Below are 72,089 nucleotides of genomic sequence, written 5' to 3'. Positions count from 1 at the left end.
TTTTTTTAGATAAATCCGAACTTTCCTGTTTTGGAGTGGGCTGAAATTGTACGAGTCAAAAGGCCCAGCAGGATAGTTCGAAGGCCCAGATGTCCAGATGCAGCCCAATTGAAATCTTTCTTTTCTTGGATTTTTCACCCCCTGATTTCTGGCATTACCCTACTCTAAATCTGAATGTCTGAAATTCGTATCTCATGCAAAGCAACATCTAGTTGGTTTTAATCTGAAATCTGGTAAATATTGGTTTATTCATTTGGCAGCTCAAGTTTTTTGTTATTTGAAACCAGCTGACTTGGTCTTAAATGTGATATCTAAACACAGATTAAGGACAATGGAGCAGGAGGATTAGCATTTCACTTGATGGCTGAACCTAAAATGACAGGCATGTCGACCACGACTAGTGCACGCAAGAGAAGGACTGCAATGAGCCAAGTATGTGCTTAGTACATGCATCTTATCTTATCTTGTGCTTATTTCTGCTACATGCTGTTATCTGATCTCTACATTGCGTAATACATTTTTGAATAGTTAATTGTTGTAACTATGTTTGCAATATTACCAGAATGCAGTTTTAGTGAAGCAGTCATCATTAGAAGATAGTCGCCAAAGCGACCCTGTGCAACATTATGATGTAAGTCTGCTTAGTACAAGTTCCATACATTGTCTTATTTATGCAACTTATTATTATCTTATATCTACATTGCATAATAAATGTTTGAATAGTTCACTGTTGTAACTATGTTTGCAATATTACTAGAATGCGGTTGTAATGAAGAAGTCCTTAGTAGAAGATAGAGCGCAAAAAAGGTTCCGGGGTGAGCCTATGCAACGATATAATATAAGTCTGTGCTTAGTACTTGTGACTATCTCATAACGACAATGCTTAATACATGTTTGCATAGTTCATCGTTTAACTCTTTTTGCATTATTATCAGAATGCACTTGTGATGAAGCAATCTTCATCAGAAGAGATGCCCACAAAAAGTTCTGATCTTTCTTCTGATGCATCCTCTCATAGCCGTCAACCTAGACCATTCCTTTCATCAAACAGTAAATATCTCAAGGCTGTACTTTATAAAAGACATGGTATTGCTGCTTTAAGATCTGTAGCTGATATGTTGACCAAGAGTACACAAGATTCAATCAAGGCGATTGCCAAATATCAACGTGTTATTGATGATGCTAATAGAAGTCTTCAATGATTTTATGTAATTTTTTTATTTGGGCACATTAATTGCCTTGTAATTTTCCTAGTTATTTTATTTGTGTATGTAATTGTGTGTATCATTGATATCAGATTGCGGGCTCATGAAATTTAATGCAATTTGACTAGTCAAACAACCAGGGCCCTACTTTCACTTTGGGCCAGCTCACTTACTTATTGGGCCGCCCCGTTAACACGATAGTGGGCCCACCTGCTTATTGGGCCGGCCACTATCTTGTTGGGCTGGCCCACTTACTATATGGTGGACCCCACATACTAAATGGGCCGGCCCTTTAACAGGCAAGTGGGACCCACCTGTGTTTTTGGCCCGGCCCACTTTCTTGTTGGGCCAGCCCACTGGCTATGTGGTGGACCCCACATACTAAATGGGCCGGCCCTTTAACAGGAAAGTGGGACCCACCTGTGTTTTTGGCCCAGCCTACTATCTTGCTGGGCCGGCCCACTGGCTATGTGGTGGACCCCACATACTAAATGGGCCGGCCCTTTAACAGGAAAGTGGGACCCACCCGTGTTTTTGGCCCGGCCCACTATCTTGCTAGGCCGGCCCATTTGCTATATGGTGGACCCCACATACTAAATGGGCCGGCCCTTTAACAGGAAAGTGGGACCCACCCGTGTTTTTGGCCCGGCCCACTTTTTTGTTGGGCCAGCCCATTTGATCTATTGTGGACCCCACGTACTAAATGGGCCGGCCCGATAGCAGGAAAGTGGGACCCACAGGCTAATTGGGCCAGCCCAATAACTTCTTGGGCCGGCCCACTTGCTTTAAGGTGGACCCCACTTGTAAAATGGGCCGGCCCGATAACATGAAAGTGGGTCCCACATGTCTTGTGGGACGGCCTTTTTGCCTGTTGACCGGTCAAACGAGTGCATTCGGCCCGGCCCACATGCTTAGTGGGCTGGCCCATTAATGTTTTGACCAGTCAACCTTAGAGGTTAGACCCGGCCCACGTAACTAATGGTCCAGCCCAGCTATATAGTTGACCGGTCAAACTAAGTCAGCTGGCCCGGCCCGCAAACTTAATGGGCCGGCCCGCTTAAGATGTGGCAGGGCTCGTGTGGGCCTACCATCTACCACGGGGTTTCAGCCGGTTAACGCCGTTAACTGACAGTTAACGGCGTCTGCCACGTGGCAGTTTGCATGACGTCAGCAGTCAACGGGCTCCCGGAAACACTTCTGCAACGTTCCGATTTTCCGTGGCGGAAGGGCGCCCAAGCGCGACGGACCGAAAAAAACGTGGTAGGACTTTGCCTGACGCAGTTTCGACAACAGAACCCATATCGTCGGGTTAGGCCCATAGGCGACGAAAAATACCCCTTAGCGGACGATTTTGGGACGTTGTCTATCAGAACTTTTCTTGTAGTGATAATTCCTATCAATCTTCTTAGGAAAATAAACCGTGTGCTCCATGTCATCAATATTAAAAGTTACTTTTCCTTGGTTGCAATCAATAACAGCCCCTGTAGTGTTAAGAAAAGGTCTCCCAAGAATAATAGACATATTATCATGTTCATGCATTTCTAGCACAACAAAGTCAGTTAATATCATACAATTTTGAGCAACTTTAACAGGAACATCCTCACATATGCCAACAAGAATAGTAGTAGATTTATCAGCCAGTTGCAAAGATATATCAGTTGGTATTAATATTTTTAGATCAAGTCTCTTATAAAGAGAGAAAGGCATGACGCTGACTCCCGCTCCCAAATCACATAAAGCAGTTCTAACATAATTATTCTTAATGGAGCAAGGAATAGTAGGTATATCTTGATCTCCAAGCTTCTTTGGAATCTTACCATTAAAAGAATAGTTAGCAAGCATAATGGAGATTTCCTCATTTGGAAATCTTCCTTTTATTAGAGACAATATCTTTCATATTTTTGAATAAGGAGGTAATTTAATAGCATCAGTCAAAGGAATTTAAAAAAACAAAGGTTTCATCCATTCACAGAATTTATTATAATGTTCTTCCTCTTTTGATATGTGTTTCTTATCAGGAAAAGGCATTGTTTTTTTGATTCCAAGGTTCTATTTCACTACCATGTTTAGTAGCAATGAAATCTTCCTTAGTTTACTTTGCATTCTTAGTATGTTTTCAGGTTTCTTTTCACTTTCTTCTTTATCGGAAGCATCACTTTTATGATTACCACTTTCAGTTTCAGCATCAGAAATAGATATACTATTAGAATCTTTAGCAGGTTCAGAGGATTCTACAACGGTTTTATGTTTCTTTTTCTTAGATTTAGTCCTAGCATCATTATCTTGTTGAGATCTTGTTCTATTATCTTTGGATGTCCCTCAGGATATAGAAGATCCTGGTTAGAAACACCACTTCTAGTTCTTATTTCATAAGCATGTTTTTGTCTAGAAGCATTAACTAGCAAATCTTTTTGAACTTTAGTGGGATGATCAATTTGTGTTTGCAGCATTTGAAAATGTTTATCAAGTATTTTAACATCATTAGAGGTTTTTTCCACAATATCATGCAAATTACTAATAGCTCTAGAATTTTCCATTAGATGATTTTCAACTCTCCTATTAAGGTTATCTTGCTTAACAACATAATTATTAAATTCATCTAAGCACTGATCAGGAGGTTTAGAGTAGGGAATATCTCTACTATCAAAGCGTTGGAGAGAGTGTAATTTAATAATAGAAGAGCGAGGAATTGGCTTACATAATTCTTCTATAGGTGGTAGATTCTTCACATCTTTAGATTTAATACCCTTCTCCTTAAGAGATTTGTTGGCTTCCCTCACCACTTCATCATTTAATTTAACAATTCCTCTCTTCTTCGGTGGTGGTGTTGGTATTGGCGTAGGGGTCGGCTCAGGTGTAGTCCAATCATCATAATTTTGGCTTATTTTGGCCAATAATTCCTCAGCTTCAGCAGGAGTCCTTTTCCTAAAAACACAACCAGCACAACTATCCAGGTATGTCCTAGATTTAACAGTTAGTCCATTATAGAATATATCAAGGAGTTCATTCTTAGCTAATGGAACTCTAGGTAGTGCTCTAAGTAAAGAACAAAATCTTGCCAAAGATTCAAGCAATTTCTCTCCTTTTATCTGTGCAAAGCCTAAAAAAATCTGCAAAGCAGCATGTTGAGCCCTAGCAAGGAAATATTTCTGAAAGAAAGCATTAACTAAACCAATAGAACTATCAATAGATCTAGGAGACAAATTACCATACCAAATTTTAGCACCTTTAGCTGCTTCTTATTATCATCGGAGAATAAAGTGCTCAAAGCAGAAAGTTCATTCATATGTTTCATAGCACTTTTATTTTCAGTACCACAAAAAGGTTCTTTATCAACAATAGATATGTAAGATAAATTCAGAGAGAAATCATAATCCTTATCCCTAATGTTTATGGGAGATGTGGCAAATTTAGCATCAGGAGACAATTTATATCTAACAGCTCGTCTTGCAAGAAGACTTTTAATAGCACTTGCATTACTAGTAGCATGAAATTCATCAATGAAATCATCATCAAGTTCAATAAAAGTTTCATCGAGATCATCGCTAGGATCCCCCCTAGCTTGAGGTGAACTAACAGGTGTAATAATATTTTCAGTATTTTCAATTTGTTTATCTCTAGCAATCGTAGTATCTAGGAAAGGACCAAACGAACCACTCTCATCAAGCACAGTAGGACTAAACTAGAGGGGAAACAATAGGGTTGCATACCGTCGGGCTTCGTCGACGAGGAGCTCGCCATGGCGGTGACGGAGGAGTGGCGGCGATGTCGGGGGTGCTTCCCGCCGCTACAGCGCCTCACCAGATCGGATGGTCTAGGGTTTGGTGTGTCGGTGGGGAGGATGGTTGCGGACGAACCTTGGCATCCGTGCCCCGGCCCCCACCTCTTTTATATGTGGCGCTGGCGAGAGGGACCCACCAACCATATGTGGTTGGGCGCCCTCGATCAGGGCGCAAGATAGGGTCGTGCTCGACCGTTGGTTCGAGAACGAGGAGATCAAACTAACACAGAACACATGCCTGAGGTCGACATGTCGTGATGCTTGATACGCCCTCCGTCCCACGAACATTGTCTGAAATTTATTAAATTTTAGATGTATCTAGATGCTATTTAGTGTCTAGATACATTCAAATTTGATAAGTTTTAGATAATCTTCGTGAGATGGGATGGAGGGAGTATATTCGACGGTTGGTCTCTGGATTGTGCCAGTTATAGCAGATCTACATGACAACATAGATAATGTTGTGATACATCCCCAAACACCCGAATGCACAGAAAACTTTGTTAAGACTGATTTAGCTTTGCACTACCATGTCGACTCTCTTTTTTTTTCATGCAACATTCCATTCAACTAGGTCTAGGAAGCGCTTTGGTCACGAGCTGCTACTAACTTACAGTGGAGATCGCACCCACACTGGTAGAAAAATGGCCTTTAGTCGCGGTTCGCAACTGCCATTAGTCGCGGTTGCGCAACCGCGACCAATTAAGCGCGACTAAAGGCCCCCCCTTTAGTCGCGGTTGCTTACGAACCGCGACTAAAGGCCCGTCCACGTGGGCGAAGGCTATTTCATTAATTTTTTTAATTCATTTGGGTTTCTAATTTTTTTTTCACTCCGTTTTTTTCTATTTTTTTTCAGAATTTCTATTATTTCAGTTATTTGCATAGCTTAGTCTCTATCTTTAACTACACTTATCTCTAGTCAAATTACTTACTCGTGGTCAAACTTCCCGCTCGGTCACCCATCCTCCCACTACTCCACCTCTAGCACGCTTAACTTCCGAGTTCCATTCCGTCCCGCATCCAAGTGCTACGCGCACATGTATGTGATACTAGTATCATATCAATCCTATTAACATGTTGGTCGATGTCACATTTTTTTATTGTTTCAATTTCAAATAATTTTTTTCATAAACAAAAATAATGATGTAATAATAATCATGAATAAATAAATAAACATTAACTTTTAACTTTTATTTATTTTAATTTTTTTAATTTTTTTTCCAAAACCTAAAAATTTGAAAATCTAAAATTTGGGTAAAAGTAATAGTAATCTTTATGCTGGATGCAATTATTAATTTTATTTTTTAAAAAAATTTAAAAAATATAAAATCTATAATTTATAGCAAAAACTAAAATCTTCCTGCTTTCGTATTTTCATTTGGAATTTTGAGAATCTAAAAATTGGCTAACCGGGTAAACCCAGGTGAATTGGGATGTAACTTTTTCCCAGGATTTTTTTGATATATTATACGTTTTTTTCCGACGTCGTATGCAAAAGTTATTGCGGTTTTACCATTTTTTTAACTTTTTTTGCAAAAAAGTGAAAATTCGAATTTCTTAATTTCTCCGAATAGTAGGTTGCATAACATACAAGAATTTGAAAACAATTTTTTTTTTGAATTTTCTATCATTTTCTTTTGTATTTTACAAACCAAAAAAAGGCGATCCACGGGGGGGGGGGGGTGCAGGGTAAAAAAACTCGGAAAAACCTTTAGTCCCGGTTGGGGACACCAACCACGACTAAAGGGCCCCTTTAGTCGCGGTTGGTGTCCCCAACCGGGACTAAAGGTTTTTCCGCCGGTCGCATCCCTCCATAGCCCTTTAGTCCCGGTTGGTGTTACCAACCGCGACTAAAGGGGTACCCTTTCGTCGCGGATGGAGCATTAGTCGCGGATCGCTTCCCGAACCGCGACTAAAGCCCCCTTTAGTCGCGGTTCGAATATTTCCGGGACTAATGGGGGTGGACGGAAGCCTCTTTTTCTACTAGTGCCAGGTTTCGTGCAATCTGTTCAGTCGTCACCAAAGCCACACGGTAGTCAAACTGTATGATCGGCATATGCTGATACTAAGAGCATGTCTAATAGGCCCCTTAAATTGCGCTCATCCCGTATAATTCCAGCGGGATAGGGGGTAAGCACAGTTTGGGCCGTCTAGCAGACTCCGTATACGGGCCGGCCCGTATCGGTGGAATACGGGCCCCAGAAAAGCCACACCGACGCCCCCTATAAATACAGGCGAAGTTGCGAGTGGGGGTCGAACCTCTCATTCGCAACCCTAGCTCCGTCGTGCGCTGCCGCCTCCCCGCTAAGCTCCGGCGAGAAATTCCGCGCCGCTCGCCATGTCCGCACGACGCAGCACCAGCGCGTCGCCCGCCTCCGGATCGAAGCTGCTCGGGCGGAGGAAGACGAGGAGGCGGCGGCCATCGCCGCCGTGAAGGAGATGGAGGCGCGGGAGGCCGCCGCCAATGCGCCATTCGTCATCCTCGACGAGTGGATAGGTTCGTAGAAGTCGCGATCCATTAGGATAGCGCAATTCTGTATGATCTGTATGTATGATCTAGCTATGGACTGATGATGAACCATCGAACAAATTTCCTGGGGTTTGCAATTTTCAAATATACAGGGTGAAATACGGGGTCTGCTAAACGGAAGGGTTCTTGCGTGAGCAATTTTTTGATACAGGACCCTCTACTCGTGTTTTACGGGGCAGAAAAGTAGGGGGTCTACTAGACATGCTCTAATGTATGCAAACTGGAAGTTTACAGGTACTGTAACAAGAAAGTAAGGTTTCTGATTAAACGTCAAATGTGTGTTAAGAGCACCACAATCTTTACACTGGCTAGACCACTAGGGGCGCGTTTGGTAGGCTATGAGCCCTTTGGCTCGCATCGGCCCAGCAAAAACCGGTCCGTTTGGTTGCCTGTAAGACATCCGCGTTGTGGCCCAACCGGTTCTCAAAGCATCCCTGGGATAGGCCCTAGAGGAACGTCCGAATCGGCAGTTTCTCCGGGGCCAGTGTCAACACCCGGATTTTTATGTCCGGATGCCTATTATGTCATACATTGCAATCCCAGGAATATTGTTGTTGCGAGGCATAATAGTTAAGTATCACAGTCATCATTCATTACAAACCATATTGTCTTACAAATTGGAATCACATGATCCATATTACACGAATAGTTGATATATTGATCAACGAACAAACACAAGTTCATAGCGGAAGCGTAAGATACAAGGACTCTCTAGTCCACAGGCCAACGCTTGATGTCGGAAGACTCCTAGTTGTCGTAGGCGTCCTGCTGGTCATCTCCTTGTTCATCTTCATACTCTGGCCATTTGAATAGCCAGGGACAAAGTCGTGAGTACTTCAAGTACTCGCAAACTAATACTAGAGTAAGTGCTAGACAATTCTAGTAAGGTTTGCTAAGCTCTAGTTTATTTGCGTAAAGCCAATTTTTGTTCACAAGTAACTGAGTAAAACCTTATTCATGTGCTAACTAACTCAAGTGGGAACATTAGTGTACCATTCAAGTGGTGATTTCAATTCAATTCACCACAAGTCATTTCACCCATTTCATTTCAACATCATTTTCAAGAATTTGACATCGGAAACTGTATGGCCTTTCCAACCGTCCGTAACCGTGGACGCGGCTATTCGAATTGATTGACACTCTGCAGAGGTTGCACACTTGTGCCACAACATTTGATTTCATCCGTCGGGATTACCCTGAATCATCGTAACACAGTACGCGGATCATCAACCATAACCTTTCACTTACAAATCCTAGTATGAGCACCTCTCCCCATGAGCTTGGCCTCCCAGTGAAGACCAACTGTCAACCTGGGAACTGCACAGGGCTTGGCCGTACAATTCACCTCAATTCACATCATTTCTTAACAACGGAGGCAGCCTCAAGCGTAACCCCTATGACGTGTGTTCAGAGGGAACCCATACTAAGATGCATAAACTTCCAGTTAAGCCCTACCCATAATCAGGTATTGTGGGGGTACTCAATATTGGAAAGGTATCGCATTCAAACCAATATCAGTTTTATCAAAAATCACCATCTTCTCTTTGTCATATTCACCTTCAAAAATCATTCAATGGAATGCTTCATCATTCCAAGGTTTTAAAATTCAGTTCAAGTCACATTGTTCCCATCTAGAGTAGTCAAGTTTTATTTCATTAGCACTAGCTCTAAATCATGAGGGGTGCTACCTTGCTTTGCTAGATTGAGACCAACTTTACTACTCTAGTAACTTCTTTCACTTTGACCCAAGTTGACTATAAAAGTAACTCTTGGAAAACAACAAGTAAAACTTGTAATGTAGAAACTTGGGATAGGCTTATGGTAAGAAAAGATAAGACTATGGTGCCTTGCCCCAAAGGGCTTTGCACTTTGCAAGAATATTAGCTTGCCTTGGTAGTTCTCAAAGTTCTCCTCCTCCTCTTGGTAGCAACCTTCTTCCTCCGGGTATTCTTCGGTGCTAGCGTCTAAATTTAAATACGATTATAATCACTCAACTAATTCAATGGCTATTCCATACATCACATATATTCACACAAACTATTCTAAGCACACAATTAAACTAATTATGGTGCATTGGTTGTGTTGCTTGAGAAGAAATAATTTCCTTTTATTTAATATGTAAATGATAGTTTCCATAGGGTTCTTGAGAAATAATTTCCTCTCATTGAAATCTTCTTAAGATTTAATTTCTCAAACAATCATACATGAACTTATATTGACCTAAGTCAAACATTCATTATCATCATTTGAGAAAATGATTTAAATGAGGTAGACCACCTCATACCATTTAATAATGCTACAAAATGATTTAAATCTCCAAGTAATTCATATAACAGAGTTTGGCCAGGGGTCCAAACATCACATGAATTCATTTGGGACCAGATTTAAATGAAGTAAAATACTCCATATGATTTGCATAATAGTTTTGGACAATATCACTTAGATAAACTAGCCATATTGTCCATTAATTAAACTAGGGCATGATCATGCAAAGTGACCACACCATTTTCTTGCATAAACAATTAGTGTAAGTCAAATGTGAGCTATTGAAGTTGGAATTAACTTAATATCTATTTTGGTTGATTTTTTATAATTATTTGAATAGGGAAAAGTCCCTGCCTTCTTCTTTTTATCGGATTAATTCTACAGCAGATCTTGAAGTGGGACGAGTGGCATATTGTAGATCTTTTTCATAGCTTTCCAACAATATCAAATTTGTTAAATTTGGCCAAGCCAAACAGATTCTATGGATTTTCAAAGTTGGGTGCAGTATTGATTTGAATTGGATTTGAATTAAACATTATTTGAATTCATGGGCTGGCGGGAAAGCTAAGTGGGCCGAAACGGTTTGAAACAGAGAGAAACGGCCCAGCAACGCATCCAGTGCACGTGGGCCTGCTGACAGTGTGGGGACCACCAGTCAGCGGCTGTTCCACGCCGAATCGGTACGAGCGACGCGGCGCGTTGGATTAGAAGGCAATCCAACGGCTCACCGTCGTCTTCTCCGACGAGAGAGGGTTACGGGCACGGCGGCGCTAGGGGGTCGGAGGGCTAACCAGAGCTCCAGCAAGGGTTTGCAGTGTGCGTGAGGTAGTTGTCGACGGTGGCGAGGCAGCCTGTAGCAGTGGTGGAGCTCGAGGTGGCCTGGATCGACGGCGATTGCTCCAGGGCTTCCGCGGCTCCGATCTTCCGATTGGCCTTGCTCCGGCGATGATCGAGGTAGCTACTGGGTTGAGGAGAGGCAGTGGAGGATGGGGAACGAGATGGTGTGCTCAATGGCTTCCAGGGAACGCGGTATTTATAGAGTCGAGCGAGGGCTGCGGGGCAGTGGCAAGGTAGACAAGCGCGCGGCGATTCCGATGAGAAGTTGGGCTTGGCAACGGTGCGGCAGCATTCTCCTTGTCCAGGCGAAGCTGTAGGTAGCAACGACACGGTCGGGCGACATCTGTGGGCGACGCATTGCGTCCGTGTCGTCGGGCGGCGTCTACGGGATCTTCTCCGTCGTCTCCGGCGGCGGCGGTCCAGGGAGTGGTCGTGAGCGTGTCTGGTGGCATCGTGGTGTCACGGCGATGCTCAACGCAGCAAGAGAGGGGCCAGAGCGAGTGCGAGGTGGTGGAGTGGCGCGTGGCCAGTGACGTCCACGGGCGACGCGAGCGGCATCCGGTGGTGATCTTGGCGCGCGATCTCCGGCGATGGTCGGCGTCGAGCTGGACCGTGACTTGGCTAGGGTGATGTAGGAGAGTGCGGTGGCGACGTTTGGCACCAGGGCCAGTGGTGGAGAGGAAGGAAGAGAGGGGAGGTGCGTCGGGGTGGCGACATGGCCGGCATGGCCATGCCCTAGCTTGCCCTCCTCTCTCCTTAGGGTTCCTGTGGGTCATTAAGGGTGAGAGGGAACCAGTGGACCATTTAGAGTAGTTTGGGGTAGATTAGGTTTGGGTAGAGCACTATTTGAAATAGTGTCAAATAGTTCCATATTTGGAATTTGTAAATTTGTCCAATTTTTGAGTGAATTCAAATGGTGGCAAGATTTGAATTGTGTGTGTTTGGTTGAGTTATAAATGACCAGAGAAGATGAGGTGTGGTGGTGGAATTGTTAAATTCAAAGAATTGCAAATTTGGCTAAGTGTGAGATTGTTCCACTTAATAAAAAGTGTCAACTTTGGATGAGCATAGTATTTATCTACAAGGAATTTGGCATGGTGATCTTTACAAAAAGTGTTCACCTTGATGTTGTCTTGGATGAGGTGCAAAGAGTTAGCAAGGTTTAGTTTGAAAATTTTGAATTGCAGGGGCTCAAAGTAGTGATCAGACTATAATTGGCAGATTTGACCATTATCATATGTGAGCCAAATTTGAATTTGAAATCCATTTGATTTGTGTTTATTTGATTCCAAAAGTTGTAACAAGTGTTTAGTAACATTGTTCAACTAATGGTGAAGACCAAATTGGTCTAGGGTCAAAATTTATAAAAATGGCATAAGCCATATGTGAGGGTTTTAGGGTTTTTCCTTTTATTTGATTTCTTTCTCTTTTTGACTTATTTGGTTGGTGATCTTCTCATGATCACATTAGGGTTTTAGAGTATAGCACATACACATAATAAGAATCATCATGGCATATCAATCAAATGCACAAGTCCTATGCAGGGCACTATATGCAATTTGAAAAGTTTTTGTTGTTTTGAAATTTTGCTCTCTGGAATTCTTCTAACTTTCTTTTTATTGAAATTTGGGATGTTACAAACCCTTCCCCCTTACAAAAGATCTCGTCCCGAGATCGAAAATAAAGTTAGGTACTAAAGAGATCTGGGTACTCCTTCTTCATGAAGTCTTCGCGTTCCCAGGTGGCTTCATCTTCGGTATGATTGCTCCATTGTATCTTCAGAAACTTGATGCTTCTGGTGTGGGTGGTTCGGTAAGCTTCCTCCAGAATGTGAATCGGCACTTCGTGGTATGTCAGGTCCTTGTTGATATCCACCGATCGGTGATCGATGTTCTCGAACACTTCGGTCTTCTCAGGGACTTCAAGGCACTTCCGGAGGAGTGAGATATGAAACACGTCGTGTACAACCGACATTTCTTCGGGTAGCTCCAGTTGATAAGATACTTCGCCTCGGCGACTCGGAACTTTGAAGGGTCCAACATATCGGGGTGCGAGCTTTCCTTTCAGCTGAAATCTCTGCATTCCTTTCAAGGGGGATACCTTGAGATAGACGAAGTCTCCGATCTCGAAGGTCATCTCCCGACGTCTCTTGTCGGCTTAGCTCTTCTGTCTTGATTGCACCGTCTTGAGGTACTCGCGAATCTTGTGTACTTTCTCTTCAGCTTCACGAAGAACATCTGGGCCAAAAACTTGGCTTTCTCTGACTTCCGACCAGTTCAGGGGGGGTACGGCATTTCCTTCCGTACAAGGCTTCAAAAGGGGCCATCTCCAGGCTAGCTTGAGGTAAGCAGTCTTCCGTACAAGAATTCTGCGTAAGGTAAGCAGTCTTCCCATTTGGATCCATATTCCAGTACACATGCTCTCAGCATGTCCTCCAGTATCTGGTTGACTCTCTCAGTCTGTCCGTCGGTCTGAGGGTGATAGGCGGTGCTGAAATTCAGACGGGTTCCTAGTCCTTCATGCACTTTCTGCCAGAATCTTGAGGTGAACTGTGATCCTCTATCTCACACGATCGACTTCGGGGTTCCGTGCAGGGCGACTATTCTGGAGATGTACAGTTCAGCTAACTTTGGGCCTTGGTATGTGGTCTTGACGGCGATGAAATGGGCTACCTTGGTCAGTCTATCGACAACTACCCATATTGAATCATTGCCTTTGCTGGATTTGGGCAGTCCGGTGATAAAGTCCATTCCTACGGAGTCCCACTTCCATTCTGGAATCTACAGTGGTTGTAGCAGTCCTGCGGGTCGTTGATGTTCTGCCTTGACTCTCTGACAGATGTCACACTTGGCGATGTAGCTACCGATTTCTCTCTTCATTCCATGCCACCAGAATTGCTCCTTCAGGTCTTGATACATCTTGGTACCTCCGGGGTGGATTGAGTAAAGGGTGTCATGGGCTTCTTGCAGTATGACTTGCTTCAAGTCTGAGTCCGATGGTACGCAGAGGCATTCTTTGTACCAAAGAACTCCGGCTTCATCTACGGTGAATCCGGGGGCTTTTCCTGCGGCTATTTGCTTCTTGATTCCGTCAATGCTAGCGTTGTCCTTCTGGGCTTCCTTGATCTGGCTAACCAAGGTGGGTTGCAGTTCTATGCTGGCGAGGAATCCTTCACTAACAAGTTCTAGTATGAATTGTTCAAACTCTTGATATAGGTTGGGCTGTTCGGTTGCGATCATGGAGTTCAACTGACACGGCAGTCGACTCAAAGCATCCGCTACCACATTGGCCTTGCCGGGGTGGTAGTGAATCTCCATGTCGTAATCCTTGATCAATTCGATCCATCGGCGTTGTCTCATGTTCAGCTCCTTCTGGGTGAAGATATATTTCAGGCTCTTGTGGTCGGAGTAGATCTCGCATCGATTACCCATGAGGTAATGACGCCAAACTTTCAAGGCTAGGACCACGGCTGCAAGCTCGAGGTCATGGGTTGGTGATGACCCACAAGTATAGGGGGTGTATCGTAGTATTTTCGATAAGTAAGAATGTCGATCCCAACGAGGAGCAGAAGGTGTTGACAAGCAGTTTCGATGAAGGATTCACTGTAAATGCTCACAGACAAGTATTCAGGGGGTTTTGATGTAACAGTTGAATAAAGTATGAGTAAGTAAAATGCGAGAGTAACAATTGCAGCGAGTGGCCCAATCCTTTTTAGCACAAAGGACAAGCCGGTTTGTTTACTTATAATGGCCAAACGTTCTCGAGGACACACGGGATTTTAGTCTAGTGCTTTCGCTACATACGGCTAATTAATCTTCATTGTTTTGATAAGTGTTGTGTGGGTGAACCTATGCTAATGTACCGCCCTTCCTAGGACTAATACATACTTGTGATTATACCCCTTGCAAGCATCCGCAACTACAAGAAAGTAATTAAGATAAATCTAACCACAGCCTTAAACTCCGAGATCCTGCTATCCCTCCTGCATCGATATACCAACGGGGGTTCAGGTTTCTGTCACTCCGGCAACCCCGCAATTGGCAAACGAGTACAAGATGCATTCCCCTAGGCCCATAAAGGTGAAGTGTCATGTAGTCGACGTTCACATGACACCACTAGAAGAATAACACCACAACTTAAATATCATAACATTGAATATTACTCAACCATACTTCACTACTAACATTTAGACTTCACCCATGTCCTCAAGAACTAAATGAACTACTCACGAGACATCATATGGAACATGATCAGAGGTGATATGATGATGAATAACAATCTGAACATAAATCTTGGTTCAACGGTTTCACTCAATAGCATCAATAACAAGTAGAAATCAACACCGGGAGAGTTTCCCCTATCAAACAATCAAGATCAAACCCAAATTGTTACAGCGGTGACGATGTGCAGCGGTGGAGACGGCGGTGATGATGATGGAGATGATGACGATGGTGATGGAGATGATGTCCAGCTCGATGACGGTGACGATGGCGTCGATTTCCCCCTCCGGGAGGGAATTTCACTGGCGGATCTCAGCCTGCCGGAGAGCTCTTTTCTCTCTGGTGTTCTCCACCCCGCAGAGGCGGCTGTGACTCTTCGCGACTAACTCCCTGGAGCTTAGGTTTTTGGGACGAAGAAATACGCGAAGGAGAGGAGGCCAGAGGGGGCTGTGGGCCCCCTCCTCACAAGGCGGCGCGGCCAGGGCAGGGCCCGCGCCGGCCTATGAGGGGGGCCCATGGTGGCCCTCCTCGGCTCCTCCTTCTGGCTCTCGTCGTCTTCTGGAAAAATAGGATTTTTCATATAAATTCCGTCAGTTGTTGATCTTCCGAAATATTGCATTCTGACGGTGCTTTTTCCAGCAGAATCCTGACTCCGGTGCGCGATCCTCCAATAATCATGAAACATGCAAAATAGATGAAATAACATAAGTATCATCTCCAAATATGAAATATATCAATGAATAACAGCAAATTATGATATAAAATAGTGATGCAAATTGGACGTATCAACTCCCCCCAAGCTTAGACTTCGCTTGTCCCCAAGCGAAACTGAACTCGGTAAACAGGACCACATGTTTATGGAGTGAAGAGTCGATAAATAAAATACGGACAAGAAGCATCATATTCATTCACACAAGACATTCTAGTAAACAACTTCCTCATATAATTCAACCTGAAACAAGTATAAGGTATTCACAAATAAAGGTGCATAAGAAATCATAATTGGTGATGGCAAACTTCGTTCTTGGTCAGAGAACAATTAACAGGTTATACTTATCTATCGAGCAGCGCTCTCATGTTAAAGTTTATATGGCACAACTTGCGTACTCAATCATAATAATCTCCTCATAATCATTGATGACTTTCAAAGCTATATTCATTCGGATAAAACTTGTACTAAACAAGGAAGAGTAAGAGACATGATGAAGTAAATCACAATATAGATGGTTTGATCACAACAACTCAAATGCTTGCTTAAGATGGAGGGAAATAGGTTTACTGACTCAATATAAAGTAAAAGACAGGCCCTTCGCAGAGGGAAGCATGGATTAAATCATGTGCTAGAGCTTTTTCAATTTTTGAAATCATATAAAGAGAATAAAAGTAACATTTTGAGAGGTGTTTGTTGTTGTCAACGAATGGTAGCGGGTACTCTAACCCCCTTGCCAGACAAACTCTCGAAGAGCGGCTCCCATAAAGTTTTATTTTAGGTTGGCACTCCTTCCAACCTTTGCTTTCACAAACCACGGCTAGCCGAATCCTCGGGTGCCTGCCAACAATCTCATACCATGAAGGAGTGCCCTTTTATTTTAGTTTTATTTAGGTGACACTCCTCCCCTCCTTTGCTTTCTCAAGCCATGGCTAACCGAATCCTCGGGTGCCTTCCAATCAATCACATACCATGGAGGAGTGTCTATGTATAAAGTTATGAAGGTTAATTAATCAGGGCTGGGAACCCCATTGCCAGCTCTTTTTGCAAAGTTATTGGATAAGTGGATGAAGCCACTAGTCCATTGGTGAAAGTTGCCCAACAAGATTGAAAGATAAAACACCACATACTTCCTCATGAGCTATAAAACATTGACACAAATAAGAGATAGTAAATTTTGAATTGTTTAAAGGTAGCACACGAAGTATTTACTTGGAATGGCAGGAAATACCATGTAGTAGGTAGGTATGGTGGACACAAATGACATAGGTTTGGGTTAAGGTTTGGATGCACGAGAAGCATTCCCTCTCAGTACAGGTTTTTGGCTAGCAAGGTTAATTAGAAAGCACAAGTGTTAAGGGAAACAAACAAATATACATGTGATAGAAACAATCATGCATCTTCCTTGTAAGCACAAACAATTTTAACTTCAGAATAATAAGCTATGAGCTAACAAGTATTTCTCTTTTCTACTTAAACCTCAAAGTGTTGTTGCTATTGACCAATGCTAAGTTTGCCAAAACCAAATAGATTTATTCAATGCTCCCAAAGTGATACCAATACTAATAACAAGATCAATCATATAATAGGGATTGCAAACTAAAATAAGATGTGCAATATGTAAATGATAAGACTTCTTATTAATATTCCATAACGATAACTCACACCAAGGGATACATAGACAACCAACTAAAGGAGAGATACTTCCACACTGCAACCCATCTTATATGATAACTTCCCTACTCATGATATGACACTACTTGATAGTAAAAAGTAAAAGGTAGTGATGATGTGATACCGCGGCACTCCCCCAAGCTTGGAACAAACCAAGGGGATGCCAATACCGATGATGAATTACTCCTTCGGCGATGATGGTGATGAATTCTTCCCGCGATTTTTACATATCTCCTTCAGCTTCAGCTTCTCAGTTTGGCAGTTCTGCACTAAGACTCGAAGAGATTCATTGTTATCTGAAGTTGGCGGTGGCGGCCTTGTGATGGGAATCGATTAATATTCCAGCATTCTACGGAGTCGGTAATTCTCCTCCTGAAGTATCTCCACTTCTCTTCTTAGAGCACGGTATTGGTCACAAAACTCATCGGTAGCCCGTAGAGCTTCTTCCAACACAGGGAAAGAGTCAAGGCTAAGAGCAGGTGGTAAGGGTCCCTGCAAGTTATGACAGAAAGAACGTCGAGTGTCAACAGATCCCACCAAGATTTTCTTACTCCCAACGGCTTGTTGCTCTTGTTTTGACGACACCCTCTTCACTTCTTCCTCCGAAAGCCCCTTGCCCTTGTTGTTGGAGGCCATGGTGCTCCTAGATTGAAAATAGATCCTGGCAGAAACAGCTCGAAACAAAACACGTCGAGAAAACGATATACGGACCTCCAGGGGTCCGGGGGATTATATAGCAGGAATTTTCACGGCAAAAGGAAAGTACCAGATCAAACCAGAGTCGGAAAGAGGCAACGAGGCGGCCAGCTCATAGGGCGGCGCGGCCAGGCTGGGTCCCGCGCCAGCCTATGGGGGCACGCCCTTTTGCGTCTCCTCCACTCCGTTTCGATCTCGTAATTTTTCATATTTTCCAAAAACAGCAAAAACATTGTTCGGAAAGTAAATCGCGAACTTTTTATTACCAGTACTGTTACCTATTCAAAGTCGAGTTCTGGCGGACTGTCAATTTGACCTTTGATGAAAGCCTCCGGTGTTTCCACTCGAATAACATCAACATCTACATTATAAGAATCACCTGAGATATAATGCTTGAGTCTTTGTCCATTCACCACTTGTGTGGCATCGCCTTGGAGAGAGCTAAATTTAATTGCTCCTGAACGATACACCTCCTCAAAACATATGGTCCTTCCCATTTCGAGAGTAATTTCCCTGCAAAGAATCTGAGATGAGACCGATACAATAGGACTTTATCCCCAATATTAAATTCTCTTTTGATAATTCTTATATCGTGCCATTTCTTAACTTTCTCTTTAAAGAGTTTAGCATTTTCATAAGCTTCACTTCTCCATTCATCTAGAGAACTCAATTGTAGCAACCTCTTCTTACCGGCTAGTTTAGGATCTTTATTTAGTTCTCTTACAGCCCAATAAGCTTTGTGCTCTAGTTCTAAAGGTAAATGACAAGCTTTTCCATAGACCATTTTATAAGGTGACATTCCCATGGGATTCTTATAAGCAGTTCTATAAGCCCATAGTGCTTCCTTCAATTTACTAGCCCAATTCTTTCTAGTTTTATTAATAGTCTTTTGCAAGATAGATTTAATTTCTCTATTTGATAGTTCTACTTGCCCACTAGTTTGAGGATGATAAGCGGAAGCAATTCTATGATTAATACCATATTTAGCAAGAGTTTTCCTAAAACCACCATGAATAAAATGAGAACCTCCATCAGTCATAATATACCTAGGAACTCCAAATCGAGGAAAAATAATATCTAAGAGCATTCTTAAAGAGGTCTCACCATCAGCACTTTTTGTAGGTATGGCTTCCACCCATTTAGTAACATAATCAACGGCAACAAGTATATGAGTGTTACCTTCTGAAGAGGGAAAAGGTCCCATGAAGTCAAATCCCCAACAATCAAACGGTTCAATAACAAGAGTATAATTCATAGGCATTTCATTGCGTCTGGAGATATTACCAACCCTTTGACATTCATCGCAAGATAAAATAAACTTCCTTGCATCTTTGAAGAGAGTTGGCCAATAAAAACCTGATTGCAGAACCTTTTGCGCGGTTCTATCTCCGGCGTGATGTCCTCCATAAGCACTACCATGACATTTACTCAATATCTCTTGTTGTTCATATTCGGGAACACATCTTCGCAGAATACCATCCACTCCTTCTTTATATAAGTGTGGGTCATCCCAGAAATAATGCTTCAAGTCATAAAAGAATTTCCTCCTTTGCTGGGCTGAAAAGGTTGGAGGGAAGTACTTGGAAACGATAAAGTTAGCATAATCATCATACCAAGGACTGTCTCGCGAGCTCGCCTTTATTACAGCCAATTGTTCATTTGGAAAACTATCATTAACAGGAACAGGGTCATAAGCAATATTTTCCAATCTAGACAAATTATCAGCAATAGGATTATCAGCACCTTTCCTATCTACAATATGCAAATCAAATTCTTGCAACAGAAGTACCCATCTAATAAGCCTTGGCTTAGCATCTTTCTTTTGCATAAGGTATCTAATTGCAGCATGATCAGTATGGATAGTAACTTTTGAATCAACAATATAGGATCTAAACTTATCACAAGCAAAGACTACAGCTAACAATTCTTTTTCAGTAGTAGCATAATTTGTTTGAGCAGCATCAAGGGTTTTACTAGCATAATGAATAACATTCAATTTTTTATCTACTCGCTGTCCAAGAACAGCGCCTACAGCAAAATCACTAGCATCACACATAATTTCAAATGGTAAGTTCCAATCAGGAGGTTCGACTATAGGAGCAGTTGTTAAGGCTTTCTTTAGAGTTTCAAAAGCTTCCTTACAATCATCATAAAAAACAAAAGGTACATCTTTTTGAAGAAGATTAGTAAGAGGCTTTGAAATCTTGGAGAAGTCTTTAATAAACCTCCTATAAAACCCAGCGTGACCAAGAACACTACGAATACCTTTAACATCCCTAGTATAGGGCATCTTCTCAATTGCTTCAACTTTAGCTCTATCAACTTCAATACCCCTCTCGAAAATTTTATGTCCCAATACAATTCCTTCATTAACCATAAAGTGGCATTTCTCCCAATTAAGAACAAGGTTAGTTTCTTCACATCTCTGCAAAACTTTATCAAGGTTCCGCAAGCAATTATCAAAAGAATTCCCATAGACGGAAAAATCGTCCATGAATACCTCTACAATACTCTCGCAAAAGCCATGAAAAATAGCAGACATGCATCTTTGAAAAGTAGCAGGGGTATTACATAAACCAAAAGGCATACGTCTATAAGCATAAGTTCCATAGGGACAAGTAAAAGTGGTTTTCTCTTGATCCTTAGTTTTAACAGCAATTTGTGAGAACCCAGAATAACCATCAAGAAAGCAAAAATGAGTATTTTTAGATAACCTTTCTAACATTTGATCAATAAAAGGCAAAGGGTAATGATCTTTCTTAGTAACTTTGTTAACTTTTCGATAATCAATGCACATTCTATACCCTACAACTACTCTTTGAGGTATGAGCTCATCATTATCATTAGGCACAACAGTCATTCCTCCTTTCTTAGGAACACAATGCACAGGACTAACCCATCTACTATCAGCAATAGGATATATAATACCAGTTTCAAGAAGTCTTAATACCTCATTTCTTACTACATCCTTCATCTTAGGAATTAGACGATGCTGATGTTCAACAACAGGCTCTGCATCATCTTCCATATTAATGGCATGTTGGCAAATAGAGGGAGAAATCCCCTTCAAGTCATCAAGAGTGTAGCCAATAGCTCCTCGGTGCTTCTTCAGTATTTCCAATAACCTTTCTTCTTCAAACTCTGAAAGCTTAGAACTAATAATAACAGGATATATTTTCTTATCATCAATATGAGCATATTTAAGATTATCAGGCAATGGTTTTAAATCAAAGACAGGATCTTCCTTTGGTGGTGGTGTTGTACCCAGATCTTCTACCGGTAAATCATGCTTAAGAATAGGTTGACGAAGGAAAATTTCATCAAGCTCCTTTCTTTCTTCCCTAAAAACTTCACTCTCACTATTCTCCAAATGTTGCTGCAAAGGATTATTAGGAGCAAGAGCAATAGATGCACACTGTTCAACTCTAAAATCATTATTAGGCGAATCAGCTTTATAAGGAGTTTTGGCAAATTTAGAGAAGTTAAACTCATAAGATTCATCAGCAAATTTAGTCAAAATTTTCTCTTTCTTGCAATCTATAACAGCTCCACAAGTATTTAGAAAAGGTCTACCAAAAATGATAGGGCAATACTTACTAGCAGCAGAACCAAGTACCAAAAAGTCAGCAGGATATTTAATCTTACCACATAGAACTTCCACATCTCGAACAATACCAATTGGAGAGATAGTTTCTCTATTAGCCAGCCGAATAACCACATCAATATCTTCAAGTTCACAAGAACCAATTTCATGCATAATCTCCGTATAAAGCTCATAAGGAATAGCACTAATACTTGCACCAATATCACATAAACCATAATAACAATGATCACCAATTCTAACAGATAGCATAGGAACACTAGCTTTCTGGGACTTATTAGGATGTGAAACAATATTAGAAGCATCTTCACAGAAAATAATATGACCATCCTCCACATTTTCAGTCACAAGATCTTTAACTATTGCAACAGCAGGTTCAACCTTTATTTGTTCTTTAGGTTCTATAGGTTTCTTTTCACTTTTATTAACCGCACTATTTATAACATAGTACTCCTTCATTTTAGCAGGGAAAGGAGTTTTTTCAATATAAGCTTCAGGAATAACATGATCAACAGTTTCAACTACAACACATTTATTTATAGATGAATCAATTTTATTTTTATACGGTTCATGATACTTATCAAAATTCTTCTTAGGTAATTCATAATGAGAGGCAAAAGCTTTATAAAGATTTGCAGCAACTTGAGAATCAAGACCATAAGTAGCACTCATATTACGAAATTTATCAGTATCCATAAAAGCTTCAATGCATTTATAATCATAATTTATACCTGATTCTCTATCTTTGTCACTCCCATCCTTCAGTATTTTCCTGGATCCGATTAAGAAGGTCCCTTTTAAACTCTTCTTTGTTGCGTGTAAATGATCCAGAACAAGAAGTATCCAGCAAGGTCTTGTCTTGAAAAGAAAGTCTTGCATAGAAATTATCAATAATAATATTACCAGGAAGCTCATGAATGGGGCATTTGAGCATTAAAGACTTCAATCTCCCCCACGCTTGGGCAATACTCTCTCCATCATGAGGCCAAAAATTATATATGCGGTTCCGATCTTTGTGAATTTCACTTGGAGGATAGAACTTAGAATAAAACCGGAGCACAATATCATTCCATTCAAGAGAATCCCCATTATCCAGTAATTTATACCAATGCGTCGCTTTACCAGACAGCGATATAGAGAATAGTTTCTTCCTCACCTCATCCATAGCAATACCAATAGCGCTTCACTCCCCGGCAACGGTGCCAGAAAATAGTCTTGATGACCCACAAGTATAGGGGGTGTATCGTAGTATTTTCGATAAGTAAGAATGTCGATCCCAACGAGGAGCAGAAGGTGTTGACAAGCAGTTTCGATGAAGGATTCACTGTAAATGCTCACAGACAAGTATTCAGGGGGTTTTGATGTAACAGTTGAATAAAGTACGAGTAAGTAAAATGCGAGAGTAACAATTGCAGCGAGTGGCCCAATCCTTTTTAGCACAAAGGACAAGCCGGTTTGTTTACTTATAATGACCAAACGTTCTCGAGGACACACGGGATTTTAGTCTAGTGCTTTCGCTACATACGGCTAATTAATCTTCATTGTTTTGATAAGTGTTGTGTGGGTGAACCTATGCTAATGTACCGCCCTTCCTAGGACTAATACATACTTGTGATTATACCCCTTGCAAGCATTCGCAACTACAAGAAAGTAATTAAGATAAATCTAACCACAGCCTTAAACTCTGAGATCCTGCTATCCCTCCTGCATCGATATACCAACGGGGGTTCAGGTTTCTGTCACTCCGGCAACCCCGCAATTGGCAAACGAGTACAAGATGCATTCCCCTAGGCCCATAAAGGTGAAGTGTCATGTAGTCGACGTTCACATGACACCACTAGAAGAATAACACCACAACTTAAATATCATAACATTGAATATTACTCAACCATACTTCACTACTAACATTTAGACTTCACCCATGTCCTCAAGAACTAAACGAACTACTCACGAGACATCATATGGAACATGATCAGAGGTGATATGATGATGAATAACAATCTAAACATAAATCTTGGTTCAACGGTTTCACTCAATAGCATCAATAACAAGTAGAAATCAACACCGGGAGAGTTTCCCCTATCAAACAATCAAGATCAAACCCAAATTGTTACAGCGGTGACGATGTGTAGCGGTGGAGACGGCGGTGATGATGATGGAGATGATGACGATGGTGATGGAGATGATGTCCAGCTCAATGACGGTGACGATGGCGTCAATTTCCCCCCTCCGGGAGGGAATTTCCCCGGCGGATCTCAGCCTGCCGGAGAGCTCTTTTCTCTCTGGTGTTCTCCGCCCCGCAGAGGCGGCTGTGACTCTTCGCGACTAACTCCCTGGAGCTTAGGTTTTCGGGACAAAGAAATACGCGAAGGAGAGGAGGCCAGAGGGGGCTGTGGGCCCCCTGCTCACAAGGCGGCGCGGCCAGGGCAGGGCCCGCGCCGGCCTATGAGGGGGGCCCATGGTGGCCCTCCTCGGCTCCTCCTTCTGGCTCTCGTCGTCTTCTGGAAAAATAGGATTTTTCATATAAATTCCGTCAATTGTTGATCTTCCGAAATATTGCATTCTGATGGTGCTTTTTCCAGCAGAATCCTGACTCCGGTGCGCGATCCTCCAATAATCATGAAACATGCAAAATAGATGAAATAACATAAGTATCATCTCCAAATATAAAATATATCAATGAATAACAGCAAATTATGATATAAAATAGTGATGCAAATTGGACGTATCAGTTGGGTAGTTCTGTTCATGTTGCTTCAGTTGTCTTGAAAGGTAGGATACAACTTTGCCTTCTTGCATAAGCACACATCCAAGACCAGTCTTGGAGGCATCGCAATATACGTCAAAGGGCTTGGCGATGTCTGGCATGATCAGGATTGGGGTTGTTGTCAGTCTACTCTTGAGCTATTGAAAGCTCTCTTCACATTTGTCAGTCCACTCAAATTTCCTGTCCTTTTTCAACAGTTGGGTCATTGGTCGAGCGATGCTCGAAAAGCCTTCTACAAATCTGCGGTAATATCCGGCTAATCCAAGAAAAGCGCGGACCTCGGTTTGGGTGGTTGGGGCTTGCCATTCCATAACAGTTTTGATCTTGGCGGGATCTACGGCAATTCCTCCTGCAGACAAGATATGTCCCAGGAATCCTACTTCCTCCAACCAAAACTCACACTTGCTGAACTTGGCATACAACTGGTGGTGTCTAAGGGTTTCTAGGACAGTCTCCAAATGCTGTTCATGTTCCTCTTCGGACTTAGAGTATACAAGGATGTCATCGATGAAGACAACGACAAATTTGTCCAAAAAGTTCATGAAGATCTTATTCATGAGATTCATGAAATAAGCGGGTGCATTGGTTAATCCAAACGACATGACGTTGTACTCATACAACCCATATCTGGTGGTGAAGGCAGTTTTTGGAATGTCGGTGGCTCGGATCTTCAGCTGATGATATCCAGTTCTAAGGTCGATCTTGGAGAAAACTTTGGCTCCGGTTAGTTGATCAAACAAGTCTTCTATCTTGGGTAGCGGTATTTGTTTTTGATGGTGACATCGTTAAGCTTACGATAGTCCGTACATAAACGGTTGGCACCATCCTTCTTGTCCACAAACAAAACTGGGGATCTTCAGGGGGATGCACTAGGTCTAATCAAACCCTTGGCTAACATATCATCTATCTATTTCTTCAGCTCCACAAGCTCTGTTGCGTTCATGTTGTAGGCTCTCTGGGCTATAGGTCCAGTTCCGGGGATTAACTCGATGATAAACTCAATATCCCGATCCGGGGGCATACCGGGTAGATCATCCGGAAACACATCAGGGTAGCGACAAACGACCCTGATTTGATCCAGAGTTGGCTTGGATACACTTTGGTTGCAGGTGAATTTTCTGGGTAGTCTTTCAGAGACATGTTCTACTATGATACCGGTGCTGCTAGTCATGGTGATGGCTTTCTTGGCACAGTCTATCAGTCCAATGTGTTTCGACATCCAGTCCATTCCTAGTACGACTTCCAAACCTTTAGTTCCCAGAATGATTAGATTGGCATAGAAATCTACATCATGGATTTTGATGGGTACATTTTTGCAAAATTTTCTGGCTTTGGTGGTTGATCCGGGGATTTGAACTATCATAACATGCTTCAAACTGATGGGTTGAATTTTACTTGTTGATGCAAAGTCTTCAGTAACAAAAGAATGAGATGCTCCGGAATCAAACAACACTCTGGCAGGGATGTGGTTGACAGAAAACATACCCAGTACAACATCTGGTGCTTCCTGGGCTTCTTCGGCGATCATGTGGTAGAGACGGCCGTTACGGTTATTGGGGTTGTTGGGGGCGAACTTCTTGCCGGTGGAGACACGGCGTTGCTGCTGAGCAGGTGCAGCGGTGTTGCCGGCGAGCTTGGCGAGCCTCTTGGGACACTCGTGGAGTAGTGCCCCACTACACCACACTCATAACAAGTGATGGTGGCCTTGTCCTTGGTCGCAACGGGGATGGCGTTGCTTCCGGTTCTGGGAGCGGTGTTGGTGTTGTTGTTGTTGTTGTTGGGGGCTCTGGGCGGAGCGCGGTTGTAGTTGTTGTTGTTGTTGTAGTTGTTGTTGTTGTTGTTGTTGTAGTTGTTGTTGTCGTAGCCTCCTGGCTTGGAGTTTCCTCCACTCCGGTTCTGATAACCGGGGCGCGAGTTCTGCATCGGTGGTTTGTTGTTGTTTCTCGGAGTGAAACCTCCGCTTGAGCTGGGGCGATACTTCTGGGCATTGCTAGACCCACTTTGATTCATCATACGACGCTTGCGGTTCTCATTGGCTTGGTTCAGCTTGCCCTCCATCTGGATGGCGGAGTCAACAAGGGCTTCAAGGTCGGCAAAGGGGATGTTGACGAGGACAGTCTGCATCTCATCATGCAGTCCGTTCAGGAATCTCTCCTGCCTCTTCTCGGCGGTGTCGGTCTCGTCGGGGGCGTACCTTGACAGTGTGAGGAACCTGTCGCGGTATTCTACCACCGTCAAGCGACCTTGCTTCAGTTCACGGAACTCATCCCTCATCTTTTTGATAAGACCCGGGGGTACATGGTACTTGCTAAACTTGAGCTTGAAATCCTCCCAAGTCATGAACTGACCCCCGTTCATGGCACGGGTGCTTGTCCACCAAGCGCGGGCTGGTCCGGCAAGATAATGGGTTGCAAACAAAACCTTCTCATTTGCTTCCACTCCGGCTACTTCCAAGTTGTTCTCCATAGTCTGGAGCCAGTCATCGGCGTCGAGGGGTTCTTCAGTCTTGCTAAACACCGGAGGATTGGTGTTCTGAAAGTTCTTGAGCTTGGATCCGGGGTGGTCATGATTTCCAAGGCTTTGATTGGCAATGTTCTGCAAGGCTGCGATGTTGGCTTGGTGTTCAGCTCTTTCTGTCTCCCTGTCGGCAAGCAGGGTTTGCAGCAGTTGCATCATCGCATCGTTGGTGCGATTGGGAGGGGCCATCTGAAGATAGAGAAGATCATGAGATAAGAGGAAAATTGCTATGGTTTATTTTGAGTAAGTTCGAAAACATTTGAAACTTGTAATCTTTTCATGACAAACATAATATTCATTCATTCATTCATCACATAGTACAAACTAACACACTCATACTACCATGATTTTAAGAACCATTCTCATGCTACGATACAAAGGACGGGATACAACTCACATCTACATAAGTGAAACTAGTGCAACTACTCCTCATCCTCGACGTCGATCGGGACGTAGTCGTCAGGTCCTGCCTCCAGGAACTCGTAGTCCTCCTCCTCGGTGAACTCGTCCTCCTCAAAGTCGTCGTTGTCGCTAAGGAAGGCTCCTCCTCCCTGAATGTCGATACCTCTGTCGTTGTCCTCCAGCTCTCTAATCTGATCCTCCTGGGCCTTGACAGTGGCCTCAAGAGACGCGATCTTGGCGCGAAGGCGCGCAATCATCGAGTCCTTCTTGGCACGCTGCTGGCGAAGGCTCTTGCGGTCGTTGTTGAGTAGCTTGATCGCCTCACCCTGCTCGATGATGTGAGCATGGGTCTGGTTCTCGTAAGCGCGAGTGGCGTCGAGGTCCTTCTAAGTCTGGTAGAGCATGAAGTCCAGGTGCTCAGCATGGTGCCTCAACTGCGGGTGCGGCTGCAGCTCCATGGGCACTCCCATGGCATCACGCCTCACGAGATGCGTGAAGCGCGAAGCGAGGATGCGCACCATGTTCTATCCACAAAGGCGCGCAAGTGCCTCCTGAAGGCCACGTGCGAGTCCGTCGAGCCAGTTGCTCTCGCGGAAGGAGAAGAGGATCCTCTCCGAGGTGGGAGGCTCCATCTTGCCCCTCAATTCGGCGGTGATGATCCACTGCAACTCTCCTCCAGGAGTGTCGTCCACCTGAATCCCGTGGAACTCAGGGTGCGGGCGCTCGAGGAAGTCCGAAAGAGCGTTGAGGTCGTGCTCGAAGATCAAGCTCCCTCCGTTCCCAAGCTGGTAAAACTTGGTGTTGATGGGTTCATTCGGCTCCATCTGAAAGAGAATTGGATGAGTAAGTTAGAGAGTGCAAAGTGTGGCAAAATTTTAAGTAGATTCAAATAAGATAGAACATGATTCATCAAATTTTGGAAAAGTCTCAAAGGCAAGAGTGTAAGTAAATTTTCATAAATATTTTCTTCATTTGATTTCAAAGTTAAGTTTTTCAGAACGCCCATTCTAACTAAGGTCTTCTAAGGTCAAACAATGGCTCTGATACCAACTTGTCAACACCCGAATTTTTATGTCTGGATGCCTATTATGTCATACATCGCAATCCCAGGAATATTGTTGTTGCGAGGCATAATAGTTAAGTATCACAGTCATCATTCATTACAAACCATATTGTCTTACAAATTGGAATCATATGATCCATATTACACGAATAGTTGATCTATTGATCAATGAACAAACAAAAGTTCATAGCGGAAGCGTAAGATACAAGGACTCTCTAGTCCACAGGCCAACGCTTGACGTCGGAAGACTCATAGTTGTCGTAGGCATCCTGCTGGTCATCTCCTTGTTCATCTTCATACTCTGGCCATTTGAATAGCCAGGGACAGAGCCGTGAGTACTTCAAGTACTCGCAAACTAATACTAGAGTAAGTGCTAGACAATTCTATTAAGGTTTGCTAAGCTCTAGTTTATTTGCGTAAAGCCAATTTTTGTTCACAAGTAACTGAGTAAAACCTTATTCATGTGCTAACTAACTCAAGTGGGAACATTAGTGTCATTCCCACCATTCAAGTGGTGATTTCAATTCAATTCACCACAAGTCATTTCACCCATTTCATTTCAACATCATTTTCAAGAATTTGACATCGGAAACTGTATGGCCTTTCCAATCGTCCGTAACCGTGGACGCGGCTATTCGAATAGATTGACACTCTGCAGAGGTTGCACACTTGTGCCACAACATTTGATTTCATCCGTCGGGATTACCCCAAATCATCGTAACACAGTACGCGGATCATCAACCATAACCTTTCACTTACAAATCCTAGTATGAGCACCTCTCCCCATGAGCTTGGCCTCCCAGTGAAGACCAACTGTCAACCTGGGAACTGCACAGGGCTTGGCCGTACAATTCACCTCAATTCACATCATTTCTTAACAACGGAGGCAGCCTCAAGCGTAACCCCTATGACGTGTGTTCAGGGGGAACCCATACTAAGATGCATAAACTTCCAGTTAAGCCCTACCCATAATCAGGTATTGTGGGGGTACTCAATATTGGAAAGGTATCGCATTCAAACCAATATCAGTTTTATCAAAAATCATCATCTTCTCTTTGTCATATTCACCTTCAAAAATCATTCAATGGAATGCTTCATCATTCCAAGGTTTCAAAATTCAGTTCAAGTCACATTGTTCCCATCTAGAGTAGTCAAGTTTTATTTCATTAGCACTAGCTCTAAATCATGAGGGGTGCTACCTTGCTTTGCTAGATTGAGACCAACTTTACTACTCTAGTAACTTCTTTCACTTTGACCCAAGTTGACTATAAAAGTAACTCTTGGAAAACAACAAGTAAGAAAAGATAAGACTATGGTGCCTTGCCCCAAAGGGCTTTGCACTTTGCAAGAATATTAGCTTGCCTTAGTAGTTCTCAAAGTTCTCCTCCTCCTCCTCTTGGTAGCAACCTTCTTCCTCCGGGTATTCTCCGGTGCTAGCGTCTAAATTTAAATACGAGTATAATCACTCAACTAATTCAATGGCTATTCCATACATCACATATATTCACACAAACTATTCTAAGCACACAATTAAACTAATTATGGTGCATTGGTTGTGTTGCTTGAGGAGAAATAATTTCCTTTTATTTAATATGTAAATGATAGTTTCCATAGGGTTCTTGAGAAATAATTTCCTCTCATTGAAATCTTCTTAAGATTTAATTTCTCAAACAATCATACATGAACTTATATTGACCTAAGTCAAACATTCATTATCATCATTTGAGAAAATGATTTAAATGAGGTAGACCACCTCATACCATTTAATAATGCTACAAAATGATTTAAATCTCCAAGTAATTCATATAACAGAGTTTGGCCAGGGGTCCAAACATCACATGAATTCATTTGGGACCAGATTTAAATGAAGTAAAATACTCCATATGATTTGCATAATAGTTTTGGACAATATCACTTAGATAAACTAGCCATATTGTCCATTAATTAAACTAGGGCATGATCATGCAAAGTGACCACACCATTTTCTTGCATAAACAATTAGTGTAAGTCAAATGTGAGCTATTGGAGTTGGAATTAACTTAATATCTATTTTGGTTGATTTTTTATAATTATTTGAATAGGGAAAAGTCACTGCCTTCTTCTTTTTATCGGATTAATTCTACAGAAGATCTTGAAGTGGGACCAGTGGCATATTGTAGATCTTTTTCATAGCTTTCCAACAATATCAAATTTGTTAAATTTGGCTAAGCCAAACAGATTCTATGGATTTTCAAAGTTGGGTGCAGTATTGATTTGAATTGGATTTGAATTAAACATTATTTGAATTCATGGGCTGGCGGGAAAGCTAAGTGGGCCAAAACGGTTTGAAACAGAGAGAAACGGCCCAGCAACGCATCCAGTGCGCGTGGGCCTGCTGACAGTGTGGGGACCACAAGTCAGCGGCTGTTCCACGCCGAATCGGTACGAGCGACGCGGCGCGTTGGATTAGAAGGCAATCCAACGGCTCACCGTCGTCGTCTTCTCCGACGAGAGAGGGTTACGGGCACGGCGGCACTAGGGGGTCGGAGGGCTAACCAGAGCTCCAGCAAGGGTTGGCAGTGTGCGTGAGGTAGTTGTCGACGGTGGCAAGGCAGCCTGTAGCAGTGGTGGAGCTCGAGGTGGCCTGGATCGACGGCGATTGCTCCAGGGCTTCCGCGGCTCCGATCTTCCGATTGGCCTTGCTCCGGCGACGATCGAGGTAGCTACTGGGTTGAGGAGAGGTAGTGGAGGATGGGGAACGAGATGGTGTGCTCAATGGCTTCCAGGGAACGCGGTATTTATAGAGTCGAGCGAGGGCTGCGGGGCAGTGGCAAGGTCGACAAGCGCGCGGAGATTCCGGCGAGCAGTTGGGCTAGGCAACGGTGCAGCAGTGTTCTCCTTGTCCAGGCGAAGCTATAGGTAGCAACGGCACGGTCGGGCGACGTCTGTGGGCGACGCATTGCGTCCGTGTCGTCGGGCGGCGTCTACGGGATCTTCTCCGTCGTCTCCGGCGGCGGCGGTCCAGGGAGTGGTTGTGAGCGTGTCTGGTGGCGTCGTGGTGTCACGGCGATGCTCAACGCAACAAGAGAGGGGCCAGAGCGAGTGCGAGGTGGTGGAGTGGCGCGTGGCTAGTGACGTCCACGCGCGACGCGAGCGGCATCCGGTGGTGATCTTGGCGCGCGATCTCTGGCGATGGTCGGCGTCGAGCTGGACCGTGGCTTGGCTAGGGTGATGTAGGAGAGTGCGGTGGCGACGTTTGGCACCAGGGCCAGTGGTGGAGAGGAAGGAAGAGAGGGGAGGTGCGTCGGGGTGGCGACATGGCCGGCATGGCCATGCCCTAGCTTGCCCTCCTCTCTCCTTAGGGTTCCTGTGGGTCATTAAGGGTGAGAGGGAACCAGGGGACCATTTAGAGTAGTTTGGGGTAGATTAGGTTTGGGTAGAGCACTATTTGAAATAGTGTCAAATAGTTCCATATTTGGAATTCGTAAATTTGTCCAATTTTTGAGTGAATTCAAATGGTGGCAAGATTTGAATTGTGTGTGTTTGGTTGAGTTATAAATGACCAGAGAAGATGAGGTGTGGTGGTGGAATTGTTAAATTCAAAGAATTGCAAATTTGGCTAAGTGTGAGATTGTTCCACTTAATAAAAAGTGTCAACTTTGGATGAGCATAGTATTTGATCTACAAGGAATTTGGCATGGTGATCTTTACAAAAAGTGTTCACCTTGATGTTGTCTTGGATGAGGTGCAAAGAGTTAGCAAGGTTTAGTTTGAAAATTTTGAATTGCAGGGGCTCAAAGTAGTGATCAGACTATAATTGGCAGATTTGACCATTATCATATGTGAGCCAAATTTGAATTTGAAATCCATTTGATTTGTGTTTCTTTGATTCCAAAAGTTGTAATAAGTGTTTAGTAACATTGTTCAACTACTGGTGAAGACCAAATTGGTCTAGGGTCAAAATTTATAAAAATGGCATAAGCCATATGTGAGGGTTTTAGGGTTTTTCCTTTTATTTGATTTCTTTCTCTTTTTGATTTATTTGGTTGGTGATCTTCTCATGATCACATTAGGGTTTTAGAGTATAGCACATACACATAATAACAATCATCATGGCATATCAATCAAATGCACAAATCCTATGCAGGGCACTATATGCAATTTGAAAAGTTTTTGTTGTTTTGAAATTTTGCTCTCTGGAATTCTTCTAACTTTCTTTTTATTGAAATTTGGGATGTTACAGCCAGGCCCGTTGTCGTGCCATTTTTCACGCCCGCGTGCAATGGTTTCACGCGTGGAGAAGTGCGGGAGACATCGCGTAGTCTTGGTCCTCGCTGCCCACTTCCCCTCACCGCATCATTCTCGAGTACGAGGCCGGAGGCGGCGACTCGGTAGCGAAGATCGATGCCGGCCGCGTGCCGGTGATGAATCAACCATCGCCGTTCGCGAGCACGAGGCCCGTTGGCGTCGCAACCCGGAGCGCTGCCGTCCTGGCTCTTCGAGCCGCGGGGATTCGACCGGCGGATCCATCGGGGACGGGGTTTTTTTCCCCGTCCCCACTAGGGTTTCCGACGGCGAGGGCGGCCGCAATGGCGGGCGGTGCACCAGGCTCCAGCAGGGAGATGGAGCCCCCGTCGGGGTTGGCATCCACCCCGATGCAGCCGGCGATGCCATGGGGCATGCCGCGTCCGCCTGCCCCCTTTGGCGCGCCTCCCGTCCCGCTACCGCGGGAGTTCACCCGACCTCGTGCTCGGCGCCAGACGACAGCACCATCGGCGCCCGGCTTCCCGACCGCGGCCGGACCTGAGGACGTACTTACCAGCTACGACGCCTCCCCCTCCACTGGGATTTGCTCCTCTTCCTCCTTAGAGTGGGGCGCTGGCGATCCACCCAATCGTAAGTACCTTGACTCAATCTCCTTGTCGCTTGTTTACGTCGACTAGATGACATTGTAGATGTGAATGTACATAGGATTCATTGCAATGTGCTTATGCTTGCCATGCCAAGCTCAAGCACCATCATGGACTTGACAATGTCAAGTCCATGACAGTGCTTGAGCTTGGCATTGCCATTCTCCATGACATTGTTTGTGCTTGTCTATGCCATTGCTTGTGCTTGAGTTTGGCATTGTCATTGCCTGCTTGTGATTGTCCATGCCATTGTCTGCTTGTGCTTGTGCATGCCATTGCCTGCTTGTGATTGTCCATGCCATTGCCTACTTGTGCTTGTGCATGCCATTGCCTACTTGTGCTTGTCCATGCTATTGTCTGCTTGTGCTTGTACATGCCATTGCCTGCGTGTGCTTGTGCATGTCACTGCCTGCTTGTGATTGTCCATGTCATTGCCTACTTGTGCTTGTGCATGCCATTGCCTGCTTGTGCTTGTCCATGCCATTGCTTGCTTGTGCTTGTGCATGCCATTGCCTGCTTGTGATTGTCCATGCCATTGCCTACTTGTGCTTGTGCATGTCATTGCCTGCTTGTGCCTGTCCATGCCATTGCCTGCTTGTGCCTGTGCATGTCATTGCCTTGTTAAGTTTGACATAGCTTCCTTGTGCGTGTGAAGAACTGGCCCTTCCTGGAATACTTCTCGGACGGGCCCATACTGGACGCTGTCGACTATGCCGTCCGTGTGCAGCTGCGTGATCCCAACGTAGCGTTCATGGAAGCCCACCAGCAGATCACAGCGCCGAGGCGCCACGCCGGCTGTCCTGCTGACCTGGGGGACCATGCCAATCCGCGTCTGCCGGCGTTCTTTGTCCAGGTGGAGAGCCAGAACCTCCGTGCCCTCGCCGTCCCGCCGTACATGGAGCAGCCCCTCATCAGGAAGTACAAGCTCAGGAACAATAGCCCCCCTATGAAGGTATGCTTGTACTTGGGCGACCGTTGCACGTGGAAGGTACAGCTGCAGTGGATAGGGCAGCGCGTCGGGTTCATCAAGTCCTGGAGCGAGTTCTGTGCCAGGATTTTGCTGCACGTCGAGGACACGCTCGTCTTCATCCCTCAGGACGACGGCTTCAAGGTCGCCATCTTCAGGAAGGAGACATCCTGCTCCAGCGTCTTCGGCTGCAAGAGGCACCGCGAGGGCTCTTTTGCTGATCCTCGCCATTAAGGTGTTGCTGCTTCATCGCTGCCTATGTTTAAGTCTGATCCTGTTACTTGTGTTGGCCTCTAGGAGGCTGATAAACACTACTTTTGTGCATATCTCACTATTGTGCTGGCCTCTAGGAGGCGTTTGAACACTGCTTTTGGACTTGGGGACTCTGCCCCCAGGTTTAGGCAAGCGTCTTACCACTTTGGCGCTAGATTAGGACCTGTGAAATACTCTGTTCATTGTGTATAAGTGTTTGATGTGCTTATGATCATGTTTTAGCTATTTGTGTGCCGTTATATGATGGTAAGGTCACCATATTTGAATGTGGTGAGGAGAAGCTGTTGTCAGGGTGCCCAAAATGGCAACCAAACATATGTGTTGTGGCTGAACAGAGATGGAACGATGTGTACAGGCATCCAAACAATTTGCAACTCTGTTCGGGCTGGTGCAGCACAGGCTACCAAACGATGGGCCAGAAGTGACCGGCGGCCCATTCACAACGCGCAGGAGCGCCCATCTTGTTGCGCCAGTGGTGCACGATTTCATCCCAGGCAACCAAACGCGCCCTAGAGGGGCCAATGCATCTTCACGGGTCATATTAATACTGTCACTACGCACTGGTAACTTTCCACCGAAAATAATATGTATTTTATCATGATGTAGCTAGTATTGTATGCCACCTCGTGTAAACTTTCAACTGAAAAATAATGTGTATTTTAGGCTACACAGAAATACCAAATATGTGGATCTTAGTACAGTGATTCAAATCTCAGAAAAAAATCAGACTTTGTCATTTTTCTGTAGCTCAGAAAACAAAACATTTGTAATTGAGATTTTGTACATTATTGGGATACATCATCAGCTCCTTTTAGAATTTTGTTACATAATTTTTTAACTATATAAATATAATTTTCAAATTTTTTAATCCGATGAGAGCACTGGTGCCCAGGATCCAAAATGACTTTTCGTAATACAATCATCTTAAGAATTGCACATCAGAACAATCGAGAGTCGAGAAACCCACACTTCCACACGCTGCAGTGTGGAGTGTGTACCACATATAGACTCATTGAACCCTCAAATCGATAACCTGCAAAAAATAGAAACTCTTATTTTGTTAAAAAAATGCCATTATTGAAATTCAAGATAACGTGACATAAAGCATGATTACAAATGTTCACCCTAAAAGCATGTAAGAGAGCATTTGAGAATCATGTGGTGAATAACTTTCATCCTCATTACAGTACCTTTTGACATATGTATCAAATAACTATCTTATCTTCATGACACCTTGAGTTTCCACCACTTCTTACTAGTGTCATTTTAATTGTGTTTCGCAAAACAAATTGAGTGAATTTCACTTTTTACCCTATAATTGCGCATTTGTGACACATATTACTCCATTTAGTGCAACTTTTACAAAAAAAAATCCCATCTAGAAGTTTTTAAACATGGTTTTACCCCAATTTAGCATTTTGTTTGTTTTTGTTAGATAGGACCGGCATATTTCGTCGATGTGGTGCGACAAAATGTGTAAATATCGGAGGCCCTCATCTACGATTATGTCCAGACTTCTCTTATCCAATTGTTTCATTCCTCGTCCCCGTACTGATATTTTTGAAAGTAGGTAATCACCTCATAGCTTGCCCAATGAATACGCACCAGAAATCGAGGGTCCAAATATTCTAAAATACATAATCTAGATGATTTTTTATTCAACAGAGCAATTAGTGTCACAACTGTAGAATTACGGAGTAAAAAGTGAAATTCACTCTTTATTGTTTGCTAGGATTGCCTCCAGGACATAGGTATCAACTGCAGAGACATAGGTATCAAAATGTATCTTTTGTTAAGAGTAAGTAGGTTCATCTTGAGTACACCTTGAGTTCCCCAACAAATCTTACGCGAAAGTCATGGTTATCATTAATGCTGACGGCTATCGGGCCTATGCCGAAGGCAAATGCCGTCGGCTTAGATCATGAGTTATGTAGTGATTTACTTGTCAGTCTACTATTATTTAACCAAAACATAGCCTGGACCAGGATGCTACTCCCTCCATTCCCAAAATACAGAGTATAAGATGTTTGTGTATGATGGATAAAACAAATTTATACATTTTTTTGGATAGATGAATGTATATCTTACAGTTACTAATTTTTCATAGGCCAGTACAGAACCTCCCAAAACTTACACTTCAACAGCCGTGACCAGCAAGAACATTCTACAGCTAGCCCCTTGCCGGAAAAAATAAAAGTTAAATACTCCGTATAAATGATAGACAGCTGGCAAGCCAGAGAGGCTAAAGAAACGGACAGGCTCGTCATCTCATCTCCGATCAGAGCACCGGTGTTGCATGCATACAGCATCGTGTCACAATCCTCTGAACATCAACGGCCTCGCGCCGACCAATCCTTCCCGCCCCATCTCCATTCCGCAATTCATCGGGCCACCGGACGGCATGGTGCGCCGCCGGCGAGCATCGGACGATGTAGTGCTGCTCGGCACTTCCCGTTGCGCCACAGTCGGCCCGGCGACGGGGGCCGCCATTCTCTTGTACTTGCCGGACCACTTGGCCTGGACGTACCGCGCCCGCCTCCACGGAGGCACGTGCATGCCGGCGCCTCGGATCGACTCCGCCGCCGCCGCGCACATTACCGCGGCGACCTGCTTGAAAGCCTCCGGCGTCGCGACGAGCACCGGCGGGAGCGCGAGGAGGAGCTCCTGGTACTCGGCGCTGGGCCTCGCCGTCTCGAACTCCGCGGCGACGTTGACCTCGACGATGTAGCGAGACGTCGAAAAGCCCGCCGACAATACCACGTCCACGTACTCGTGGCTGCCCGCCGGGGAGCTGCTGCTTCTTTCCCACGACGATCGGCAGATACCTGCGCCCAATCACGAAAATAAAACGTCAATCCGTGTTGCTTATGCTTCGATCATGTAGAATTTTTTCCGAAGGAAATACAGAACGCACTCGAAAATTAACTGAAAAAAGCATCTGAAAGGATGGCACGGGAACTCACCGGCATCGAACCCTCTCGCGCGTAGCCTTTCCACGACGCGTTTCCTGACGCCTTCGCCACCGGCCACGGTCGTCCGTGCATCCACGACGGCGCGCTCCGCCTCGGCGCGGACCCGTGCCGCCGCCGCATCAGCGGTCGCATCTGCCAGCGCCGCTCGCAGCGTGTCTATCCACGCGGCAGCCCGCGGCGCCACGGCCTGCTTGGGGACGGCATCCTCGCCATATCCGTTGTAGAACTCGTCGACCAACTCAACCAGGCCGTCGTCGTCGACGTCCTCGCGCCCGGCGGGCGGCGTGGTGCTGCCGAAGAACGGGCCCCGCAGCCTCGCCCTCGCAGCCTCGTCCAGGGCCGCCGTGGCCTTCTTGTACGACATCGGTGACGCCTCCATCGTCGTAGCAAGCATATAGATGACGGATTGGAGAGACTCGCCGCCGCTGAGGCCGATCGGGAGTCGGCGACCGGTTTTCGCGAGCAGTTGCAAGTTTTTGGCGTGGGTGTATTTGCACGGGCCGTCCGTTTTATATATGTTTCGGCGAGCGCGTAGGATGCGTCTAGGTTCGTTTCGCACAGCCATATACGTCCAGGTGCAATGTATCGGGGAGCACACACGGTACCCGTGTTGGCGTTGGGCACTATCAGTATCACTCAGGGCATTGGGCATTGGGCATTGAGCATCGCGCATCCGGATTGCTTACCTCTTAATCTCTTATGGTTTACGGCTGTTGAAAAAACAAATTACGGGAAAAGGAATACTGCAGAGTGCAGTAGCTTAAGGTCCATTGTGCGTCCAGATACACCATTACATGCTGGCATGCTGCTACTATGTTAGTAGCAGGTCAATGAACTATACTCTAGATCAATGATATTTAGCTCTATTTTAATTCTGCTGAAACAAAATGAATTGTCTAAAATATTGACCTGATGCCGGAGTTCCTAAGATCTGTGATTTCAGTTATATTTATCAACCAATTTTGATCAGATGTTATCTCTTCCGGTTCCAAATATATACTTCATACATCTAGGTTTATTCAAATTTCATTATTGTTTAGTTCTTTGGTACAACAGTACTAGTTAGGTCCTCTTTGATTCAAAGGGTTTTGTAGGATTTTTTTCTTTTTGGAGGATTGAATCCTTAGAAATATTTTCTATGTTGGTTATTTCATTCGTATTAATGAATCCTATAGGAGTTTAAGGGAAGACTTTCATGATTCCTATAATGCAATCAAATATACTCCCTCCATCCCATAAAAATTGTATGAGATTTGTCTAAATTCGAATGTATCTAGACACTAAATACAGTAGTATCTACATATATTCAAATTAATTTTGGCAAATCTCAGACAAGTTTGATGGGACGGAGGGAGTATAAAAATATTGCTACCTTGTCTAAATTTAGATGTATCTAGACTCTCTTTAGTCTACAAATACATCCGAATTTACATAAACCTTCGATATCCTTTTATGAAAGGAGTGAGTACTGCTTCTATGTTCAATAATATACGATGTTTTAGATATTTATATTTATAGAAGTTAACTTATGGACCAAAATAAAATAAAAAACCTACACATCAAAACGTGTCTAGATACATTAAAAGTCTTAGTGAATGGAAAATGTATAAAATTTAAATGGACATGACATTACGATCATTGCATATTTTTCTTCTTCAAATTCCTGCGTCTTTAGAATCATGTGGGTTCAAGCTCGAAGGGAGCTTAATATATTAGAATTTATCCATGCAAAAATTATCTACTCTCTCCATTCTAAAAAAGAAGACTCAACTTTGACAAAATATGAATGTATGTATACTGTAGATTTGTTTTAGTGTGTAGATATATGCATATTTAGACAAAATTGAGACATCTTTTTTTGGACAGAAGAAGGAAAAGGTTGAAACGAGGTAAATAGGGTTGTGCAAAACTGGCTAAAAACCATGACAAACCGGTTGGCAGGATAAGTTTATTTCCTTTCAGAAATCTAGTACTCCCTCCGATTTAAATTACGGTTTTGCTAGAAATCAGGCGCCTGATTTTTATTAAGTCCAAGTTGATTTTTTAGCCAACTGATTTGTCTCGTGATCCATGCTGATATGGGAAATGCAAGTGGATTTCAACTGGTATTGCTTAGTTGCGCACGAGTTGCAACTCATATTTTCTCAATTACACACGGGTTGCAACTAATAATTTTTTAGTTACATATAGGTTGCAACTGATATTGCGCATGGGTTGCAACTGATATTTTCCTAGTTGCGCATATATTGCAACTTGTATTTTTCCGGTTGCGCATGGGCTGCAATTGGTATTTTCTCACTTGCGTACTAGTTGTAACTGATATTTTCTCAGTTGCGCGTAAGTTGTAACTAATATTTTTTAGTTGTGCTTAAGTTGTAACTAATATTTTTCTCAGTTACTTATGCGTTTATATTTTCTCAGTTGCGTATGGGTTGCAACTTGTATTTTCTTAGTTACATATGCAAATTGAATAGCTAAGAAATCAACTTAGACTTAATAAAAATCAGTCGCCTGATATCTAGGCGCTCCCTTTAAATTAATTTACTTAACTTTGCCTAGATATGAATGTATCTAGACGCGTTTATTGACTAGATACATACATATCTCAACAAAGTTGAGTCAATTAATATGAATCGGAGAGACAGAAAAAAAAAACTAAGCTAAAACCAGCTAAACCGTTTTTGCCCATCGCTGGAGGCAAACATAACCATGAAAGATAAAAGTTGCAGAATTCAAGTAGATCCCGGTGACACCAGATCAAATAAAAGTTGAAAAACCCGAATACACCAACAAGTAGCAAGATGAACTATCGTCCTTTTTTTCTTTCGGGAAACCAAAATGAACGATTGTAGGGGAAGTTTCGTGACCCCGCTACCTTTTCAAGAAAAAGACTTTCTTTTTTACGCTTTCCGCGGTCCCTAAGATGACACAACAGCTTTTGGTGAAGGCAAAGGGGATTATCCAGGCAAAGGGGCAAGGATCGCGATGGACAATTTTGTGGCGAAGAGGGGTCTGATGCACGGAGAAACCCGACAGGGGCGACAAATGACAGTGTAATTCGGCAAGATAATCGGCAAGCAGCATATCATGTTGTGTCAAGCAAAGCCACAGAAGCGCCCTCGCGTCCCGTACAATCTCAATCGTTCGGCTGCGGGAGTCTGGAAGCCGGTAATGCATAGCAGCATATGCTACCAAAGTTATGCAGGTAAAGAAATACAGTATAAGCCACTAACCAACCACTAGCGAGCGTTAACTGTTGAGTGCCCGAGTCTACTGCAATATAACCCCACAGCCACAATATCATTTGCCAGAACCATTTCTCAATCTGGTGAAATCAAAAACATCCAGCGACATATTCGATAGACCTAGCAGTAACATGCTTCCGTAACAAATGTTATGCAACCTGTCGAGTCATCTTAAGAGCTGTCCATCTGGTTATCGGTCGAAGTTGGGGCGACTGCGCCATTGTTGTTCCCTGCAGGATTGACTCCCATTGAACCCTCGGCTCCGAAAGTAAAATTACTGGGAACATTGTTTGGGCCAGCTCGCTCGAAGATGGATGGCACAGCAGTCTGGTTGAATGCAGGCACTTGGATGTCACCTGATGGCTTCGGGAAACCAAATCCGAGCGAAGGAAATGACTCAGTTAGAACTGCTGTCTGAGCTAGCGTGCCAGCGTTGGGTGCAAAGAGCTTCTGTTCGTACTCGGTAAGCTGGCTCTGAGAAGCTGTACAAAAGAACATTACATTTAGCTTATGTGAACACAAGGATCAAAGTCATACAATTTGAAAATGCAACAAAAAATATTACTGACTGTATTTGCTCAGCTGAGAAACAGATGACTTGGTTGTACTTTTTAGTTAACAAGAATAGCAATAACTAGGTGGGAGAAAAGATATCTAAGTGTATTCTTTGGACGTGCCTAAATGAAGGAAAGATGATTAATCTGCATAAAAGGTCCTGAAAATATTTGATGCGTTCAATGACAAACACATACCTGCAAATTAACTAAAACAGTCTGCCGAATTTATCTTAACAAACCAATTTCACAGTAGAAGTACTGTAATGATACATTCAATGACAACACATCTGTTGACTGACTCAAGTGAACGGTCGAATTTACCTTGCCACATGGATTTGCTATGTATGAGTAGCCACTATTAATGATCCAGAGAACCAAATATAACGATGGTTGATTGGCAAGGATTTTTCAATGCAAGAGAGGAATCTTTGCTACTAAACAAACTACAAAGAATATGGAGTTACCTTCTGTTAGTTGGACCTGTGGCCGCCTATCTTTTACCCACTGGAAAGACGGTGCAAGTCTCCACCCTCTAGACTTCATCAAGAAGGCCGTTACCACAGCAGCTGACCTAAAAAATGTGTTCGAGGGAAGTATTCGCCAATCAGTAATGTGTTCCTGATAAGTAATAATCATCAATGAATTAACACAATGATAACACTACAACAAGCACCTGTTTTTCCCGGACATGCAATGGACAAGAACACGTGATTGACCTCTTTCACATTCTTCTGCAATTGCAGAGAAGGATGAGGTGAGGCAGCATCTTCATAGACAGTATGAGAGCAAGGAGAAGGATATATCCTAGCTCAGTACTGGAGAAGAAAAAATTATTTTGTTCCTATTGCAGTAGTCCATTCGTTCAACAATTATGTAAAGAACACGAGCAACAGAAAGAGTGCAGTGCACTAAACAGGCAAAGGCTGGGACGAAGCAAGAAAAGGAGTCCTATGGTGTCAAATCTATTGGAGTGGTTTCATTTCATACAAATGAATGGCGATTTTCACCAACTTAATGAAGAATGTGCTCACTTCAATGGGGCCAGCTGACACCCTACCTATAAGTCAGCTGGTAATAGAGTAGAACTAGATATATAACATAAATCTATTTCTTGACAAAGACATGAACAAATTTAAAGGATGGTACGGTTTCAAAATTCATGTCAAAACAATGATAGAAAGACTGATACTACAAAATGAGAACTGAAAATAAAGCATTTTAGGATTAGAGTGTAAGGAGTATATGCTGAAACAAAATAAAGCAACAATGTTAGAGTGACAAGGCAAAAAATAAAAGTGAGCACTAGGCAACGCTCAATCTATTCCAGACCAAAATGCTGAAAGCATAACATGGACAATACCTAGAAACTGAGTAGCACCATCAAAATCCAAAGTTTTCTCATCTTGGAGGCAGTGATAAGTGAATGAATTCCGGTAAAGATTATGGCAATCTGGCACAGTCTGTTAAGCAGTACACTGTGAGTAACCTTCAACTTTCAAATGAAACATTGAAATAACAACAGGTAATGTTGACATGCTGAACTCCTAAACAAACAAAAGACAGAATGACATACATACTATATAGAGATAACCGCAATACTGATCTCAGAAGTTTATCACGAGAATGTATTAAAATGAGGAACATAGGCACAACAGGTTCGTGAGTTTCTTTCTCTTCATCAGTTTTCCCAGTTCCCCACTCACAGGATGGACAGTGAATGGTGGAAAAGTTGTTTGTAAACACATGTACTACCTCTGTCCATAAATAGATGTCTTAGATTTATGGACGGAGGGAATATTATAGTGGTGCAGTCGCTTCTAGAAAACAGAAGCACAGAAAAACAATGACTGTCTCGCCAGTAGCCTTGCAAGAGAAACTGGCCTTACAGAGAAAATGACCAGCAAAAACCATTGATGGGCATACGATACACATCATTTATACAACAGCAATATCAATTATTTAATTCATTCATGGCTATCACGCAAGGAAATACAGATAACTTACAGAAGGTACTCCCTCCGCCCAGAAATATGTGTCGTAGATATGTCTAGATTCACATGTATCTACACACCAAAACGCGTATGTAGAGATACATGCGAGACAAATCTGCAACACTTATTTCGAACTGAGGGAATGGTAGTTAGCATGATAAGTTATTCCTCGTTTTCCAGAGAGTTTGACTATGTACGCCTTATTCTAATCAATCAAGGTAACCAATGAGCCACACCTTTTACCTATATAAGATCCAAACTTCCAAACAAGTGATAGCCCACTTGGGCCCTCCTATTTGTGCTAGATAGAATCCATTCCTTGCACTTAATAAGCCTATAGATCACTTAAGAATCCATTAATCTCTGTTTCAAATCAGTTCAATATTCCTACAGATTAAGCCTTACCTTTTCTGGAAAACCATAATTATGCTACGAATTCATCATAACTACTACCTTCAGAAGCAAATTCAATGCAGTGGCTAATAAAACGCAAGCAGTACTCATGCCACAACCAAAACCTACCAAAATAACATCCGAGGCAAGTGTGCTGCACGATAAATTAACAACCAGAGAGGAGTAGTAGTACCAGGCACTGTGCAACGCTCACATCAAACAATCCTTCTCGCAAAATCTATACGAGCAATAGGAGTGGGATAATAATGGTACTAGCAGCAGACATCTAATCAGCACGAGTCAAGCAGTCTCGCAACCCTAGATAGAATCACTCTAGAAGCGATCTTACAAGTCGCCGAACCCTAGAGCGAAACCCCCACAGAAACGAATGCCGCGCACAAACAATTCCAAAGTAAGGGGGGGAACAAGGATCGGGAGGAGGGAGGGTCGAGGGCAACACGCACGTTGAGGATGTGTGTGATGTTGAGCGTCTTGAGGACCTCGGAGCGGGAGGCGTTGTCGTAGCTGCCGAGGAAGAGGAAGCCCGGGAGCACCTCGGAGGGGAAGGCGGAGTCGAGCCTCGCCGGGGCCACAGCGTCCGCCGCCGCGGGCCTGTGGCCGCAGACCCCGCATATCTCCCCCTCCTCGCACTTGTGGTAGTGCCCGCAGACCCCGCACGGGTTCTCCCTCTCCCGCTTCCTCATCGCCGCCGTCCGCCGCGCCGCTCGATCTGCGGGGAGTTGGTGGGATCGCGGCGGCGGCTCTGGGTTTGGGTGCTTGCCCTTGGGAGGAAGCAAGCAAGCAGCGGGGTCAGGAAGGGGAAGGCGATGCGATTTATTTTTTTCTCTCTTCGAATTTTGATTTGGATCGGATCAAGTCGGGTTGGGGTTTGTCACGTTTGTGTGCTCCGCCCTAGCGAGTAGAAACTGGCCATCTGGCCCGTTGATCCTGGTTTGTACGGTAGAGGACGGAGGGGCGGTTGGTTTTAGATTGTGTGTTTTTCTCATTATTTTTTTTGAAGAAAAAAGGCATTTTTATTAAACTCGGTATGTTGCATAAAAATGGTTCTCCCTCCGCCAATGTCAATACCATGAAAATCGAGGCTTAGACATGTCCCATGGTATTGACAAAAGGTGAAGCATCACACCACGCTTGATAATATGGATATACATGGGCTTGATAATATGGGAGTGAATGGCCGGATCCCATCCGATCGAGATATACATGGGCTGATAATATGGGCGCGAATAACTGGATCCCATCCGATCCAGATATACAAAAGCTACATGGGCCAATCCGTGTAGATATCCGGTGGAGAAGACAGAAACTAGGGTGTCACAAGTGGGATCCCACCTAAGCCCTACTTGTAGTACATTTTGCTATTTCTAGTGCAAATTTTAACACAAAATTTTAAACTAGAAAACACAAAATACACTAAAAGTCAGATCTCACCGGGATCCCACCTTGACACCCTAACAGAAACTCGTTGGCGACTACATTGTGGAGGACCGACATCAGGCAAATACCGTCTTGGCACTACAAGAGCACTCGGGCCAAGCCACCATTATTTGAGCCAAGCCAGGAGGCCAACACGCCGCCAGCTGCCTTCATGCAGGACCGGACGCCCCAATCCCCCCACCGGCAACCTAAAGCCACTAGGCCAAGCCAGACACCGACAAAGGAGAAGACGGCCCGCGCAACCAGAAGCCTACTCCATGGTGCTGCCACGACCCTGAGCGCGTCGTTGATGTGAAGCCACCGCCATGGCTTCTAAGTAAGTCCGTGCCACCGCAGGACCACTCGGCTATGCCCCTCGCCTAGGTCATGTCCTGTCGGCAACGACATCTCGCGCTGTCATCCTCCAAGCGAGAAGAAGAGGGGGCCCCGATGCTACCGACGTTGCATAAGCTTCGCTCGGCCACGCCCTCTGGCGATGAAAAGGAGGGAGAGAGGACGACCTAGGCGGTGGTGGCACTGGGAGGTATCGCCGTTGCTTGTCAAAGCAATGCGGAAACCCTAAATCTTCTAACAAGTTCGAAGTCACCTAGATGATTAATAACTATATAGAAGGGTGAAAATGCACCGGAAGCAAAGATGTATAATTCTCTCGCAGCGATGACAGAAGTGGTACTTGGTGTTACCCCCTTTGTAAAGTTATGCTTAATAAGGATGACAGCTCTCACTGGTACTACGAAGATTCTAATTTTTAGAGGTTCCTTCATTCCCCAGCTTTGCATGTTTTTCATCAACTCATAATGAAAGTATCATAGCTAGTATCATGCACTACATGCATGTAAAAAAGCTGATGTGTCACATCAATTAATGAGATTGCTTACAATGGGAGTATCATAGCTAGTATCATGCACTACATGCATGCAAAAAGCTGATGTGTCACATCATTTATAATAATGAAAGAGATGATAGTGGTATCATAGGTAGATACCGTATCATATCACGTAGAACTAGAAAAATTAATCCCAAACAAATCTTGTACACTCTTTTGTATTGAGATTCTACAAATCATTAAATACATGTAACATATGATACTACTATATGATACTATGCATTGTGAAGATAGTATCGTACACTAGTATCATACTACGCATGCATAATAGTACTATATGATACTTCCCATTATTCCTTTAAAGGCTCAATACTCCATGGAATCCATCGGGAATTTGTTATTGTACATGCATATTCATTTGAATTCGTCACGAACTTGGGACAATTGAATCATAGGCAACTGCCTTTCTAGGGCATTCCATGAAGCAAGACGAGGCCCAACTAAATCTTTCATTGACTGTCACATTAGTCAGGGACCTTCCCAACACCTGGGTGACTATCGCTTATAATTCAAAGCTGGGTATCTGTCTCGGAGGGTGGCATTTCTCATCCTCCCAGAACCGAATTCTCGAGCCATTTTTGGTAGAGAATGGTCTAAGCAAAATAAATGTTCTTTCACCACCATCAGACCTGTTTGGAACAGCGACTTGGGTTGCGGCTTTGGCATTTCAAAATAAAATTCATTTTTGACAAGCTATTTTTTAGGACAGCTGATTGTGCCACGCTGACGCTGACATGCGGATGATTGTCTAGTCTACTGCGTTCAATTTGACCTCCTGTTCATTTTTTCTTTTGAACATAGATCAAATGATGGACAATCAAAATTTTGGTAAAGCCGTTTTAGTTCAAGAGGCGAATTTTGAATATTTCCCCCAAACGAGGGCCAAGCTTTTGGTGACGACTACAAAGTTGGCAGGGTAAATATTGGTAGGAATGTCGACAAGAATATGTGTTCCGAAAATGTCTGAGTTCACTCTAAATCGGATAAACGTGGTGTTTATATCATTAAACAGACACAGCAATTGCTGCACTACACTGGACAAACAAACATGGCAGTACAGTAAAGAGAAACTTCAGTTTAGCAACATCCACTAAACCGGCTGATAACAATGCTAAACCTGGAAGAGCATCTTTTTCTACTACTACTAAAGATATAATTCAAACTAGACACATTACAACCGCTCAGAGGTTAGAACATCACTAAGCCACTAAACCAGTTATCACAAGATTCGGCATCAGATGATCAAACTCAAGTTCAGAACCTAACAAGAGATCACTAGCTCACTACACACAAAATTTTGGCAGGGCACAAAGAGGAGGGCACAGTTCATGGTGAGCAAGGGATAGGATCAGTGTCGGAGTGATGAATGGATGTGTCTTCTTCCTTCGCAATTACAGCTTCGTCCAGGGAAGCTGATGTTTTTACCGCGGCAGCAGCTTTCTTGCCATCCTTACCAGCAGACCGGGAACTCTTGCTTTCGTTCTGCTGGGTGCTGATTGAGAGTCTTCTACCTGGGGATCCATTTGTTACGCTACCGTTGGGCTTCGGGCCAGCTACCTTCTTTGCACTAGCCAGTCTGTAAGGACTGACTCGTGTTCCGAAGGGCCCTTCCCGGTCAATGTTCAGTAGTTGCTCAGTGTACCGCTTCTGTTCCTGGAATGTGAAAGAAGCGTAACTACAAAAGCTGATTGAATCATGACATTTAAATAAACAAGAATAAGAGTCACTTAAGCATCCTTATTGGTTTATATGGGGATATCACATATCTTCTATCAAACACAATGGCAAATTGGCAGCTGACCAAGGAAATCGGTACACGATGGGCAACTCTTTTTGCTGGGAAAAACTTTTGGTAAGCAAAAAAAGTGGTAGATATTAGAGATAACAACTACACCTATTGGCCAACATGGCAGATTGACAGCTGAAAAACGAAACCAACATACTGTAACTACATAGCATTAACCAAAAGCAATAATGGTACAACTAGATTCAGATTTAATACCCAGTTGGCACTAAAAGGCTTCTAAGAGTAAATAAAGGAATTCACACTAACCCGCATTTTCTTCTTCTCTTCTTCCTTCTCTTGCCTAAGCATAACATACTCATCCAACATAGCTAGAAGAGGAACACCATCATATGTGAAGGACAGACCATGATTCTCTTCCCAAGCCCTAGTCTTGGCCACCAGAGTTTCAACAAGAACTAAAGAATGCTTACATCAGCAAAGAAACAGGAAAACCATAATTCAACAAGAAAAGCGTTAGCCTATCCTGCATTTTCCTACAAAGCGGCTCTTCTACACATAGATAGTAGTGGATGCATAAGTAGAAGGTATAAATCATTTGGTGTCACCGCAAAGATTATTTACTTATGCACCACTAAAAGAACCTGGAATGAAATTTTGAGGGAAAAGGCACCTGGAATTTTGTTAACTTGAATTCGAGCTTTTTCGGCACGTTTGAGATTCAGATGGGCACCTCTGCCTGAATTATATCTGTTGTCATCCTGAAAACAGAACTTGTTGTGAGAAAAAATTAGGAATAAGTGATACCACAAGCACGATAACATGATCTACAAGAACTCATAACTAGCATACTCGGCTATAATCTTCAAGCCAGCTTTCCTCCTCACAAGCAGATATCCATCTCTCAACTTTATCTAATATTTCTTTTCTGCTCAGAGCTTCTTCCTTTGCTTTCAGTATCTGACTATCCATATCAGCGATCAATTCCGTAGGTTCCATGTTGCCTGACTCGATCAGCGCAAATATTTTATCATGGGCAGCTGCTGTGTCTAGTACTATGTGAGCACTGGCATAAATATCTTCCAGTGTGGTTTGTTTCTTAAAAGCGATTTCTTTCATCTTGCTGTACTTTAGCTCATCCAATCTTTGAACCTCAATCTCAACCTGAATATTGTGGAAAAAAGGTCAACAAGAAACTAAAGGAAACAAGTAAAAAAATGATATTGCTTCATCTCACTTGATTAATCATGTCTAGAGCAAGTGCTCCAGGTGCAGTGACTTCATCAACAGTTGCTGTTCTGTTACATGTAACATGGTCAAATAAGCTTCTTTCTTCCGTTGGTGTATCCATGAGATCCCATAGATCATTTAGCTGACTGACAAGCTCTTGAAGCTGGAAATGATATTTCAAATATCATTCATGAGACTGTGAATGTAAGAATATAATAGCCATTGGATGGCAAGTACATAAGTGGAATCGCTTTACCTTATTTAACCTCAACCTTTTGTCCTCATTAAGAGTGGCTATTGTTCTATCAAGTTTTGACAGGGTATCACTGCTAATGCTCTTGTGGTCCTTGCTGACAGAGTCGTCTAGACTGTTATGAACTTCAGTTATTATGCTAAAATATTCCATCCCCAATACAGTACAAAGACCGTGTACTGTACTTACATGCTCAAGTACCTTCTTCAGCCTCTCTCTCTGTAATGTCAAGGAAAATATATTTTATTGTCACCATGAAATCAAAGATACATTCAATATATTCCTACAAAGCAAATGAAGCAGAGAGATGCATACCTTCTTTTTCTCGAGCTCTTGGAGCTGAGACTGAAAGTCCAGAAGCTTCTCATCTGTCAAGTCATCCTCATTAATTTGTGGTATTGCCACCTGCTGGCCTATCTCAAGACTGCCAGCAAGCTCACCCCGAATTTGTTCGATTCTTGACATTATATCAGCAAATTCCTTTATTCTCTCTTTTTTCTGCCTGCCCAGTTGTTCAAGTCTTGGAGCTAAAGCAGCTAATTGTTGCTTTATCGTCCGCGTTGTTTTCTCAGGCTGCATAAATGAAGCATTATATAGTTTAAACGCTTGTAATCTTTAGGAAAGAGGACTTTATCATTTCTCATATGGCATGCAGTAAGACAATAACAAGGTTGGCAGACAGGAGCTAAAAGTCCAGCCCCAGAAACTACAAAGCATTGCTACAAACACAGAGATTACCAAAATATACAGTGGATCAAGCATGTCTCGCTCTCTTTAGAGTTACAGTCAGAACGAAATTAGCCTAAGATTACTGAGAGCAGACACATTTTCACTTACACTTGTTGCTATTGATTTCTCTCCGAGGGCAGAAGCGAGCCTGGCAAGCTCCATCTTTGAGTAGTCCAGTGCTTGGAGAAGAAGGTCCCTCGACTTCATTGCCTGATCAACTTTCCTCTTGTAGACATCCAAGCATTCCTGATCCAGCTGAAACAGAACCTTGTCGCGGTCCTCGTCGCTCTCACCTACTTCGTCCCATACTAACTAACAAACCCAAAACAGAAGGAACAACAATACTGCCTTATCAGCAAATCAAACACGAGAAAAATGAATCAGCTATTTTATGTCATGATTAAGGAGCAGGTTGAGCACCTACCTGCAGTTTTTGGAGCAATGTTCCACACGAGGTCTGACCATGCGGAACATCCATTGCGGAGTAGGTGAATCCTTACGTTGAAGGCTCGAGGCTGCGTGTTGAGCATTTGAATCAGATAGGAATTTGTGGTGAAACTGAAGACACACATAGCTGGCATTCTGGCTACTTCTCCCAAAGTAAACATCTCCCCCCAGAATTGGCAGAAATACTGTTAAAATGTTGATTAGTCCAAAAGCCAATGGCCCAAACACAACTAGAAGTAGCCACCAGCTGCCACGCACATCGGCAAAACAGCTAGGCATTTTCCTTAAACAAGCAGCTTAGCTTTGGGGAGTATATATCGACAAAATAGGCGATATGGGTCTTCCACCAAATCCACGGGTGCAATGCAGCAATAATCCGAGAAGAACGAGCACTGGATGGTATCGAGACTCAGCATCGCGACCAAAGCACGAAGGTCGCACTCGCACAAATCCAAAACTACAAACAAGGTCCACTACCGGAAGCACTTCCTAAAAAATACTGGAAAAATCGGGTTACCCGAACCAGGGGGGAGAAAGAAACAGGATCATTCCGCCGCTGCGGCAATCCATAGCCCAAGCTAAGAGCGTTCCTCAGATCCCACATTCACACAAAACTTTCCGCTCATCTACATTGAGCATCGCCTCGCCAGATCTCGGTATGAACAGTGGGAAGGCTTACCAGATCGCGCGAAGGGGGGAGCAGGTGACGGGCGCAGGAGCTAGCGTGTGGTCAGAGGCGGGCCGTCGCCTGAGTGGCGTACGGGGAGGGGAATGGCGGAGGGGGGTCGGTGGTGGCCGCACTGTTTGGTGCTGGTGTGGCAGTGGACTGGAGTGGGTGTGTTGGAGTGGGATCAGCCCGACGTGGCGGTCGATCGTCGGGCGGTGCGGCCCGGGATCAAGGAGGATGCGGCGGTCGTGGCTCGACGCGCTGACCAGATAATCTGACCTGTGCACAGCGCACAGGTCTCGGAGTACTCGTCCACGATATGACGGAAATGATAAAAGAAGTACTCTCGGAATTGAAAGTAAATTAGGAGAGTTTGGACTTCGAAGTCGTGGAATTTAAATAATTTCTATATCAAATTACAGAATCCAGAAGAGTAAACTTTAAACTTCGAGTAATGTTGAATTGATTAGGTGGATGATCAGCCATTTTTACACGTTTTGTGACTTGAATGAATGTCGGTCTTTGGTGAGTTGAGATGCAACCTTAGAGCATCTCCAGTCGCGTCCTCCAAAGCGTCCCCAAACCGCGTCGGATCGAGCGTTTGGGGGATGTGTTTCGTTCGTGCCGCGTTTGGGGGACGTCGCTCCCCAGTCGCGTCCCCCAAACGCCGCCCCCAAACATTTAAAATAATTTTTCTTAGCATTTTTATTTCAATTTTCACAAACTAATACATAATTGGGAACGTGGTTTACACGAAGACATAGTTTGGAACATGGTTTTCCACAAACTAATACATAGTTTGAACCATGGTGGACACAAATATAAAATATTGCAGAGAAACTAAACCTAACTAGACCGTGCATCGAAGGTTTCCTGTGTTCGCTGCTAAGAAAGAACACTCGAGGGCACACCCAGTCACCTAAACTGGAAAATCCAGCGGGAGGATGGTGCCCTTGTTGGTTCTACCGATGAAGCGAACAGGCAGAAACCTCCGTGCACGTATTCGCTGCGAAGAAACAACACTCAGTCGTCCTCCTCATCGGTGTTGTCGTCGTGGGAGTCCCTGTCGCCGTGGTAGTCCCGGAGGCAGCGCCTCTCGTCGAAGACCTTGACGCTCATGTCCCTGTTGCCGAAGTAGGAGAACACGAGGATGAAGCCGGCTTCGAGGCTGTGGTGGCGCGCGAACTTCTCCCAGCCGATGTTGAGGTACATCTTGCCGCGCGCGTCGTAGATCGCGTTGACGATCCACCGGCAGTAGCCGCACGAATGCTCCCGCAGATGCATCGTGCGCGGGCGTACGCCGCCGACGTACTCGGCGAAGGAGTCCGGCAGCCTCTGGATGCCGCGCGGGGCGCCCTTGAGGACGTGGACGAACTCGAACAGGACGACCGGCTCCACGTCCATCTCCGACGATGAAGACGACGGCGTGGGAGGCGACGGCGAGCGTTCAGCTATGCCGCGGCCACGACCACGACCACGGCCGCGGCCGCGAGGTCGGCCTCCGCCTCTACCAGACATAGCGTCGAGTCTTGTTGAGAGATGGTGGCGGCTAGGGTTTGGGAGAGAGGCGCTAGGGTTTGTGTGTGAGAGGGACGATGAGAGGCGCCCCTTTTTATAGGCCGGAGGGAGGCGGAGGAGCGGTGGCGCTCATTAACGCCGGCACGCAGAGCTAGGCGCAATGGGACGCGTCGCTGCGCCCTCTGCGGGAACTGCACCGTCGCTGCGCGCCAATAACTTCCGTCGCGAGGTAGGCGACGGTTAGGTTTAAATTAATTGTGCCGCTGACGGGTCGGCCCCGCCACTCCCCGCCTCGCTTTTCGTTGCGTCCGGCGTCCCCGGTGCGTCCCCTGTGGGACGGGGACGGGCTCGGGGCGCCGGACACCGTATAGGGGCGCGCCGGACAAAAAAGGGCTTTGGGGGACGCGGCTGGAACGCATTTTCTGTCCGGCGCGCCCCAAATCCCTTTGGGGGACGCTTTGGGGGACGCGGCTGGAGATGCCCTCCAGCGGCGCGACGCATTTCGGACGTCCGAAATGTCCGTTTGCGTCGCGCGGTGGACGCGAGACAGACCGTTTTTGTCCGCGCGTCCGTTTGCACCCTGGGGTGGCTCCAGCGCGCGACGCATTTCCGCGTTTGCATCAAATATGAAGTTTTGAAACAACAAATAGGATTTCAACGAAGTCATAGTTATTACATTTAAATTTTGAAAAGTCTACATGAAAATAAGATACTAGTCCTCTAGGCATGATCTTCATGGCCAGCCATGATCCATTGATGCTCAATCAGATCCGTCTGCAGCTGTTTGGAGACGGTATCGTTTGTGACTTCTACATTCATATGTAGATAGTCCTCCCAAGTAGAAGCTCCAGGAATTGGCGCAACCAACTCACCTTGGAATTCCCACTGGTTCTCAAACATCAGGACGCTCGTTCTCAACGATCATGTTGTGCATGATCACGCAGCATGTCATCACCTCATGCATGGTCTTCAGCGACCATGTTCTTGCCGGGTGACGGACAATTGCCCACCGAGCTTGGAGCACACCAAATCCACGCTCCACATCTTTCCTGCAAGCCTCTTGCATCTTGGCAAACCTCCTCGTCTTCTCGGAGTTTGGATTACGGACAGTCTTCACCAATGTGGCCTAGTCAGGGTAGATGCCATCAGCAAGATAATATGGCTTGTCATATGCATTTCCATTGATCTCATAGCTCACCCGGGGAGCTTTGCCTTGCATGAGCCTTTCAAAAACCGGTGATCGGTGCAACACATTGATATCATTGTTGGAACCGGCCATGCCAAAGAATGAATGTCAAATCCATAAATCTTGAGATATGACAGCTTCAAGAATGACAGTCCGTCCCTCCTCATGCCCGTCAGATCGACCCTGCCATCCAAATGGACAGTTTTTCCACTCCCAGTGCATGCAATCTATGCTGCCAATCATTCCTGGGAAGCCTCTAGACTCGTTGATAGATAGGAGGCGCCTTGTATCCTCAACAGTTGGCTCCCTACAGTAATACTCTCCGAACACGGCAATCACGGCTCGGCAAAACCTGTACATGGACTCAAGGCAGGTGCTCTCACCCATTCGAAGATACTCATCGAATATATCAGCAGCCATTCCATATGAGAGCATGTGAATAGCCGCAGAGCATTTTTGGTAGGAGGTGAAGCCTAGCGCACCTGTTGCATCGGGCCTGCATTGGAAGTAGGGGTCGTAGTTCCTGACGCCCCGTAGAATGACCAAGAACAGGTCCCTTGACATCCTCAGACGGCGCCGAACAATTTTTCCGGAAAGATCGGATTGGTGAGGTGGAAGTAGTCCTTGTGGAGGCGGGCCTGCCCCTGCCACTCGTTGCGCGGCAGGTTTTTCGAGCGCCCCTTCACAGAGCCCCGGTGCTGCGGCCCCGGGTTTGAGGTGAACTCGTGGATCATGGAGGCCGCAGTAGTTGCCAATGTGTGCGCCGACTGATCGGACTCGTCGTCCGAAGAGGAGTCAACGATCTCCGTGCGGAACTTCTCCACCATATGCCACGCGTCCATCTGCGTCGATACAAACTGTTGATCAATGGCCGCGCACAAATCGCGCCGAAAAAACGAGAAGGAACCTACGGGCGCAATAGGTCGAACAGGTCGTGGGCGGCGCGGAAGGGCGGCGCAACCGGCAACGTTTCGCCCGAAAACAGCCGGCAGGTTCGCGCCGGAGCCAACCCCGAGTACGATCCTGCTCTCCCGCGCGGCGACAACGGTGCCGGCGGCGAGTACTGCGGCGCTGCGGCGGACGGCGGGGATTGGGGCGGGGGCGTCGCACTAGGGCACCAACGAGGGTGAAAAAAGAAATCAGGTCGAAGCGGTCGATTTTGCTCTTGCTGACTTGCGGGACTGGGTAAGAAATGGAGGACGCTCGGCGCGTCCGCCAAGCGTCCGCGGAGACGCAAACCTGGCGCATATTTGGGCCAGATTTGCGTCTCCACGGACGGGCCGGTCACTTTGCGTCGCCCCGCTGGAGCAGGGCCCAGACGCATTTCCGGTCACGGCGGACAAAAACGGTCGCTCAGCGACCATTTGCGTCGCGCCGCTGGAGATGCCCTTAGTAAAACAAGGGAAACGGCTACTACAACAAATGCAGTGTTTCTTTTTCTGCACTTTGCAAGTGGATAAATTGTAGTCTAACTTTTCATTGCCTAAGTTAGGTCAGGAGCTTATCCATCAATACAACTAAAAGATATTGCCTCCATTCCAAGGCTTAAGGCCTATATTTTTTAGAAAGTCAAACTATCTTAAGTTTGACTACGTTTTTATCAAAAATCATTAACATGTAAAATACAAGATCAATATCATTAGATAGATAATGAAATGTATTTTCATATGAAATCTATAAAATATCATATTTATTGATAGGTTTTTCTAAAAATCTGGTCAAATTTCACTTGATTTGACTTTTTCAAAAAAATATAAGCCTTAAGCCTTGGGATGGAGGTAGTAGTTACCAAATTATCTACGAAAAACAGGTGAATACCGAAGGAACACCGGGAAAATAACCTAGAGATAAGGCTTAGACTAGATAAAAGGAGGCCAAGGCACACAATCATGTCTAAACCCGTGGAGGTGTGTCACACAAAGGGTCGTAGCAATCTCCATAACCTTGAAGAAAGGTTCACAACTGTCCTCATTGTCTCTCCTTCCAAGCATGTTTGAATGATCCCCTGTGGCCCTATCGTTAATAACGGTCGGGCTGAAGCAATCATAAACCAAAAAAATATATATAGCTACCAGAGACTACCCATGTGCTCAAACAACAAGCTACTGGTCGAGTATCATGTATCTCAACATCAATGACCCCACGGTTGCAAGGCATGCATGTACCTGACCTCTGAGACCTGCAAAGGAACATATCAACTTATCAATCGGTACCAATGATGACTTGTTGTATGTTCCAACATCTAAAGATAGGCTTTCATCATTTTATTTGGCCTTCCTCTTGTGCCTCCTTGACTCCTTCCTTGGTCTGATTCCTGGAAGTTTTCACCAACTTATTATTTGCACCGCTTGACTGTTTCGATTGTATAGTTCTTGCTCTTCTTATTTAGCTCTTGCAAAAAAAAACTTGCACTACATATTTGCGTGATAATTGTGCAACAACAAGTTAAGGCTTTGAGAAAATTATGGGTTTTTATACTGAGTTAGTGATACGTCTCCAACGTACCTATAATTTCTGATGTTCCATGCTTGTTTTATGACAATACTTACATGTTTTGCTTGCACTTTATAATGTTTTTATGCATTTTCCGGAACTAACCTGTTAACAAGATGCCACGGTGCCAGTTCCTGTGTTGTTTTTGGTTCCAGACAGGCTGTTCGGGCAATATTCTCGGAATTCGACGAAACGAAGACCAAAGATCATAATTCACCGAGACGGACCAGGACACCGAAGGGGAGTCAGAGGGGAGGCCTGGGGCCCCCACACCATAGGGCCGCGCGGGCCAGCCCCTGGCCGCGCCGGCCTATGGGGAGGGCACCCTGTTGCCCCTCCTGCGCCGCCTCTTCGCCTATATAAGCCCTTTCGACCTAAAAACTCGATACCAATTGACGAAACTCCAGAAAGACTCCAGGGGCGCCGCCGCCATCGCGAAACTCCAATTCGGGGGACAGAAGTCTCTGTTCCGGCACCCTGCCGGGATGGGGAAGTGCCCCCGGAAGCCATCTCCATCAACGCCATCGCCTCCATCATGCTCCGTGAGTAGTTCCCCCATGGACTACGGGTTCTAGCTGTAGCTAGTTGGTATTCTCTCCCCCATGTACTTCAATACAATGATCTCATGAGCTACCTTACATGATTGAGATTCATCTGATGTAATCGGTGTTGTGTTTGTCGGGATCCGATGGATTGTTACGTTATGATTGTCTATCTACAAAGTTTGTGAAGTTATTGTTGCTGCAATCTTGTTATGCTTAATGCTTGTCACTAGGGCCCGAGTGGCATGATCTTAGATTTGAGCTCTATACTTATTGCTTAGATTGTATCTACAAGTTGTATGCACATGTCTATGTCCGGAACCAAAGGCCCCAAAGTGACAGAAATTGGGACAACTGGAGGGAAAGGCTTAGATATGAGGATCACATGTTTTCACCGAGTGTTAATGCTTTGCTCCGGTGCTCTATTAAAAGGAGTACCTTAATTTCCAGTAGATTCCCTAGAGGCCCGGCTGCCACCGGCTGGTAGGACAAAAGATGTTGTACAAGTTTCTCATTGCGAGCACGTATGACTATATATGGAAAACATGCCTACATGATTAATGATCTTGATGTTCTGTCTTAATGCTATTTCAATCCTATCAATTGCCCGACTGTAATTTGTTCACCCAACACTTGTTATTGGAGAGTTGCCACTAGTGTAGATAGCTGGGAACCCCGGTCCATCTTTCATCATCATATACTCGTTCTACATGTCATTGGAAGTAGTATCAACTATTTTCTGGTGCCATTGCTCTCATATTACTATTATCGCTTTGTTATTCATTACTGCTCTCATATCACTGCTGCTTTCACATCACCCCTGTTACTAGTGCTTTTCCAGGTGCAGCTGAATTGACAACTCAGTTGTTAAGGCTTATAAGTATTCTTTACCTCCCCTTGTGTCGAATCAATAAATTTGGGTTTTACTTCCCTCGAAGACTGCCGCGATCCCATATACTTGTGGGTTATCAGTTAGGCACTTATTTCACAATGAGACCATAGACCACCCAAATGAGAATGTATTTTGTACAAATTTTTTATTTTATTTTGATGCAACTTTAAAAAGAGTTCTACCAAAATATTGAGAAAAATGATTCTTCCCTGACTTTTGATCTTCTATACAGCTCATAACAGACATCTCTTAGTACAACAGGTGGAGATCCCCATTATGTTGTATTTTTGTCTAAACATGAAGACCTAGCGGGCAACCATGCGATTTGTTTCCATCGATTTTTTGTACTCCAGAGCAGGCAGACAGGTAATGTTGAGGCCGCTGCCTCTCTTGCGTTCTCACCAACGCCACCTAGAATCAGTTCGGATAGAAACCACACTGTGCATGGCAAAAGTGACATTGTGTCCCCCAAAAATGCAAGTGTTTGGTTGGGTGCTTGGTTCATCCGTAGCATTTATGATGGCAATGTTTTGAATTTGTGAAGTTGAATAGAAGAAGTCAAAAATATTATATTAGTTTTTTGCGGGAAAACTTAGTATATTCTTTTTGCTATGAATTTTACGGTAGTATCTTTCCTACTTGTATCTCCATCTCCGCAACAACAAGTATACATCAAACCAAATTTATTTTTGATGGTACAAACGACATTGTATATTTATTCAGACATGATGACCATAAAATCTAGTTTGTTCTTAGCATTGCAATCGTTTACACTTTACAAGTGACAACTTGTTTGTTGTCTCGGATATAGCTTGTGGGCAGTTACAAAAAATATGGCTCTCATGTCCCATCGAGGTCACACTCCAAATATTAAGTGACACGATATAATATTTCACCCGGGTTTCATTTAGTAAATCTCTTGAGTTATTCACGAATCATCTATATTGAAAAATTATCATTTACTTATTGTGAAACTTTTGAAAAATATTTTTATTAATATTTTGACAACAAATGGTAAATATAGAGGTGGAATGTATCATGTATATATAATTGTAATTTTTTATGCTCCATGTACATGGAATGGTGTGGTTCATGAGAATGTAGGATCCTATTACACATTACTTAACTCATAATTTTTTACATTAGTAGGTAAGCATATCATTATGGTAAAAGGCCCTCGAAGGAATAATGTTGTGTTTTTCAAACTTGTATAATCCGAACCTCATTGTTAATATATTTGCCTTGATCCTAGAAAACACCTCTTAAGTCAACATATCTAGTTGGCTCATTGGCTGTGTAATCATGAGAAACATCAACGAATAAATGTCTAGACCCTAGAAACGCCCTCTTAAATAACCACTTGAAACGTTTCCTTTCTTTCTTTCTTCATGATGAAGTATAGTGCGTTGGATTATGCCATCTGAAAGAATATGCTAGATTATTCATTTTGGGACCTTTCTACAAAAGATATTGCCAACATATAGTAAATCTAGATTATTCTAACCACTATGCATTGCACTTCGGTTATACAATCGTCACCTACTCAACTATCCCCCTTAGTTTTCCGAGACAAGTTCACTTTACCATGTGGTTTTTTCTAGGGTTGGTATTAAAACCCTCAACTTTGCTTTGGTTCAAATATCCCTGACTTTGGATATTGTTGATGATACCCCTTCCAAGGATTGAGTGTTTTTTTACTATGCTTTGCATGCGACCTCACTAGTTTCTCTCTCCTTTGTGTCCACTGGGTCAGTGTTGAAATACACTAGAGCGATAGTAGTTGCACACCATGTTGCATCATTGGTAACAAAAATAGGTTTGCCACTAATATTTTTTTCTAGTAGTGGTATATGCTCTTTATAGCGGAATTGTATATCTGCACTGCACATACACAAAAGGTTGTGCAACTATAAGGTGGAGGGACAAAACGAAGATCTTACTTTTCAGTTTATTTTCTCTCTAATTTTCCAAAGACGGTGTTCACAGATATGTTACCATCTAAGCCAGCATTTGGTGGCGACAACGAACAATTGGTCTGGCCTAGCCGTGGCCAATTTAAGGGGTTCTGTGGAAAATGGTGTGTCTGCAACGCATGGGCTCAAGGTACAGTTCAAGAGCGGGACTCCCAGGAGAAGCCATCGGGAGGCGGCTGAAAAAATCCATCTAGGGTTCAGTCCCCTCGCTGGCAACGCTGCTGGTCCGCTCCGCCTCCGGTAGCCTTAGGGTCTTGGAGGTTTGGCGGAGCACGGCCTCTCGCCGGCGGGAGGATTTTCGTTCTTTGTTAGGTTATTTTCAGTGTTTTCTTCGGGATGGTGAGGCGGCGGCTCCATCTTGATGTCAGAATAAGGTTCTCCCCGCTCTATCCTCGCTCTGGTGGTGCGTCTAGCATCAACGAAGGCGCGTGGAGTCATGTGCCCAGCGGATCTCGCGGGATCCGATTGGTTTTCGTGTTCGTTGGTGTGGTTTCAGGTCAGTCTTCCTATCTACAGTTGTCATCTTTGGCGACGGTTGCTGCTCTGGTGCGCTGGTCTTTTCGGACCTTAGCACAACGACTTCCTGTTTGTCTACTACAATAAACTCTACTACGACAAGTTTTGCCCGGCTCCGGTGATAGAGGGGCAAGGACAGCGGCGCGCCTTCAGCTTGCGTCAGTGTTTGTAGTTGTTGATACGTGGGTGAAAGACCTACTTGTAATTTTTATTACTTTAGATTAGTTTTTACTGCTATTGATGATTATTGATAGATCGGTGGAATTTTCGCGAAAAAAAGAAGGTACAGTTCAAGAATGTGGAGCGGCACCTGCAGGTGACCAGACAGCTGCCGAAGCAGCAATGTTCAGAAAATTCAGGAGTGGCAAATCCATATTTGGTTCTTTTTTTTTTTTTTTTTTTTTTTTTGAGGCCCCTCGATCTGTGTTACAGCTGTAGTATCTGAACTTATGCACTAACTCAACACCACACTCACACCACACACACGCACACCACTAGTGCACAAGTTAGACTCTAGAACTATACACACAGCACACATAATTTGAGTGTCCCTAGGAGCTAGTAGTTGTGGCACATATGTGTGGAGGGGATTTTATTAGGGACCCAGAGCCCCCGGTGAGACACCCGCAAATTCGCTCCCCCTGGGAGTCGAACACGGGCGGGCTGGCTGGCCACTGCCGAGCACAGCCACTGCGCTGTCATGCGCGTCTCAATCCATATTTGGTTCTAGGAACGTCGGATATCGTCTCCATAATGTAGAAACTGAAGTTCTTTACTTTGCTAAAAACAAATGATGCCGTCCTCACCAGTCATGCCACCAGCCATGGCAGCAGGAGGAGTATTTTTTTTTTCGACACAAGAAGACGAAATCACATGATCATGACTAACAGAAATATAGGATGCCCAGAAGCCACGTTGCGATTTACTCAGAGATACAAGTCCGGATTCCTCTCTACTACTACTAGCCCGTGTATATTTTTCACGAGAAGAACTTCGAGAATACTTTCAGAACGAGCATCCATGTCATGCACTTTCTCAATGTGTGTATAGCTAATAGCATGAATCGACATTTTCTAAAGAAAACGTGCATCGCCTGTAAGAAGTCACGCGACCATTGCTTTCAACTTTCAAGGTCATGCCATCTAAATTTTAACAGCGAAAAGGTGTGACTTATCAAAACACTATAAATTAACAAGGACTAAGCATTGCTTTCCGGTGGACAGACGAGCACGGCAAGGGAAGGTACACCAGAATGGAGATCAGATCATGTGTACTTGGGTAGTGAGATATTTGGGGGAACCAAAACTGTTGTTGTGATAGTTTGCCACCCTGTCGTACTTCAATCGTGTGGCGGTGAGTCGTCTCGTCTCACAGATGTGCATAACGCATCGTCAAGAGAGCAATGGATTCTGGGCAACAATATTATCCGTAGTGAATACACATTTGAACACTACGTGGGCGGTTCATTTTTTCAGTCTCTTACCCAAAGACGTGGACTTGCTGTAGCTCAGTTCACAACAGTCCGCCTCAGTAATATCAAAAGCATCCACTAGATTTTTCCCCTTTTTAGAAAAGTGCATCCAGGAGTCAGTTATTAGCCTAATACTAACAGACGAATAGAACAAGTTTACTTGCAATGTAACTCGTTCAATAGACTGGTTTTAACTTTGTAACTATACTAGGAAGTGTAGCGCGGCGCAAGCCCGTGGTGTCGATTATGTAAAATGTGCAGTCGATATTTAGTTCTTAGGAGCTATCTTTTTGTAGTTTATGATGGCCGTTTATGTGTAGGGATGTGCATGTGATTAATTTTGCAAAATCAACTTTGCAGCTGATTTCTTTTTCACATTTGCTGTTGTCTAATAGTTACCGTTGAATGATTACTCATCATTGAAAATTAATATCCTAATTACCATGGGGAAATAACTATTGAGGCTAAAATGGCAGATCTACGTCGAAAAATCACTGTCGAAGAAGTAGACAAATCATTGTCATTGTTACCGTGGTAACATTATGTCGGGAAAATACTTTGAAGAACTACTATCAAAGAAAACAAAAACAACAATGTGGGATAACTAATGGTTGAAAATTACGCATAGAAGTTATCTCGAAAATTTATGACCAAAGAATAGGGAGAATAGTGTTAGCGAACTACTCTTACCATTGACGAACTACTGTAGGGTAACTACCGTGGAAAAAATTACGGCCAAAAAAGTGTGTGGAAGAACCACCGTCGAATAATTGAAAAAAAAAGCGACATCAAAAAAATTCGGGGCTGGAAGGTAAGTACCGCCGGGCGATATGCTATGTAGAAAAGCTGGCGCGATCACTAAATAGAAGAAAATAATTTTGTCACTGATTGGGAAAAAATAATTATGATAAAATAAAGAATTATGTTGAAGATTTAACATCAAAAGAAATATCAAGTAAGTGCCACAAAAAATTAGCGACATGAATTATAGTAGCATGTTGTTACTGTTAATGCCGCGGTACTGTGGCATGTAGCAAGCTGTTGGTTACTGTTCATTTGAAAACTAAACAGTAAATTGGAGAGCTCACATGATAGCAAACAGGGTCAGATTTTATATATACTACCTCTATCCCAAGACTTAAGGCCTATATTTTTTTCAGAAAGTTAAACGAAGTAAAGTTTGACTAAAATTTTAGAAGAATTTATGAACAAATATGATATTTTGTAGATACCATATAAAAATATATTTTATTATCTATCTAATGATATTTATTTTGTACTTTTCATGGTAATGTTTTTTGATAAAAACTTTCTGAAAAAAATATAGGCCTTAAGCCTTGAGATGGATGTAGTAGTATATATTACCGGCCCTTCTCCATGAGGTCGTGCATCAAATTTAGGGCAATGCCTAGTCAACTTTCGCAATTCTTCTACCTTTTGTCTCAAAATTCAATCCTTGTATCACCTATGAGGCTAATTGTTTTTAGATAAAAGACAGCGATCTGCCCGACTTTAAATTAATAAAGCCCTCAGGTTCGGAACACACGATTAGTCATTACATGTTGTGGCATACAGCTTAGCCGAATATAAAAAGCATAACGGGAGTAAATGAACAACACTAGGTTGCTTCCGGATGGCACGGGCTCTCCTCACCATCCACCAAGGTCGCGCCTAGCCGGATGACTTCACTTGCATTCCCTTCTTCCATAATGAACATGGCTCCACTTCTACTACTCCATATTCACTATTTTTCTCACTTTCATGGTACTTCCATGCTGAAGTGCTCCTTAATTAAGGATAAAAGTGAGTTTTAATTGGTCCTTCCTTCAGATTGTTGCGATTGCTTCGCACAACTTTACTTCCTTGTTCTAATGAACCTTCATCTTGTCTTCAAAATCTTCAGAATTCGTCACTTCCTCACATGAATACCTTTACCCTCTAGACCTATAACATCAAGTAAGAGCTTGATATTGCAACATACATTTGCATATCAAAGTCAAACTTCATGTATGGATCTAGTCAAACAATGAGAATCCAATAAAATCCAAGAAGATTCAGCTTTGTGCTTATAATACACATCCTTATATGCCCGAATATAATAGTTGGGTAAGACATCCCTAAACATCAGGCTCAGATGTGTAGTATATAACACCATATAAGATAGGTTTAGGTTGGGATACTTAGCACATATATATGGATTCCTACTATTTGTCTCAATATTTACCTCGATTGCTCACTTGCAATCAAATAAACTTGAGCAAATTGGTCCAGAATGGTTGTAACCCACCTAATTTCCTTGGAAAGTACTACTTACCTTCCACTTAATTCAAAACTAATCTCACATGATCTCTCGAAACCATAACATGGTTACTCTCAACACTTGTTTGTTAAAGTTTACCACCAATAACTCCAAGTTTCCCTATAAGCTATGCTCTAATAAAGCCTTCTTCCGACTATCATCTTTGGTTCGAGCATACTTGGCACATTTTCTAGGATTTTAAGGCCTAAGCTTTTGAACTATTCCTTAAATCCTACTCCTTATCATACTCTTGTTAATTCACTTATGATGTTCTACTCCATCACATCATGACTCTCAAGTGAATCATATATGAGTACCTAGTTTATTATTGAAAGTAGACTCATATAACTCCTATCACTCTTCCTTACCTCCCATGATTGACTCATCATAGGTATATGCTACTACATATAACTTATCTCCTTTATTTAAGGTCCGTCATTTGGCTTTTTAAATGACTCTTTCTTAACCATACTTGTATTGGTATATTTCTTCCAATAGGATATCTTCATGGTTGTATCCTCTCTTTGGACTACCATGTATTGTATACCAACTGTGGTTTACTACCACCCATTATCTTAAGCTCCAATTGTGTTCTAATTATTTGGAATGAAGCAAGATAACTAACTAACTTTACTTAAGAAAATAGATAAGAAAAGTTGACTCAAGTGTGTCAGGATTATCCTCAAGTGAATACCCATCTCAAGTCAAAAGAATGGTTGGTTTAACTAAGACAACTTCCTATAGACACTACCAAACCTATAGGTCTCCTTTAAAGGATTTTAATCCTAGGGTCAAAGCATTTGCTCTGATACCAGCTGTGGTGACCCAGCGTACCATTGCATGGTGTAGTACACAAGTCGTTGACATAACACAAGTGAAACACCGTTCCACTCGTATTACATCCCTCAGAGTGGTACAACAGAAACATATGCGAGTCCAAGGTATGTCTATAGAAGTACACACGAACTGTTTACATAAGATCAACATAGCCTCCTACTTTACAGTGAGGTAAAACTTCAAATAAAGCTCCAGAAGAACGACTCATAGTATAACTTATTGCTAACTCAAGTTTAAGAGCTACTTGGCTTGCTATAGAAATCTAGCTACTTAGGTGCTAGGATTAGGGAAAGGTTCCCTTTTATTACTAGTCTAGGTTTCCATTATAGCTGATGCAGAAGTTGACTATATTGACTTCTTTGATTGGATTCTTCATCTTGTTGCAGTTGATTCCTTTGTTTTCGAGTTCCACGGTAGTTTCTCCTTCGGTGCCTTGATCTAAGAAGGGGGTTCAAATGGGAGGGAATGAGTACGAGCGTACTCAGCAAGTTCATATTAGGAAATAGGTGTATCATGCACTAGCTACAGCCATAGACCAGAAAGTCATAGGACAATGCAAGTTTTCATAAACAATTCTTCAAAAGGTTTATTTTATTCTGAAAACTATGCCCGTCAGTCTTCACAGGTTGACCAGAACTTCATGGAGTTCCTTTCCTACCGCGTTCGTAGTTCCCTTCCCGGAACAGGGAGTGACTGCCACAATTTGATACCCTCTGCAGAGGTGCATTACTTTTCCCATAAGAGACCTTATCCTTGTTGCCAACCAGGCGTATACTTTCCCGTCCACACTTCCTTGGTGTGAGGCCAGGTGTAAGATCCAAGCCAAACACCGCCTTCTCCGCGACCTTGCATACCCACCCTTTTGTCCATCCATACACCCCCGGTAGACATATCCCGATCATACGGCTTTACCCCCGGTGTACTATGGACAATCCCTCATAGACGATAGAGCCTCTGATCCACGCGGATGGGGATTTTAAAGGATTTCCCAACCTACTGCAGTGTTATCTCCAACACACAGCCAGGCTCCACCAGGTCCGTTGATATGCAAGAGGGAAAAGATACAGCTGACTTCCCCAGAGCCATTATAGATCTTATGGTCAACGCGATATGTACGGCGCTAGAATCACTGGACGGCATTGGTACTTAGTCCTAGATGAGTAGTACCCATGCAATGGAACCTCCACCATATCAACACATACCATGGTTCCATTGCCCACCACATAGTCATATTCATAATTGTAAAATAATACTTTGCTTTTCAATGCAAGAGTGATAAGTATAGTACTTTGCATATAGTTTGATAAAAATAATCAAATGACATGAGCAAGCGATGAACTTGCCTTTCTTGATTGCAAGATTATGCAAGCAAAAGCTTCGATACATGAGAACTCCAAATTCTGAAATACCATCATTGTCCAGTAAGGACAATGTTTAAAGAACTGGCAAAGACGCTATAATGCATAGTATGAGATGCAATCGTTCCGAGCGTAACCTAATCTCGATGATTTAGGATGTATGAGTTGTAAAGATTTCTTTAGGGTTTGTTGCACTTTTAGAATGGTTCTCAAACAAGGTTCTTATTAGCGTTTGGTTATATTAGCATCATAACCAAGTGATATAAGACATCATAACAAGCACACACATAAAGGACTTGTAGTTGAACAATATGTAAAGAGCAGTTGTCAATTTTAAGTTCTACAGGACATGGTTGATGATTACTTGTATTATACTTCAAAAGAATAACTTTTGAAGAACATGTTGATTAAGAAATAATGAGTATTTCAAAGAAGGATTAGGGCTTCTAAGGTTTGATTGACATTTGTGTACTTCAAAAGAATAACTTTTGAAGAACAGGTTAAATAAGAATATGAACTACTATACATAGGAGCTATGGATTTCTAGGGTGTACTATTGGATTCATTTAGTTCTCTAATATGAACTAGTTGGGTTCTTAAATAGAATTGGTCTATATGTAACAAGTATTAGCAAGTTTATTATTAGAGATTTCTATTTTCGTGCCCCTGCTTCATTAGTTGTACTCAGTTTTCCCCAGCCCCTTAGTTTTTCCTCAGCTTTCCCCTCCCTCTAGTTTGAAACCCCTCGAAGACGCGGGTTGCCGTCAGGTCAGAGGCCTTACCGTTACCGTCAGGTCAGTTCCTCTCTGACCGTCTCGTGCTGACGGGTAGCCATCCATCTACCGCTGACGCGTGGGCTGTTTTATTTCCTGATTGTATACGCGGTGCTGCCAATGACAAATGGGGCCGCTCTATGGGGCTGCCACAGCCAATGACCAGTGGGTCGTCTATTTATTTATAGAAAATTATATATTGCCGCTCTGTGGGGCCTCCGCAGCCAATGACCGCTGTGGCAGGTGACTATTTTCGCAGCTTAATCTAAAGTGACTCTTATGCTAAACATTGTGCATCCCGACGTTGACCTAGCAGTGGCGGCGAGCATAGCCGTTCTGACCATGCCGATATCGGTATCGGCATCGGCATCATTTGGAGGATGTGGTGCTCGAATAATAGTGGAAATGCGATATTATTTTTTACATGCATAATATATAGAAAATAGCTAGATCTCTAAATCGATGCATATGAAGCTACATATATATTCTTGGTCATAATCCCCTTATCTAAAGGGGATGGATGCATGGCTTCACGTCGTCGTCGCTTTCATCGTCAGTATCTTCGTCGTCTGAGTAGTAGTACCTCCTGCACATTGTTCCGTCGAACACCTTCACTGTGAGCACATCATCGCCTTCATATTTGAAGTGTACGTAGCAGCCGAAATCCACACCGTGCGCGATGGCGAATTTCTCCCAGCCCTTGTCGAGGTACATCCGGCCTTGTCCGTCAAATAGGACCTCCACGGTCCAGAGACGAGGACCGCAGTCAGCTGCTCGCAGATACACCTTAGCTGGCTCCTGGCCTTCAAGATAGTCCGCAAACTTTTTTGGGAGTTCCTGCAAAGAGATCGAGCGCCAATCGTTTGAAATTAAAGGTTTTTTAGAACATGCCCATAATTAATCACATGCATCATATATGTGGGAACGCGTACGTACCTTCTTGACCAAATGGTCTTCATAGACGACGATGAAGAACTCCTCTATGATCAATGGCAGTGTTGACGGTGGTGGTGGCAATGATGATGATCCACTTCCCCTTCCCCTTCCCCTTCCCCTTCCGGTCCGCGTCCGAGACGTGGAAGCCATGGCAATGGATGATCAAGTGTATGTGAACGAAGAAGAGAGAGGCAGAACCTATTGACACAAGGGATGGCCGTGTGGGTGTTTATAAGGGAGAGATGACCGTTGTAGGGGTTTACACAATAAAATAAGGAGGAGGTGAACGTTGGTGGGTATTTACACAATAAATTAAGGAGGAGATGACCCTTGTGGGGGTTTACACAATAAATTAAGGAGGAGACGACCGTTGTGGGGGTATATATCTCAACAAAAAAGTAATGCGGACTATCTTGACGGAAATGGAACTTCGTGATATAGTTTATCATTTTACCGTGATAAGTAATGCCTAAAAGAAATGGTAATTCGTGATAGTTTATCATTTACCGTAATGGCTACAACAAATCGTTGATGGTTTATCATTTTTTGCGTGAAAAGTAATGGCTACAAGAAATGGGTGATGGTGTATCATTTTTTGCGTGCAAAGTAATGGCTACAACAAAATCGGTGATGGTTTATCGTTTTTTGCGTGAAAAGTAATGGCTACAAGAAATGGGTGATGGTGTATCATTTTTTGCGTGAAAAGTAATGGCTACAACAAAATCGGTGATGATTTATCGTTTTTTGCGTGAAAAGTAATGGGTACAAGAAATGGGTGATGGTGTATCATTTTTGTGCGTGAAAAGTAATGGCTACAACAAATCGGTGATGGTTTATCGTTTTTTGCGTGAAAAGTAATGGCTACAAGAAATGGGTGATGGTGTATCATTTTTTGCGTGAAAAGTAATGGCTACAACAAAATCGGTGATGATTTATCGTTTTTTGCATGAAAAGTAATGGGTACAATCCCTACAAGAAATGGGTGATGGTTGATGACCCACAAGTATAGGGGGTGTATCGCAGTATCTTCGATAAGTAAGAATGTCGATCCCAACGAGGAGCAGAAGGTGTTGACAAGCAGTTTCGATGAAGGATTCACTGTAAATGCTCACAGACAAGTATTCAGGGGGTTTTGATGTAACAGATGAATAAAGTACGAGTAAGTAAAGTGCGAGAGTAATAATTGCAGCGAGTGGCCCAATCCTTTTTAGCACAAAGGACAAGCCGGTTTGTTTACTTATAATGACCAAGCGTTCTTGAGGACACACGGGATTTTAGTCTAGTGCTTTCGCTACATACGGCTAATTAATCTTCATTGTTTTGATAAGTGTTGTGTGGGTGAACCTATGCTAATGTACCGCCCTTCCTAGGACTAATACATACTTGTGATTATACCCCTTGCAAGCATCCGCAACTACAAGAAAGTAATTAAGATAAATCTAACCACAGCCTTAAACTCGGAGATCCTGCTATCCCTCCTGCATCGATATACCAACGGGGGCTCAGGTTTCTGTCACTCCGGCAACCCCGCAATTGGCAAACGAGTACAAGATGCACTCCCCTAGGCCCATAAAGGTGAAGTGTCGTGTAGTCGACGTTCACACGACACCACTAGAAGAATAACACCACAACTTAAATATCATAACATTTAATATTACTCAACCATACTTCACTACTAACATTTAGACTTCACCCATGTCCTCAAGAACTAAACTAACTACTCACGAGACATCATATGGAACATGATCAGAGGTGATATGATAATGAATAACAATCTGAACATAAACCTTGGTTCAACGGTTTCACTCAATAGCATCAATAACAAGTAGAAATCAACACCGGGAGAGTTTCCCCTATCAAACAATCAAGATCAAACCCAAATTGTTACAGCGGTGGAGACGGCGGTGATGATGATGAAGATGATGGTGATGGTGATGGAGATGATGTCCAGCTCGATGACGGTGATGATGGCGTCGATTTCCCCCTCCGGGAGGGAATTTCCCCGGCAGATCTCAGCCTGCCGGAGAGCTCTTTTCTCTCTGGTGTTCTCCGCCCCGCAGAGGCGGCTGTGGCTCTTTTTGACGTACCCCTGGAGCTTAGGTTTTCGGGACGAAGGCGTACGCGAAGAAAAGGAGGCGAGAGGGGGCTGTGGGCCCCCTCCTCACAGGGCGGCGCGGCCCGGGCAGGGCCCGCGCCGGCCTGTGAGGGGGGCCCATGACGGCCCTCCTCAGCTCCCCCTTCTGGCTCCCTTCGTCATCTCGAAAAATAGGAATTTTCATATAATTTCCGTCAACTGTTGATCTTCCGAAATATTGCATTCTGACGGTGCTTTTTCCAGCAGAATCCTGGCTCCGGTGCGCGATCCTCCAATAATCATGAAACATGCAAAATAGATGAAATAACATAAGTATCATCTCCAAATATGAAATATATCAATGAATAACAGCAAATTATGATATAAAATAGTGATGCAAATTGGACGTATCAACTCCCCCCAAGCTTAGACTTCGCTTGTCCCCAAGCAAAACTGAACTCGGTAAACAGGACCACATGTTTATGGAGTGAAAAGTCGATAAATCAAATACGGACAAGAAGCATCATATTCATTCACACAAGACATTCTAGTAAACAACTTTCTCATATAATTCAACTTGAAACAAGTATAAGGTAATCACAAATAAAGGTGCATAAGAAATCATAGTTGGTGATGGCAAACTTCGTTCTTGGTCAGAGAACACTTAACAAATTATACTTATCTATTGAGCAGCGCTTTCATACTAAAGCTTATGGTAAACTTGCATACTCAATCATAATGATCATTGACAACTTACAAAGCTATATTCATTCAGATAAAACTTGTACTAAACAAGGAAGAGTAAAGACATGATGAAGCAAATCACAATATAATGGTTTGATCACAACAACTCAAATGCTTGCAATGGTGGTGCGCGGGCGTACTCGCGGAACTTCTTCGACTTCCTCTTCATCCTCCTTGACTTCTTCCTTCAACTCGGGGTCTTGAATACCTTCCTCCGAAGGCTCCTTGTCCTTGTTGTTGGAGGCCATGGTGCTCCTAGATCAAAGACAGATCCTGGCAAAAACAGCTCGAAACAAAACACGTCGAGAAAACGATATACGGACCTCCAAGGGTCCGGGGGATTATATAGCAAAAAATTTCACAACAAACGGAAAGTACCAGGTCGAACCAGAGTCGGAGAGGGGCGACGAGGCGGTGTCCTCATAGGGCGGCGCGGCCAGGCTGGGGCCCGCGCCGGCCTATGGGGGCACGCCCTCGTGCGTCTCCTCCACTCCGTTTCGATCTCGTAATTTTTCATATTTTCCAAAAACAGCAAAAACATTGTCCGGAAAGTAAATCGCGAACTTTTTATTACCTGTACTGTTACCTATTCAAAGTCGGGTTCTGGCGGACTGTCAATTTGACCTTTGATGAAAGCCTCCGGTGTTTCCACTCGAATAACATCAACATCTACATTATAAGAATCACCTGAGATATAATGCTTGAGTCTTTGTCCATTCACCACTTGCGTGGCATTGCCTTGGAGAGAACTAATTTTAATTGCTCCTGAACGATACACCTCCTCAACAACATATGGTCCTTCCTATTTCGAGAGTAATTTCCCTGCAAAGAATCTGAGACGAGACCGATACAATAGGACTTTATCCCCAATATTAAACTCTCTTTTGATAATCCTTCTATCATGCCATTTCTTAACTTTCTCTTTAAAGAGTTTAGCATTTTCATAAGCTTCACTTCTCCATTCATCTAGAGAACTTAATTGCAGCAACCTCTTATTACCGGCTAGTTTAGGATCTTTATTTAGGTCTCTAACAGCCCAATAAACTTTGTGCTCTAGTTCTAAAGGTAAATGGCAAGCTTTTCCATAAACCATTTTATAAGGTGACATTCCCATGGGATTTTTATAAGCAGTTCTATAAGCCCATAGTGCTTCCTTCAATTTACTAGCCCAATTCTTTCTAGTTTTATTAACAGTCTTTTTCAAGATAGATTTAATTTCTCTATTTGATAGTTCTACTTGCCCACTAGTTTGAGGATGATAAGCGGAAGCAATTCTATGATTAATACCATATTTAGCAAGAGCTTTCTAAAACCACCATGAATAAAATGAGAACCTCCATCTGTCATAATATATCTAGGAACTCCAAATCTAGGAAAAATAATGTCTAAAAGCATTCTTAAAGAGGTCTCACCATCAGCACTTTTTGTAGGTATGGCTTCCACCCATTTAGTAACATAATCAATAGCAACAAGTATATGAGTGTTACCTTCTGAAGAGGGAAAAGGTCC

At 43.6% G+C, this 72,089-nt stretch overlaps 3 protein-coding genes across 3 annotated transcripts; all 3 read right to left on the bottom strand.

The window, feature by feature from the left end:
* Positions 1-36,437: 36,437 nt before the first annotated feature.
* On the bottom strand, positions 36,438-37,841 carry LOC127306386 (uncharacterized). Its single transcript, XM_051337010.2, has 2 exons — positions 37,360-37,841; positions 36,438-37,221 (listed from the first exon to the last, which is right to left on the bottom strand). Exons 1-2 carry the CDS (start codon positions 37,760-37,762, stop codon positions 36,710-36,712), a joined length of 915 nt encoding a protein of 304 aa, XP_051192970.1. The 5' UTR covers positions 37,763-37,841; the 3' UTR covers positions 36,438-36,709.
* A 2,696-nt stretch (positions 37,842-40,537) lies between these two features.
* On the bottom strand, positions 40,538-44,413 carry LOC127306387 (protein-tyrosine-phosphatase IBR5). The gene is made up of 5 exons (XM_051337011.2): positions 44,019-44,413; positions 42,531-42,630; positions 41,844-41,901; positions 41,635-41,741; positions 40,538-41,095 (listed from the first exon to the last, which is right to left on the bottom strand). Exons 1-5 carry the CDS (start codon positions 44,256-44,258, stop codon positions 40,785-40,787), a joined length of 816 nt encoding a protein of 271 aa, XP_051192971.1. The 5' UTR covers positions 44,259-44,413; the 3' UTR covers positions 40,538-40,784.
* Positions 44,414-46,873: 2,460 nt separating this feature from the next.
* On the bottom strand, positions 46,874-51,221 carry LOC127306388 (65-kDa microtubule-associated protein 1). Its single transcript, XM_051337012.2, has 10 exons — positions 50,981-51,221; positions 50,279-50,369; positions 49,963-50,166; positions 49,441-49,698; positions 49,129-49,344; positions 48,880-49,035; positions 48,495-48,806; positions 48,316-48,403; positions 47,952-48,100; positions 46,874-47,551 (listed from the first exon to the last, which is right to left on the bottom strand). Exons 2-10 carry the CDS (start codon positions 50,330-50,332, stop codon positions 47,225-47,227), a joined length of 1,764 nt encoding a protein of 587 aa, XP_051192972.1. The 5' UTR covers positions 50,333-50,369; positions 50,981-51,221; the 3' UTR covers positions 46,874-47,224.
* Between the last annotated feature and the right edge of the window lie 20,868 nt (positions 51,222-72,089).

The sequence above is a fragment of the Lolium perenne genome, chromosome 6 (genome assembly GCF_019359855.2).
Source record: "Lolium perenne isolate Kyuss_39 chromosome 6, Kyuss_2.0, whole genome shotgun sequence".
Taxonomy (NCBI): Eukaryota; Viridiplantae; Streptophyta; class Magnoliopsida; order Poales; family Poaceae; genus Lolium; species Lolium perenne.
Note: the sequence above shows the minus strand (reverse complement) of the source record. Positions and strands in the feature narration are given on the sequence as shown.

Bases quoted from the DNA above. Each gene is read 5' to 3' on its own strand.
- LOC127306386 (XM_051337010.2), bottom strand. From the start codon at position 37,762: ATGCTTGCTACGACGATGGAGGCGTCACCGATGTCGTACAAGAAGGCC. The intron at 37,222-37,359 runs GTGAGTTCCCGT...GATTGGGCGCAG, and splicing joins CGCGAGAGGGTTCGATGCCG to GTATCTGCCGATCGTCGTGG.
- LOC127306387 (XM_051337011.2), bottom strand. From the start codon at position 44,258: ATGAGGAAGCGGGAGAGGGAGAACCCGTGCGGGGTCTGCGGGCACTAC. The intron at 41,902-42,530 runs GTATTGTCCATG...CTGCAATTGCAG, and splicing joins TGGTGCTACTCAGTTTCTAG to AAGAATGTGAAAGAGGTCAA. The intron at 41,742-41,843 runs GTGCTTGTTGTA...CACATTTTTTAG, and splicing joins TGCATGTCCGGGAAAAACAG to GTCAGCTGCTGTGGTAACGG.
- LOC127306388 (XM_051337012.2), bottom strand. From the start codon at position 50,332: ATGGATGTTCCGCATGGTCAGACCTCGTGTGGAACATTGCTCCAAAAA. The intron at 49,345-49,440 runs GTATGCATCTCT...TTGACATTACAG, and splicing joins AAGAGCTCGAGAAAAAGAAG to AGAGAGAGGCTGAAGAAGGT. The intron at 48,807-48,879 runs GTGAGATGAAGC...CACAATATTCAG, and splicing joins CTCTAGACATGATTAATCAA to GTTGAGATTGAGGTTCAAAG.